Source organism: Oncorhynchus tshawytscha, unplaced genomic scaffold (genome assembly GCF_018296145.1).
Source record: "Oncorhynchus tshawytscha isolate Ot180627B unplaced genomic scaffold, Otsh_v2.0 Un_contig_12599_pilon_pilon, whole genome shotgun sequence".
In the NCBI taxonomy this organism is placed as follows: Eukaryota; Metazoa; Chordata; class Actinopteri; order Salmoniformes; family Salmonidae; genus Oncorhynchus; species Oncorhynchus tshawytscha.
This window is the reverse complement of record NW_024608828.1, coordinates 14,516-84,021: the sequence shown is the minus strand read 5'-3', so window position 1 is coordinate 84,021 and position 69,506 is coordinate 14,516. Positions and strand designations below refer to the sequence as shown.

The 69,506-nt window shown below is 45.1% G+C and overlaps 1 long non-coding RNA gene across 1 annotated transcript; it reads left to right on the top strand.

Annotated features, from left to right (window-relative positions):
* Nucleotides 1–14,457: 14,457 nt before the first annotated feature.
* LOC121843874 lies at nucleotides 14,458–53,871 on the top strand. Its single transcript, XR_006081775.1, has 3 exons — nucleotides 14,458–14,564; nucleotides 47,212–47,345; nucleotides 53,826–53,871. It is a non-coding gene; the product is annotated as an uncharacterized LOC121843874 (long non-coding RNA).
* Nucleotides 53,872–69,506: the final 15,635 nt, after the last annotated feature.

The following is a 69,506-nucleotide window of genomic DNA, read 5'->3' as shown; positions in this document are numbered from 1 at the left end:
TCAGTTGTAAAGCTGGAAAAGTATATATATATTGTAGGAAATAGCAGTTTCTAAATGGTAGGTAGAGGCTGGGAAAGCTCACCCAGCTAACAGTGGAGGCCAGGGCCGCCTGGGCTCAGGTGGAGAGGCCATGGCACTCATGGCCTCCAGCCCAACAGGCAGGAGGCTGGCACCTCCAGCCTCCCACCGAAGGTGGGGCAATGGTACCATACAAAAACTGTAGGAGGCTGAGGCAACAGCAGCCCCTCCAACCAGTAGGTAGGCCAGGCAACAGTGGCCTCCAGCTGAACCTGGGTGGAGGCTGGGGCATCATGTTTCCAGCCCAGTAATTAGAAACTGCCTGCAGCAGCGTGTTTCTCTGGAATACAAGATGAAGACCTAACACATCAGGAAGCAATTAGACTGCGTTTGAGACTGTGAGACCAATTCTGATCTTATTTTGCCCATCAATTGGTCTTTTGGCCAATCAGATCAGCTCAGAAAAAGATCTGATGTGAAAAGATCTGATGGGATTGGTCGAAAGACCAATTAGTCGGGGAAAAGATCAGAATTGGGTTACGTCTGAATGTAGCCTTAGTCTCATACCAAACCAGGCAGCAGCAGACTCTCTTCCTGAAATCAGTGGGCCTCTGTTTTCTCCATTACCCTCCTAATGAACCAGGTCCTGCATGCACTGGGTCATGTGTTGTATAGTATATCACTTAGAATAGCTCTATAGGGGATGTTATGGTCTCATTATGACGAAGGTAACTCTCACATAGACTGCAAACAGATCAGTACCAGCCATCCATTCTAATGCATATGACATGCTATCGTGGTCAGATAGTATTGTTGTAAAGAGAATGTGTTCTCAATGACTTAGCTTATTTAAATAAAGGAAACTAAAAGGTTTATTGGCCCCAGCTAGCGGATATTAAGTAAGTTTTCTCTATTGGCTCGTATTTACAAGGCATGTCACATGTCTATTAGAGACAACATAAATGTGACATAGTAGCTTCATATTTATTGTACATTCACTGCTTGGTTAAACCCTTAGAAAGATGAGGGCTTTGGACAAAATTAGTGCACTATGTAGGGAATAAGGTGGCACTTGGTACAGAGCCCTGGACTGTAAGTTAGGATCTATGCTTTAGTATGTGTTCAGCACTGTGGAATCATCACGAAGAAACACCTTGCCTCAGTACCTAATACTGCTTGCAAATCATGACAATCCACCATCGACTAGTGTCCGTGATCAATAAATAACTGTTATTGTTGGAACATCAGGATCAATGGAACATATATACAGAATCAATAAAATGTGATTTTCCCGATCCGGACGGAGTAATGAGAACCAGGCTTGAGAAGATATGAGACATTTCATTTTGGATAAGGTATTAGGTTCAGGTGAAATGGCAAGGCATTTAAATCTTTAATCTAGCTCTATGACATGCATGGATTAGTCCACTGTGATACATGTATCTCTGACTCAACCGTGCAGAATCAGTATTCCTGAACACTAGCCTGGTTCTAAGCTTCACAAACACACAAATGCACACACACTGGTGCAACTATGATATCCTATGAGGTTTATATGGCAGCTAGCCGGAGAATAGTGTCATTAGAATCCTACGTTTTGACACTTTTCTCACACTCAAAGCTCTCTTGTAATTATTGGAACTCATCCCCCAACCAATAGCATCCACCTCCACCGCACATACAGATTAGACAATGACTGAGTCCGTCAGGATATATGAGCTAAATTGAAAACTTCGATCAGATAGATAACCTGTGTGTACCTCTGAGTGAAGGTCGTTCAGATCAGAAGGCTAACCTGTGTGTACCTCTGAGTGAAGGTCGTTCAGATCAGAAGGCTAACCTGTGTGTACCTCTGAGTGAAGGTCGTTCAGATCAGAAGGCTAACCTGTGTGTACCTCTGAGTGAAGGTCGTTCAGATCAGAAGGCTAACCTGTGTGTACCTCTGAGTGAAGGTCAGAGAACATAGCTACTGTATTAGTAATCAGTGGGTCACCCAGGATCACTAGGTAAACAGACAGATGTGTTTGTTTATGTAGATAGGACACCAGCAAACACTGAAACACAGACTATGTATCACTGCCATGTGGCTACTCAGCCATGTCACATCGTTTCTCTCTGTTGTAGAAACACCCTGACACACACTCTACGACTCTCACTCAGCTAAAAAACACACTCTTAACCACTCAGACCGCCACTGAAATGCATACAGTACTTGTGTGTACACACACACACACACATAGACACACACAGACACACACACAGACACACACACACACACACACACACACACACACATCACATTTACTCGTCACACTCCGGTACTCTCGTCCCTTGTCCTCCTCCCCAGTCTACCGTTTCCTCGTTCCCTTTCTCTCCTAGATAACCCTGCTCTATCCAGTGGTGACAGACTCATGACTTTCTCTCCTAGATAACCCTGCTCTATCCAGTGGTGACTGACTCACAGCACAGATAAGTAGCCTAAATCAATCAATCACAGAAAACACATCTCACAACACACTGGTTGCCACATATAAAGGTCATGGGTAGATAGAACACAGCTTATATCAAATTGACATCAGAAGTAGATTCTTTTTTTTTCTTCGTATTTTAGCTATTCCTAACCCCAACCTTTTTCCTAATATTAACCTAATACTCCTAACCTGTTACGTTAATTATCCAAACCTGCTGAGTAAATTCTCCTAACCTGCTATGAAAAGTCCATTCTGGTCAATTTTGACACAAGCTGTAAACTATTTGGTCAAAACCCTGAGAACCACATGAGATAAACCACTCAAGAACTGGACGGTCAGAAAATAACATGAACAGATCGATAAAGTAAGATCATAAAAGATTGAGAGAGAAAAAGAGATCCACAGATGGAGAGGGGGGAGAGATCCACAGATGGAGAGGGGGATGGAGATCCACAGATGGAGAGGGGGAGATCCACAGATGGAGGGAGAGAGAGGGGGAGAGGATCCACAGATGGAGAGGGGGGAGGGGAGGGAGAGATCCACAGATAGAGAGGGAGGGGGAGAGATCCACAGACCCACAGATAGAGAGGAGCGAGAGAGACCCACAGATAGAGAGGGAGCTTGAGAGAGACCCACAGATAGAGAGGGAGCGAGAGGGGGGAGAGAGAGATCCACAGATAGAGAGGGAGAGAGAGAGAGAGACCCACAGATAGAGAGGGAGAGAGAGAGAGACCCACAGATAGAGGGGGGAGAGAGATCCACAGATGGAGAGAGAGAGATCCACAGATAGAGAGAGAGATCCACAGATAGAGGGGGGAGAGAGATCCACAGATAGAGGGGGAGAGAGATCCACAGATAGAGGGGGGAGAGAGAGATCCACAGATAGAGAGAGAGAGATCCACAGATAGAGGGGGAGAGAGATCCACAGATAGAGGGGGAGAGATCCACATGATAGAGAGGGGAGAGAGATCCACAGATAGAGGGGGGAGAGATCCACAGATAGAGAGGGGAGAGAGATCCACAGATAGAGAGGAGAGAGATCCACAGATAGAGAGGGGAGAGAGATCCACAGATAGAGAGGGAGAGAGAGAGAGACCCACAGATAGAGAGAGATCCACAGATAGAGAGGGAGAGAGAGAGACCCACAGACAGAGAGAGATCCACAGATAGAGAGGGAGAGAGAGAGAGACCCACAGATAGAGAGAGATCCACAGATAGAGAGGGAGAGAGAGAGAGACCCACAGATAGAGAGAGAGATCCACAGACATAGGGGAGAGAGTTGGGGAGAGAGATCCACAGATAGAGAGAGAGAGAGAGAGAGAGAGAGCACAGTGGAGGTCATGATCAGATGAGCTCTTGCATTTTTCAGTATTTTCTTAAAAGATAGATTTAGATAAACTTTGGATATTTTGTCAGAACCAATATGGGATGCTACCCCACAACATAAAATATTCACTCAAATCAAAACTCAAACCTACAACCTGATTTTGAACTGAACAGAATCACCTAAAGGCTTACAACTACCAACGATTATTATTCCAACGCTATACAGCAAAGGCTCTGGAAAACAACCTAAAACTGAGTGAGTAATGTTTAGTCTGAAGCTATATTTTATTTCCAAAAGCCAAGAAGAAAAAATACATTACTTCAATTAGCACTGACGTGTCAAGTGAGAGGTGGCAAAGTCATTTAGCACAACAATGGCAGGAGAGTGGAACATTCTACTCCAACCAAATGGAGAGGCCTTAGAAGCTGCCTCCGCTGTTCAGAGGTAATTAAACAGTACCCTGTGTGTATGTAAAGACTGATAAGGCAAGAAAGATCACAAAATGAAGCTCCTTATGGAAAATCAAGAGACACTTTTTGCTGACTATTATAAAAATGGGAACATCAGCAACCTCATCTTCCACACAAACCATCCCCTGGCATGGCACACATACTCAATATTAGCTCACTACCCCTTTGTTAAGAAAGTGGGTGTTAATGAGGGGTGTAAACTCAGGATACTAGACAACGAGGACTCAGAGTCAGCTAATATAAACCTCTATAAGTCCAGAACAGTAATGGTACAGGGTAACCCCAAAAAGGTTTCAGATGGACTTCCACCTAATCAAAGAATTAGCCAAGCAGGAGAAGCTCTCCCTTGAGAAAGATATCCCCCCATCCCCGAGCGGGTCACACCAGACCTCTTCATTATATAACCCCACAGACGAGCAACCCCAAGCAGAAAGTCAACCTCCCAGCACAGGGTACTAATCCCTCATTGAAATGAAGGATACATTGACCCAGTTGTAGGTAAGGCATGTGGAGCTGGAACAGCAGGTGATTACACTCCAGTCAGCACAGACCCAGACAACAGTCCAGCACAACAACACCCCCTTAACCAGACCCGGAGAGCTACATATCTGCTCTCTGGAGTGAGACAACCTCAACAATATAAAAAGCAAGCGCAGGAGAAGAACAGACCACTAGAGGAGAGGATCAGACTGCTGGAGGAGAGGTTGAAGGAGATGGCGTGTGACAGAGAACAACCCACTAGAGAGGTGGCCACCCCCCGCAGACCATCCCACCTCAGTTCCCGACAAAAGTCTCGACACCACAGCAGAACAGTCCACACCAGACCCTGACCATAGCGTCGACATCACAGCAGAACAGACAAATGAAGAACCCCAAGCCCAGGGGCTCTCACCCCCTCTGAGCCACCCTGATAGCCTTCCTGACAACCCCCCCACACCCACTGAGGACAAACACAAGACACAGATTGTTCTCCTCATGGACTCAAATGGGAAATATAAACAAGAAAAAAAACCTTTCTCCAAACACAGTGTCTTTTATACTTTAACCATTTGTACATCATTATAACACTGTATATATATATACATAATATGACATTTGTAATGTCTTTATTCTTTTTGAGCTTCTTTGAGTGTAATGTTTACTGTTCACATTTATTGTTTATTTCACTTTTGTATATTATCTACCTCACTTGCTTTGGCAATGTTAACATATGTTTCCCAAGCCAATAAAGCCCCTTGAATTGAATGGAATTGAATTGAGAGAGAGAGATCCATAGATAGAGAGAGAGAGATCCACAGATAGAGGGAGAGAGAGATCCACAGATAGAGAGAGAGAGATCCACAGATAGAGGGAGAGAGAGATCCACAGATAGAGAGGGAGAGAGAGATCCACAGATAGAGGGAGAGAGAGATCCACAGATAGAGAGGGAGAGAGAGATCCACAGATAGAGGGAGAGAGAGATCCACAGATAGAGAGGGAGAGAGAGATCCACAGATAGGGGGAGAAAGAGAGAGAGATCCACAGATAGAGAGGGAGAGAGAGATCCACAGACAGGGGGAGGAAGAGAGAGAGAGATCCACAGACAGGGGGAGAAAGAGAGAGAGAGATCCACAGATAGAGGGAGAGAGAGAGCGATCTCAGAGAGAGAGATCTCACAGAGAGAGAGATTCAGCCAGGAGAGAGCCGATCCACAGCATATATATATATATTCATCCGCAGAGCATATGGTGGTCGGTCCACAGAGAGAGAGAGAGATCCACAGATAGAGAGGGAGAGAGAGATCCACAGATAGGGGGAGAAAGGGAGAGAGATCCACAGATAGAGGAGAGAGACTGATTGAGATAGAGTGCGAGAGAGAGTTAGGACTGATTTGAGAGAGTGAGCGAGGAAGAAGAGAGAGAGAGAGATTAATTAATTGCTGGGTGTAGGGCACATTTATGTTCCCGCTTGTGAGTGTGACGCAGTGAGCCTCTCTGAAGTTTTGATGAGGACCATCAGACAGATACAGGAGTTCACCATATTAGGGCACAAAGCAGAACAGGGTGGTATGTAAGCTGTTTAGGTTGTTTATTCATATTGGTTACTGGTGAGGACGCCTTCACCTCTGCCATATGCTGGCTGTCTCAACCTAGCTAGATATAGGCCGTTCTCAACTAGTGTTAGATAAAGGGTTGTGTCCATTATTGTTTATAGTGTTTCCTCTCCTCGTTCTGTCAGTGTCCTCCCCCTTTTACAAGCTCCTTTCCTCTGGTGCTCTGTAGCGTCTCCCATGCCCCATCCCTTTGACTGAATATATGCTCTCTACAATTAAAGCCTGATTGATCCGATGAAACACAGCACACAACATCAACATTACAAGTCTGTTACACACACTCAACGCACAACAGAGAGAGAGAGACAGAGAGAGAGAGAGAGAGAGAGAGAGAGAGAGACAGAGAGAGAGAGGAGAGAGAGAGAGAGAGAGAGAGAGAGAGAGAGAGAGAGACAGAGAGAGAGAGAGAGAGAGAGAGAGAGACAGAGAGAGAGACAGAGAGAGAGAGAGAGAGAGAGAGAGAGAGAGAGAGAGAGAGACACAGAGGAGAGAGAGAGAGAGAGACAGAGTAGAAAAAGAGAGAGAGAGAGAGAGAGAGAGAGAGAGAGAGAGGAGAGAAAAAGAGATCGAGAGAGAGGGAGGGAGTGGGTGAGTAGCCTCTCCATTTCTTTACTCTAACTAACTCTCCAGCATTATGCCACAGAGACCTAGTTCTCTTCATGGAGACCTAGAACACCTTGCTAGAGGACGACAGCACCACAGAGCCAGTCCCTAGGGGTGGTCAATATGATGTGATGCAATGTAAGCAAGGACAGTTTTGAAACCAGGTTCAGTTAACATTTCCACGCAGATGTAGTAGCATTGTCATTGCTGACACTCCAGCCTATAGGTCACAGGTACTCACAGGAACTCAAGTAGCTTCAAATCATATTTTATTATTTCTTCTAAACAACCCTACTAGTTGGACCATCAAAGCTGCTCCCCGTGATAAAGCAGTCATCTCCCATTCCTCTTTTCGCCTGCTTATCGGTAACCACTAACAACAGACTAAAACTCACTCTATTGCCGTGTTTATAATAACTCGGAACTCGGAAATCTCTGACTTCCAACATCAGTGCGTTCAAGACAACTGGGAACTCTGGAAAAACAAGCTCCGACTGGGGGAAAAATGTTGAACAGTCATCCAACTTGAATTCCAAGTCGGAACTCTGGCCTCTTTCTAGAGCTCAGACTTTCCAACCGAAGACGACTGACGTCATGATTTGACCTCGTTTCCAGAGTTCCCAGTTGTCCTATACTGAGTTCAAGTGCTAGTCAGAACTAGGAAACTCTGACATTTCTGACTTGCTAACTAACTGGTTGTAGTTCTACACGTGCTGCGTTCAACCAGTTAGCAAGTCGAACATTTCTGAGTTTCCTAGTTCCGACTAGAACGTGAATGCGGCAATAAAAGCACCATGAGACTCTCCTTTAATAAAGGTATTGTGATGTCATAGGGCGTGGCCATCTTGGATGAGGGTGGAAGGGTTATGGAATCCAGCTTTTGCCAAATGAATGTCCGATTTGACTTTTCGTAGCAGGATAGGAGAATTTAAGCAGCAGGTTAGGAGAATTAACGTAGCAAGTTAGGAGAATTAGGTTAAGGTTATTTGGGTGCAGGAATGTCACATTCGTATTTACATTTTATGTTAATTTTCATTGAAGTTGGTGGTTACTAAGCCTGATGAATTGACTGTGTTAAATGAGGCCCAACCTCCTGGTTACACTAGTGACCACATCCCCCACGCATCCCGCAAAGGCGGAGGTGTTGTTAACATTCACAATAGCAAATTTCAATTTCCCCACAAAAATCGACTGCGCTGTTTTTTGAGCTTCTAGTCATGAAATCTATGGAGCACACTCAATCACTTTTTATAGCTACTGTTTCCAGGCATCCTGGGCCATATATAGCATTCTTCGCTGAGTTCCCTGAAATCCTATTGGACTTTATAGTGATGGCAGATAATATTCACATTTTTGGTGACTTTAATGTTCAAATGGAAAAGTCCACAGACCCACTCCAAAAGGCTTTCGGAGCCATCATCGACTCAGTGGGTTTTGTCCAACATGTCTACGGACCTACTCACTGCCACAGTCATACTCTGGACCTAGTATTGTCCCGTGGAATAAATGTTGTGGATCTTAATGTTTTTCCTCATAATCCTGGAATAATCCTGGAATATCAGACCACCATTTTATTATGTTTGCAATCGCAACAAATAATCTGCTCAGACCCCAACCAAGGATCATCAAAAGCCGTGCTATAAATTCTCAGACAACCCAAAGATTCCTAGATGCCCTTCCAGACTCCCTCCACCTACCCAAGGACGTCAGAGTACAAAAATCAGTTAACCACCTAACGGGGATGTAAATGTAACCTTGCGTAATACCCTAGACGCAGTTGCACCCCTAAAAACAAAACACATTTGTCATAAGAAACTAGCTCCCTGGTATACAGAAAATACCTGAGCCCTGAAGCAAGCTTCCAGAAAATTGGAACAAAATCGCACTACACCAAACTGGAAGTCTTCCGACTAGCTTGGAAACACAGTACCGTACAGTATCGAAGAGCCCTCAATGCTGCTCGATCATCCTATTTTTTCAACTTAATTGAGGAAAATAAGAACAATCCAAATGTATTTTTGATACTGTCACAAAGTTAACTAAAAAGAAGCATTCCCCAAGAGAGGATGGCTTTCACTTCAGCAGTGATACATTCATGAACTTCTTTAACGAAAAGATCATGATCATTAGAAAGCAAATTATGGTATCCTCTTTGAATCTGTGTTTTCCTCCAAAGCTCAGTTGTCCCGAGTCTGTACAACACTGCCAGGACCTAGGATCAAGAGAGACACTCAAGTTTTTTAATACTATATATCTTGACACATTGATGAAAATAATCATGACCTCTAAACCTTCAAGCTGCATACTGGAACCTATTCCAACTAAACTACTGAAAGAGCTGCTTCCTGTGCTTGGCCCTCCTATGTTGAACATAATAAATGGCTCTCTATCCACCGGATGTGGACCAAACTCACTTAAAGTGGAAGTAATAAAGCCTCTCTCAAAAAGCCAAACCTTGATCCAGAAAATATTTTAAAAACTATTGGCCTATATCGAATCTTCCATTCCTCTCAAAGGGTTTTGAAAAAGGAAGGCAGCAACTCACTGCCTTCCTAAAGACAAACAATGTATACAAAATAATTCAGTCTGGTTTTAGACACCATCATTGCACTGAGACGGCACTTGTGAAGGTGGTAAATTACCTTTTAATTGCGTCAGACCAAGGCACTGCATCTGTCCTCGTGCTCCTAGACCTTAGTGCTGCTTTTGATACCATTGTTCACCACATTCTTTGGAGAGATTGGAAACCTAAATTGGTCTACACGGACAAGTTCTGGCCTGGTTTAGAGCTTATCTGTCGGAAAGATATCAGTTTGTCTCTGTAGATGATTTGTCCTCTGACAAATCAACTGTAAATGTCAGTGTTCCTCAAAGCTCCGTTTTAGAACCACTATTGTTTTCACTATATATTTTACCGCTTGGTGATGTCATTCGGAAGCATAATGTTAACGTTCGCAGCTACGCGGATGACACACAGCTGTACATTTCAATGAAACGTGGTGAAGCTCCAAAATTGCCCTCCCTGAAGCCTGTGTTTCAGACATAACGAAGTGGATGGTGGCAAATGTTCTACTTTTAAACTCGGGCAAAACATAGATGCTAGTTCTAGGTCCCAAGTAACAAAGAGATCTGCTGTCGGATCTGACAATTCATCTTGATGGTTGCATAGTCGTCTCAAAAAGAACTGTGAAATACCTCTGCGTTACTCTTGACCCTGATCTCTTTTTGACGAACATATCAAGACTGTTTCAAGGACATATTTTTTCCCATCTACGTAACATTGCAAAAATGAGAAACTTTCTGTCCAAAAATGAATCCATTATTTTGTCACTTCTAGGTTAGACTTCCGCAATGCTCAACTTCCTGGCTACCCGGATAAAGCACTGAATTAACTTCAGTTAGTGCTAAACATGGCTGCTAGAATTCTGACTAGAACCAAAAAATGTGATCATATTACTCCAGTGCTATCCTGCCTACACTGGCTTCCTGTTAAGGCTAGGGCTGAGTGGAGAGGAGTGGAGAGGAGAGCGCTGTGGAGAGGAGAGCGGCTGATTGATGAGAATTATATACAGTTGATTTCGGAAGTTTACATACACCTTAGCCAAATAAATTTTAACTCTGTTTTTCACAATTCCTGACATTTAATCCTAGTAAACATTCCCTGTTTTAGGTCAGTTAGGATCACCACTTTATTTTAAGAATGTGAAATGTCAGATTAATAGTAGAGAGAATTATTTATTTCAGCTTTTATTTCTTTCATCACATTTCCAGTGGGTTACAAGTTTACAAACATTCAGTTAGTATTTGGTAGCATTGCCTTTAAATTGTTTATCTTCGGTCAAACATTTTGGGTAGCCCTCCACAAGCTTCCCAAAATAAGTTGGGTGATTTTTGGCCCATTCCTCCTGACAGAGCTGGTGTAACTGAGTCAGGTTTGTAGGCCTCCTTGATCACACACCCTATTTCAATTCTGCCCACAAAGTTTCTATAGGATTGAGGTCGGGCTTTGTGATGGCCACTCCAATACCTTGACTTTGTTGTCTTTAAGCCATTTTGCCACAACTTTGGAAGTCCTCTTTCCACCAAACATAAAGATGGTCATTATGGCGAAACAGTATATTTTAGTTTCATCAGACCAGAGGACATTTCAACAAAAAGTACAATCTTTGCCCCCCATGTGCAGTTGCAAACCGTAGTCTGGCATATTTATGGCGGTTTTGGAGCAGTGGCTTCTTCCTTGCTGAGCGGCCTTTCGGGTTACGTCGATATTGGACTCGTTTTACTGTGGATATAGATACTTTTGTACCTGTTTCCTCCAGCATCTTCACAAGGTCCTTTGCCGTTGTTCTGGGATTGATTTGCACTTTTCGCACCAAAGTACGTTCATCTCTAGGAGACAGAACGTGTCTCCTTTCTGAGCGGAGTGACGGCTGCGTGGTCCCATGGTGTTTATACTTGCGTACTATTGTGTGTACAGATGAACATGGTACCTTCAGGCTTTTGGAAATTGCTCCCAAGGATGAACCAGACTTGTGGAGGTGTTCCATTTTTTTCTGAGGTCTTGGCTGATTTCTTTTGATTTTCCCAGGATGTCAAGCAAAGAGGCACTGAATTTGAAGGTAGGCCTTGAAACGCATCCACAGGTACACCTCCAATTGACTCAAATTATGTCAATTAGCCTATCAGAAGCATTTATAGCCATGACATCATTTTCTGGAATTTTCCAAGCTGTTTAAAGGCACAGTCAACTTAGTGTATATAAACTTCTGACCCACTGGAATTGTGATACAGTGAATTATAAGTTAAATCATGTGTCTGTAACTGACTTGCCCAAACTATAGTTTGTTAACAAGAAATTTGTGGAGTCGTTGAAAACTCATTTTAAAGACTCCAACCTAAGTGTGTAAACTTCCGACTTCAACTGTATATTTCCGATTTGGTCCTGCAGTACATACCTACACGTACGCCACGGTCACAAGACACAGGCCTCCTTACTGTCCATAGAAATTCTAAGCAAACAGCTGGAGGCAGGGCTTTCTCCTATAGAGCTCCATTTTTATGGAATGGTCTTCCTACCCATCTGAGAGACGCAAACTCGGTCTCGACCTTTAAGTCTTTATTGAAGACTCATCTCTTCAGTGGGTCATATGATTGAGTGTAGTCTGGCCCAGGAGTGGGAAGGTGAACGGAAAGGCTCTGGAGCAACGAACCGCCCTTGATGTCTCTGCCTGGCCGGTTCCCCTCTTTCCACTGCGATTCTCTGCCTCTAACCCTACTACAGGGGCTGAGTCACTGGCTTACTGGTGCTCTTCCATTCCGTCCCTAGGAGGGGTGCATCACTTGAGTGGGTTGAGTCACTGACTTGATCTTCCTGTCCGGGTTGGCACCCTGGCAAAGTGGGTGGGGTTATACCCTGCCTGTTTGGCCCTGTCCGGGGGTATCGTCGGATGGGCCACAGTGTTTCCCAGCCCTTCCTGTCTCAGCCTCCAGTGTTTATGCTGCAATAGTTCAGGTGGCGGGGGACTAGGGTCAGTCTGTTATATCTGGAGTATTTATCCTGTCTTATCCAGTGTCCTGTGTGAATTTAAGTATGCTCTCTCTCTCTCTCTCTCTCTCTATCTGGCCTGATGACTCCTTGCTGTCCCCAGTCCACCTGGTCGTGCTGCTGCTCCAGTTTTAACTGTTCTGTCTGCGGCTATGGAACCCTAACCTGTTCACCGGACGTGCTACCTTGTCCCAGACCTGCTGTTTTCAACTCTCTAGAGACAGCAGGAGCGGAAGAGATACTCTGAATGATCGGCTATGAAAAGCCAACTGACATTTACTCCTGACGTGCTGACCTGTTGCACCCTCTACAACCACTGTGATTATTATTATATGACCCGGCTGGTCATCTATGAAGATTTGAACATCTTGGCCATGTTCTGTTATGATCTCCAGAAGAGGACTGGCCACCCCTCGTAGCCTGGTTCCTCAATAGGTTTCTTCCTAGGTTCTAGGCAGTTTTTCCTAGCCACCGTGCTTCTACACCTGTATTGCTTGCTGTTTGGATCTTAGGCTTGGTTTCTGCACAGCACTTTGTGACATCAGCTGATGTAAGAAGGGCTTTAGAAATAAAGTTGATTGATTGAAGCTACTGGTCTCAGATCCAACGGTTTCCACTAGTTACCACAAAGTCAAAATGGACTATATCATAAAGATTTGTGAAGAAAAAAAATAGTGTGGTTAAGGATGGGTTTAGGTTGAAAAAATCACATTTTAAGAAGAGCAATTGTAAAAAAAATAGGCCTGGTTTATGACTTTCTGGTTGTGGTATCTACTGACGACCAGCTCGAGGCGAGAGAAATTGACCGCCACCTTTTGTGTTTTGGTAAGGGCTAAGAGGGACGTCACGCACCCAACATCCCTCAGCCAATCACCCAAATTGAAATTAATCACATATGGTGTGTTCAAGACAACTTGGAATTCTGAAAAATATGAGGTCAAGTCATGACTTCAGGGATATTCAGGTCGGAAAGTTGGAGATCTAGAAAGAGACCCGAGATCGCGAGTTGGAATTCCGAGTTGGATGACCGTTCAAAACGAGTTTTCTCAGTCAAGGATAGTTTTTTTCCCCGAGGACTCAGTTGTCTTGAACACGCAGAAGTCGGAAATCTGACGTTTCCAAGTTCTCAGTTGTTCTGAACGTGGCATTTGCCTCCGGGTATTCGACGGAAATACATCTCCTTCCAGTTCTCTGCTGCCAATGACTGGAACGAACTACAAAAATCTCTGAAACTGGAAACACTTATCTCCCTCACCAGCTTTAAGCACCAACTGTCAGAGCAACTCACAGATTACTGCACCTGTACATAGCCCACCTATAATTTAGCCCAAACAACTACCTCTTTCCCAACTGTATTTAATTTTTATTTATTTATTTATTTTGCTCCTTTGCACCCCATTATTTTTATTTCTACTTTGCACATTCTTCCATTGCAAAACTACCATTCCAGTGTTTTACTTGCTATATTGTATTTACTTTGCCACCATGGCCTTTTTTTTTTGCCTTTACCTCCCTTCTGACATCATTTGCTCACATTGTATATAGACTTGTTTATACTGTATTATTGACTGTATGTTTGTTTTACTCTATGTGTAACTCTGTGTCGTTGTATCTGTCGAACTGCTTTGCTTTATCTTGGCCAGGTCGCAATTGTAAATGAGAACTTGTTCTCAACTTGCCTACCTGGTTAAATAAAGGTCAAATTAAAAAATTTAAAAAATAAATTTCGCATCTAAAATTGGATCCTTGGGATGTCCCAACTCTAACGCCACCCCATTGAAGTTGACATTTAAAATTGTACAGGTAAGGGTTAAGGTTAGGGTTATGTAAGGGTTGTGGTTAGGCTTATGGTAGGGGTTAAAGTCAGAATTAGAGTTTAGGGTAGTGACGTCCCAAGGATCCCTTATAGCATTAATGGGCGGGGCGTGGCTGTGAGATTCCTCAGAGGGCAGTCCGTTTGAAACGAGGCGACAGTAGGAACTAAAAGCTGATATTTTCCAGTCCTGAACCGACAACGGTCCTCTAAAAACAACTTCAGGTAGGTTGCTGAACGATTTAATTCAGTTTAGATAAATGCTATGTTATTCAATTAATTAAAATAAGTGTTTATGTCTGACGACCGAGCCGAGTTTCGGATGAAAATATTAAACAATGTGGTTGTAAATATAGGTTTGTAAAATCTATCTTAATCACTTCCAATGCAGTATTCTGTAGTTTGGTCAACATAAATTCACTTTTACGTCGGTATCAATTCACATTATATTGTTTTTAAGACAGAGTAAATATTTAGCTTCGGGAAACGTCCCGTTTTAACTCAGTGATAAAGCCGATTACCGACTCTGTTACCTGTTCTAATGAGCGCGTTACGTGTGTCGGTTTCAGAACCCTGGACAGCGCTGGGGCGCTCATTCTACAAACAGGCAACATCCCGACAAAAACAACACAGAAACGTTGAGAGATTTTAAAGTTTGTTTGTAGAAACGCTGTAAAAAAAAAAAAAAGAGTTCAACAGTGTAATTTGTTTTGAAAAAACTCCGTGTTTTGTATTAAGAGGTCAGCATTGAAAGAGTAAGAGAGATGTTCTCCAATTGTGGCATTCGCAAGCTAGACTTCATCATTTGTCACAGAAATGGGTCATTCAGTAGCCTCGACAAGGCAATACAGTAGCTCCTTAAGGTATTTCTCGGAGAAACAAATGTTGTTTCCCCGCTGTTTAAACGTAATTGGTAAGATGTTGCGATATTGTCATTGCCCTTTTTTTTGGTCATAATTTAGGTTCAAATGTTCGGTTTTATGGAGCGAAAAGTCAAGACAGTTTTTTTTTGAGACACGTGGCTGTGTTATGTCAAGTATTTCTCAAGCCAAAGCGACTATGGCGATGTATCATGCTATTCGTGCCCACCTACAGCCTCTGCCAAAAGCTCATTCGCGTCGCTGGATGTGAACATGTGTCTCTTTCTTCGGTTCAAAGAGGTGTAGCTTAAACCACACATTAAAGTAGTCACAGTTCCGTCAGCCAACACAGGGATAAGACGTGATTATGATATAGCCTAGCTAATACACTATGTGTAGGCAGAGTTCCCGGTGGGAGAGGAGCTGTGGGTGGGGTTGCCAGATTCGCTGCCAAGGGGATATCCCTCCTTCACACTTCTTAATAGCTTACATTGAGCCTCAAGGCCCAGTGCTTTAACCCTGGGAGTTCTGGGTATTTAGATCTGTATAAATGTGTCAGGGGAGACAACCTGCTCAATCTGAGGTAGAGGGATCCACATTGAGTTAGAATACAATACAATATTTGCTTTGTTGGTCCATTTGCATGGATATGCTTTATTTATTGCTGTCATAGTACCCAACCTGACACACTGCCGAGCAACGCCCCTGGAGCAAAGTGCCGTGCTCAAGGGTACAATGGCGGAAGGGAGTATATGGGATAAATAGGTAGGCAGATCAAAACGTATTTGTTTCTGTATCAGTGACTGTGTGGTCTACCATTGGCCTGTATAGTGCTGCTGCTTTAATACACAGGATTCTATGTTATTCTCCAGGGTTTTGACCCGTGAAGAGGAAGCCGGCACTCTTTGACCCAGTCAGACAAACAATTGGTGAAGGAAAGCTGCTCAAAGAGAGCTTCAGAGACTCACCCAGATCACTTCTATTCAATGGGCAAAGTTAGGATAATGATGTTGAAGCACTTGACTATCTTTGCACTATAGATCTAGTTTATTTGGAAGCAGGGTCTGTCAGACTGACGTTTATACTGTTCCCTCATATCTTCCTTGGGTACAGTGTGTAGGCAGAACTTCAGTAGCCTGACATCCAAACTGATTTCCCAGTTGATTCGCTTCAATGATGAGTGTCTAGAACTTCACCAACTCACCTCGATCTCTCCCATTCACTGTTCTAACTCAGGATAATGAGACAGGAGCACTAGATTATCTCTGCTCTAGTTTTAATGGAAGCAGGAACGTCTGACAGACACATTATTGAGATGCTGTGTAGGCTACATAGCAGTATGTTGAAGTTGTTCACATGAGTAGTGTATTTACACGTGGAGTGTTGGTATTTTCCTTGTTGTCCCTGGCTGTGATAAGGGTTAGGGAGCCTGGGTTCGGCCAAGCAGGGTGACAACAGAACAGAACAGTAGTTGGCTTGGTGGCTGAGTTGGGCTATAAGGATCACTCACTAACACACAGAATGGAGTGGTTTTCCAAAGTGGTAGCCTAAGGGCTGGCTCCATGTAAAATATGACCTTATGAACAGATCTAGGATCAGCTTATTGTCCCCAAATACTAACCTTAACCATTGGTTGTCTTCCAACAACATGTGGGAGGAAACCGCACAATAGCCACATATGACCTTATGAACAGATCTAGGATCAGCTTACAATAGCCGCTCTAACTGCAATGTGAATAGTCTATATTCAGTAGTCTATATCCCTGATAGGACTATAACCCCATCTCCCCTAACCATGAATAGTCTATATTCAGTAGTCTATATCCCTGATAGGACTATAAACCCGTCTTCCCCAATCTGCATTGACTGCGCTCATAAATGCACTGCTACTCACATACCTCGTGCATTTCATTGCGTACCTCGTGCATTTCAACACATACCTCTGGAATTTCATCACATACCTCGGGCATTCCCTCACATACCTCGGGCATTCCCTCACAGACCTTGTGCATTTCCACACATACCTTGTGCATTCCCTCACATACCTTGTGCATTTCCTCACATACCTCGTGCATTTCCTCACATACCTTGTGCATTTTTCCTCACATACCTTGTGCATTTCCTCACATACCTCGTGCATTTCCTCACAGACCTCGTGAATTTCCTCACATACCTCGTGATTTTCCTCACATACCTCGTGCATTTCATCAATACCTCTTGCATTTCATCACATACCTCATGCATTTCCTCACATACCTCGTGAATTTCCTCACATACCTCGTGCATTTCCTCACAGACCTCGTGCATTTCCTCACAGACCTCGTGCATTTCCTCACATACCTCGTGCATTTCCTCAAGACCTCGTGCATTTCCTCACATACCTTGTGCATTTCCCCACATACCTCGTGCATTTCATCAATACCTCTTGCATTTCATCACATACCTCGTGATTTCATCACATACCTCGTGATTTCATTACATACCTTGTGCATTTCATCACATCCTCTTCAGTCAAACAACCAATAATATTGTGCGCCTCTGGTTCTTTTCCTGTGTTTGGTCCGGACCTCGTTCTCACCTGCAGCGAACTGCACCATGGGACAAATTGAAACGGCTGTGCGTCATTTAGTGTGAGCATCTGAGTATGAATGATGTTCACACCAGTCCAGACGAACCGAACTAAGGGGAGAAACGCACCAGAGTACGGGGGGGGGACACAAGCATTTGGTGTGAAAGCCCCCTTAATTAGGTCTGTGGGGGGGGGGTATAGTTCAGGGGGAAGAGTCATCCACGAATTACTGTACACGGCAGAAGAGAGATGTTGTTGACTTCCACCTGCATGACAACTGATGACTAACAGTATATCAGAGTTAGGAGAATTATATCTGTTCTACTGTACTGATCATGTCTTCATAGCTCTCAAACTCAACTCTGGACCCGGAAGCCAGTTCCACTGCTTTTTAAAATTGTTCCCCTCTAATCAGGGACTGACTTAGACTAGGGACAGCAGATGGGTGCCATAAATTATCAAGTAGAACGGAAAAGCAGCAGTAGTCCGGACTTCGTAGGGTAAGATTTGAAAACCCCTGTGTAGGCTGTTGGGCTGTGGGCAGGTAGTTTAGCAGGTTAGAGCGTTGGCCCAGTAACCAAAAGGTCAGTGGTTCGAATACCTGAGCCGACAAGGATAAAAATCTGTCAATGTGCTCTTGAGTAAGGCACTTAACCATAATTTGCTCCATGGGTGCCATACTACTATGGCTGACCCTGTAAAACAACACATTTCACTGAGCCTATCCAGTATATGTGGCAATAAAACATTTATTTTTTTATTTTTTATTTAGTAAGAAATAGGTCAGAATAAATTCACATCCAAATGGCTTTGTGCAGACTAGTATGAAAGTATGAAAAACACAGTATGTTCATCATCTGAATTTACATTTTTACGAATGATTTTTCATTTAGAAAAATACTTGAACGGGAAAAACGTCCAGAATCTTGGGTGTTGCCAGTCATCATATTAAGAGTCAACATTCCCAATACCGGTCTATGAGGCATCATGTAACTATATTGATGCGAAGTTAGTTCACGTCAATACAGTGTTTGCATAATGATGAATACAAGTATCCTGAAGCAGATACCACGCCGTTAGTACCCTTCTATGACACTGTATACATATCGGTTCTATGACGGTTCTATGGTTCTATGACACTGTATACATATCGGTTCTATGACGGTTCTATGGTTCTATGACACTGTATACATATCGGTTCTATGACGGTTCTATGGCTCTATGACACTGTATACATATCGGTTCTATGACGGTTCTATGGTTCTATGACACTGTATACATAGCGGTTCTATGATGGTTCTATGGTTCTATGACACTGTATACATATCGGTTCTATGACGGTTCTATGGTTCTATGACACTGTATACATAGCGGTTCTATGACGGTTCTATGGTTCTATGACACTGTATACATATCGGTTCTATGGCAGTTCTATGGTTCTATGACACTGTATACATATCAGGTTCTATGACACTGTATTCTATAGTTCTATGACACTGTATACAGATCGTTTCTGAAACCTCTTGGAATCTGATCTGGGAATGCCTATTTGATCTGAATGAGAGTGCATATTTGCAGTAACCCGAACCCCCCCTGACACGCACGGATGCATGCACACACAAACACACACTCAAAGTCACCTCAAAGCAAGGGCAAGCTGGGCATGGTGATACTGTCATCCATCAGAACTGTGGAGCCTGTCAGACTAACTAACTCACTAACTAACTAACATAGACACAACTGCCCCAGCCTAGACAGTGTTCCTAATGAATCCACCATCTGTGTGGCTGGGAGTTAAGGTGTCAGCATGCTAGCAGAACTCAGCTAAGTGTGCTCGCATACACCCTTAAAAAACCTTCACTTGATAAACAAAGAGAAAAAGCGGCGACTAGTACTGTTTGTCCATTTTGAGACGCCTTAGCCAATATACACTTCCTCAAAATAGTCAGAATGAATCTAAGATAACTCAAGAAATCTGTCAATTAATTTTGAAGTTTTTGCTAAGGAGATCTTAGTCCCACAATTTTACATCTAACTAATGTTTTTTTAAATGAAAACGAGTTGTCTCTCGTTGAATGACAACAAAGACTTTATTGAAGAACCTCTACTGTTGACCAATTATCGCACTCTGAAGGTATGCGTCTGTGGAGACATCGGCAACCCTCTGAACTAGTAGAACAGGCTTGCCTCCAGAAAAAACATGTTGTGTGCCTGAACAGCTGAAAAAACCCTCAGGATGAAGACCAAAACATCACAAAATGTCAGCTCTGTGGATCATAGATCACAATCTGTTCCAAACTGTTGTCAGCAGCTCTGTGGAAGGATATTCTGTGGAGATGGATATGAACAGCAGCTTTACAGTAGAGCAGATGGATATGAACAACACAGCTCTGCACATCTGGGCACAGGAGTCCTGTCACTTTGAAGTCACCAGGAGAGCAAGCTCTGTGGAGGTTTACAGCTCTGTGGAGGATGGATATGAACAGCAGCTCTGTGGAGGATGGATATGAACAACACAGCTCTGTGGAGGATGGATATGAACAACACAGCTCTGTGGAGGATGAGATATGTTTACAGCTGTTTACAGCTCTGTGGAAGATGTTTACAGCTCTGTGGACAGTGGCAAGAAAAAGTATGTGAACCCTTTGGAATTACCTGGATTTCTGCATAAATTGGTTATCAAATTTGATCTGATCTTCATCTAAGTCACAACAATAGACAAACATTGTGTGCTTAAACTAATAACACACAAATTATTGTATTTTTCTTGTCTATATTGAATACATCATTTAAACATTCACAGTGTAGGTTGAAAAAGTTTGTGAACCCCTAGGCTAATGACTTCTCCAAAAGCTCATTGGAGTCAGGAGTCAGCTAACCTGGAGTCCAATCAATGAGACGAGATTGGAGATGTTGGTTAGAGCTGAGCTGCCCTGCCCTATAAAAAACACTCACTAAATTTGAGTTTGCTAATCACAAGAAGCATTGCCTGATGTGAACCATGCCTCGAACAAAACAGATCTCAGAAGACCTAAGATTTAGAATGGTTGACTTGCATAAAGCTGGAAAGGGTTACAAAAGTCTCTCTAAAGGTTTTGATGCTCATCAGTCTACAGTAAGACAAATGGTCTATAAATGGAGAAAGTTCAGCACTGTTGCTACTCTCCCTAGGAGTGGCCATCCTGCAAAATCACTGCAAGAGCCCAGAGGAGAATGTTCAATGAGGTTAAGAAGAATCTTAGAGTATCAGCTGAAGACTTTCAGAAATCTCTGGAACATGGTAACATCTCTGTTGACTAGTCTACAATACGTAAAACCCTAAACAGGAATGGTGTTCATGGGAGGACACCACGGAAGAAGCCACTGCTGTCCAAAAAAACCATTGCTGCACATCTGAAGTTTGCAAAAGTGCACCTGGATGTTCCACAGCGCTACAGGCAAAATATTCTGTGGACAAATGAAACTACAGTTGAGTTGTTTGGAAAGAACACACAACACCATGTGTGGAGAAAAAAAAAGCACAACACACCAACATCAAAACCTAATCCCAACTGTAAAGAATGGTGGAGGGAGCATCATGGTTTGGGGTTGCTTTGCTGCCTCAGGGCCTGGACAGCTTGCTATCATCGACGCCAAAAATGAATTCCAAAGTTTATCAAGACATTTTGCAGGAGAATGTTAGGCTCTCTCTCCGCCAATTGAAGCTCAACAGAAGTTGATTGATGCAACAGGACAACGACCCAAAACACAGAAGTAAATCAACAACAGAATGGCTTCAACAGAAGAAAATACACCTTCTGGAGTGGCCCAGTCAGAGTCCTGACCTCAAGAGAGCAGTTCACACCCTACATCCCAAGAATATTGCTGAACTGAAACAGTTTTGTAAAGAGGAATTGTCCAAAATTCCTCCTGACCGTTGTGCAGGTCTGATCCATAACTACAGAAAACGTTTGGTTGAGGTTATTGCTGCCAAAGGAGGGTCAACCAGTTATTAAATCCAAGGGTTCACATACTTTTACCACCCTGCTCTGTGACTGTTTACACAGTGTGTTCAATAAAGACATGAAAACATATAATTGTTTGTGTGTTATTAGTTTAAGCAGACTGTGTTTGTCTATTGTTGGGACCTAGATGAAGATAAGATCAAATTTTATGACAAATTTATGCAGAAATCCAGGTATTTAAAAAAGGTTCACATACTTTTTCTTGCCACTGTATGTTTACAGCTCTGTGGAGGATAGGTATGAACAACATAGAGCTCTGTGGAGGATAGGTATGAACAACAGAGCTCTGTGGAGGATAGGTATGTTTACAGCTCTGTGGAGGATAGGTATGTATACAGCTCTGTGGAGGATAGGTATGTTTACAGCTCTGTGGAGGATAGGTATGTATACAGCTCTGTGGAGGATAGGTATGTATACAGCTCTGTGGAGGATAGGTATGTATACAGCTCTGTGGAGGATAGGTATGTATACAGCTCTGTGGAGGATAGGTATGTTTACAGCTCTGTGGAGGATAGGTATGAACAACATAGAGCTCTGTGGAGGATAGGTATGAACAACATAGAGCTCTGTGGAGGATAGGTATGTTTACAGCTCTGTGGAGGATAGGTATGTTTACAGCTCTGTGGAGGATAGGTATGTTTACAGCTCTGTGGAGGATAGGTATGTTTACAGCTCTGTGGAGGATAGGTATGTTTACAGCTCTGTGGAGGATAGGTATGTTTACAGCTCTGTGGAGGATGGGTATGAACAACATAGAGCTCTGTGGAGGATAGGTATGTTTACAGCTCTGTGGAGGATAGGTATGTTTACAGCTCTGTGGAGGATAGGTATGTTTACAGCTCTGTGGAGGATAGGTATGTTTACAGCTCTGTGGAGGATAGGTATGTTTACAGCTCTGTGGAGAATAGGTATGTTTACAGCTCTGTGGAGGATAGGTATGTTTACAGCTCTGTGGAGAATGGGTATGAACAGCATAGAGCTCTGTGGAGGATAGCCATGTTTACAGCTCTGTGGAGGATGGGTGTGAACAACATAGAGCTCTGTGGAGGATGGGTATGAACAACATAGAGCTCTATGGAGGATGGGTATGAACAGCATAGAGCTCTGTGGAGGATGGGTATGAACAACATAGAGCTCTGTGGAGGATGGGTATTTATTTATTTTTTATTTCACCTTTATTTAACTAGGTAGGCTAGTTGAGAACAAGTTCTCATTTACAACTCGACCTGGCCAAGATAAAGCACAGCAGTTCGACACATACAACAACAGAGTTACACATGGAATAAACAAACTTACAGTCAATAATACAGTAGAAAAAGTCTATAAACAATGTGTGCAAATGAGGTAACATAAGGGAGGTAAGGCAATAAATAGGCCATGGTTGCGAAGTAATTACAATCTAGCAATTAAACACTGGAATAGTAGATGTGCAGAAGATGAATGTGCATTTAGAGATACTGGAGTGCAAAGGAGCAAGATAAATAAATAAATACAGTATGGGGATGAGGTAGTTGGATGGGCTATTTACATATGGGCTATGTACAGGTGCAGTGATCTGTGAGCTGCTCTGACAACTGGTGCTTAAAGCTAGTGAGGGAGATATGTGTCTCCAGCTTCAGGGATTTTTGCAGTTCGTTCCAGTCATTGGCAGCAGAGAACTGGAAGGAAAGGTGTCCAAAGTAGGAATTGGCTTTGGGGATGACCAGTGAGATATACCTGCTGGAGTGCGTGCTACAGGTGGGTGCTGCTATGGTGACCAGTGAGCTGAGATAAGGCGGGACTTTACCTAGCAGAGACTTGTAGATGACCTGGAGCCAGTGGGTTTGGCGACGAGTAGCGAGGGCTAGCCATCGAGAGCATACATGTCGCAGTGGTGGGTAGTATATGGGGCTTTGGTGACAAAACGGATGGCACTGTGATAGACTGCATCCAATTTGTTGAGTAGAGTGTTGGAGGCTATTTTGTAAATGACATTGCCGAAGTCGAGGATCAGTAGGATAGTCAGTTTTACGAGGGCATGTTTGGCAGCATGAGTAAAGGATGCTTTGTTGCGAAATAGGAAGCCGATTCTAGATTTAATTTTGGATTGGAGATGCTTAATGTGAGTCTGGAAGGAGAGTTTACAGTCTAGCCAGACACCTAGGTATTTGTAGTTGTCCACATATTCTAAGTCAGTACCGTCCAGAGTAGTGATGCTGGACGGCAGGCAGATGCGGGCAGGAGGAGGCTTGGGCGAGTTGCTATGGAGGGTGCAGGGCTGTTGACTGGGGTAGGGGTGGCCAGGTGGAAAGCATGGTCAGCCGTAGAAAAATGCTTATTTAAATTCTCAATTATAGTGGATTTATCGGTGGTGACCGTTTTTCCTAGCCTCAGTGCAGTGGGCAGCTGGGAGGAGGTGGACTTTACAGTGTCCCAGAACTTAGTGCTACAGGAGGAACATTTCTGCTTGAAAAAGCCTTAGCTTTTCTAACTGCCTGTGTATATTGGTTCCTAACTTCACTGAAAAGTTGCACATCGCGGGGGCTATTCGATGGTAATGCAGAACGCCACAGGATGTTTTTGTGCTGGTCAAGGGCAGACAGGTCTGGATAGAACCAAGGGCTATATTTGTATGAACAGTATGAGCAGAATAATGGCTAATGGCTTGTGTCAGGTTGTATAGATACATCTGGGAAGGAGATAAAAGAGTGTGCGTCTCTCAGGGCAGATGTGCATGTGCGCACGAATGTGTTTGCGAGTCTACGGTCTATGTGAGCGTATGCATGAGCACTTTTCTGTGTGTGTGTGTGTGTGTGTGTGTGTGTGTGTGTGTGTGTGTGTGTGTGGGGGGAGAAAAGGGAAGTGAGTGAGGAGGGAGTCGGGGGTTAAGAGAGAGACAAAGAGAGAAAGTGAAAGAGAGACTATGTGTTATGCAAGTGTATGAGATGGGTGTTCTGTCTGCTATCTGCCTGGTAATGGTGCGGAGGCGTGGGGGTTGGTGGAGGGAGGGTGGGGGTGGGTGGGTGGGTCTGTGGGTGCTCTGCTTGGTAATGGTGAGGAGGTGTGGGGGTGGAGGGAGGGTGTGGGTGGGTGCTCTGCCTGGTAATGGTGAGGAGGCGTGGGGGTGGAGGGAGGGAGAGAAAGGGGGAGGGGCTGTGAACAGGCCTATTCCACTAGATTAATACTGTAGGTTTTATCCTCTCCGAATGGGACGCTCTGGCTTTAGTCCCATAATCCCCTCTGGGAAAGATGATTGCTTCGAATCTCCTGAATACTGCGTTGCCATCACAGGCCGTACCACTACCCGCATGCATGTACACACACAAAATCATGCACATGCACACACTAACAATTGTATAATAAGGAAAGTGGCATCACCGTGGTGAACATGTTTGAAGGCTAATTATATTCAGATATTGCCTCTGTGTCTGTTACTAATACAGAACCTAGCTGACAGTTTTCTGTAGAATCTCTGATTACTGAGGAACTCTTCCCTGCTCTTCAGAGCAGGTTTCTGTCCCGATTTGCTTCAGTGTCTCAACAAGGATCCGTAATATTCCATGATGTGAGCACTAGCAGTGGGTTACAGTATGTTAGCACTAGCAGTGGGTTACAGTATGTTAGCACTAGCAGTGGGTTACAGTATGTTAGCACTAGCAGTGGGTTACAGTATGTTAGCACTAGCAGTGGGTTACAGTATGTTAGCACTAGCAGTGGGTTACAGTGTGCTGGTGCTAGCAGTGTGTTACAGTGTGTTTGTGCTAGCAGTGGGTTACAGTGTGTTGGCACGAGCAGTGGGTTACAGTGTGCTGGTGCTAGCAGTGGGTTACAGTGTGCTGGTGCTGGCAGTGGGTAACAGTGTGCTGGTGCTAGCAGTGTGTTACAGTGTGTTGGTGCTAGCAGTGGGTTACAGTGTATTAGCACTAGTAGTGGGTTACAGTGTGTTGCAGTGTGTTGGTGCTAGCAGTGTGTTACAGTGTGTTGGTGCTAGCAGTGGGTTACAGTGTGTTGGTACTAGCAGTGGGTTACAGTGTGTTGGTGATAGCAGTGGGTTACAGTGTGTTAGCGCTAGCAGTGGGTCACAGTGTGTTACAGTGTGTTGGTGCTAGCAGTGGGTTACAGTGTGTTGTTACTAGCAGTGGGTTACAGTGTGTTAGCGCTAGCAGTGGGTTACAATGTGTTACAGTGTGTTGGTGCTAGCAGTGGGTTACAGTGTGTTGGAACTAGCAGTGGGTTACAGTGTGTTGGTGCTAGCAGTGGGTTACAGTGTGTTGGTGCTAGCAGTGGGTTACAGTGTGTTACAGTGTGTTGGTGCTAGCAGTGGGTTACAGTGGGTTACAGTGTGTTACAGTGTGTTGGTGCTAGCAGTGGGTTACAGTGTGCTGGTGCTAGCAGTGTGTTACAGTGTGTTGGTGCTAGCAGTGGGTTACAGTGTGCTGGTGCTAGCAGTGGGTTACAGTGTGCTGGTGCTGGCAGTGGGTTACAGTGTGCTGGTGCTAGCAGTGTGTTACAGTGTGTTGGTGCTAGCAGTGTGTTACAATGTGTTGGTGCTAGCAGTGGGTTACAGTGTGTTGGTACTAGCAGTGGGTTACAGTGTGTTGGTGCTAGCAGTGGGTTACAGTGTGTTGGTGCCAGCAGTGGGTTACAGTGTGTTAGCGCTAGCAGTGGGTCACAGTGTGTTACAGTGTGTTGGTGCTAGCAGTGGGTTACAGTGTGTTGGCACTAGCAGTGGGTTACAGTGTGTTGGCACTAGCAGTGGGTTACAGTGTGTTGGCACTAGCAGTGGGTTACAGTGTGGTGGTGCTAGCAGTGGGTTACAGTGTGTTGGCACTAGCAGTGGGTTACAGTGTGCTGGTGCTAGCAGTGGGTTACAGTGTGTTAGCGCTAGCAGTGGGTTACAGTGTGTTGGTGCTAGCAGTGGGTTACAGTGTGTTGGTACTAGCAGTGGGTTACAGTGTGTTGGTGATAGCAGTGGGTTACAGTGTGTTGGTGCTAGCAGTGGGTTACAGTGTGTTAGCGCTAGCAGTGGGTCACAGTGTGTTACAGTGTGTTGGTGCTAGCAGTGGGTTACAGTGTGTTGGCACTAGCAGTGGGTTACAGTGTGCTGGTGCTAGCAGTGTGTTACAGTGTGCTGGTGCTAGCAGTGGGTTACAGTGTGTTAGCACTAGCAGTGTGTTACAGTGTGTTGGTGCTAGCAGCGGGTTACAGTGTGCTGGTGCTACCAGTGTGTTACAGTGTGTTGGTGCTAGCAGTGGGTTACAGTGTGTTGGTGCTAGCAGTGGGTTACAGTGTGTTGGTGCTAGCAGTGGGTTACAGTGTGTTGGTGCTAGCAGTGGGTTACAGTGTGTTGGTGCTAGCAGTGGGTTACAGTGTGTTGGTGCTAGCAGTGGGTTACAGTGTGTTATAGTGTGTTGGTGCTAGCAGTGGGTTACAGTGTGTTATAGTGTGTTGGCGCTAGCAGTGTGTTACAGTGTGTTTGTGCTAGCAGTGGGTTACATTGTGTTTGTGCTAGCAGTGGGTTACAGTGTGTTGGTGCTAGCAGTGGGTTACAGTGTGTTACAGTGTGTTGGTGCTAGCAGTGGGTTACAGTGGGTTTGTGCTAGCAGTGGGTTACAGTGGGTTTGTGCTAGCAGTGGGTTACAGTGTGTTTGTGCTAGCAGTGGGTTACAGTGTGTTTGTGCTAGCAGTGGGTTACAGTGTGTTGGTGTTAGCAGTGGGTTACAGTTTGTTGGTGCTAGCAGTGGGTTACAGTGTGTTATAGTGTGTTGGTGCTAGCAGTGGGTTACAGTGTGTTACAGTGTGTTGGTGCTAGCAGTGGGTTACAGTGTGTTACAGTGTGTTGGTGCTAGCAGTGGGTTACGGTGTGTTGGTGCTAGCAGTGGGTTACAGTGTGTTATTGTGTGATGGTGCTAGCAGTGGGTTACAGTGTGTTACATTGTGTTGGTGGTAGCAGTGGGTTACAGTGTGATGGCGCTAGCAGTGGGTTACAGTGTGTTTGTGCTAGCAGTGGGTTACAGTGTGTTTGTGCTAGCAGTGGGTTACAGTGTGTTTGTGTTAGCAGTGGGTTACAGTGTGTTGGTGCTAGTAGCGAGTTATAGTGTGTTACAGTGTGTTGGCGCTACCAGTGGGTTACAGTGTGTTACAGTGTAATGGTGCTAGCAGTGTGTTACAGTGTGTTGGTGCTAGCAGTGGGTTACAGTGTGTTGGTGCTAGCAGTGTGTTACAGTGTGTTGGTGCTAGCAGTGGGTTACAGTGTGTTGGTGCTAGCAGTGTGTTACAGTGTGTTGGTGCTAGCAGTGGTTTACAGCAGTGGGTTACAGTGTGTTGGTGTTAGCAGTGGGTTACAGTGTGTTATAGTGTGTTGATGCTAGCAGTGGGTTACAGTGTGTTATAGTGTGTTGGCGCTAGCAGTGTGTTACAGTGTGTTTGTGTTAGCAGTGGGTTACAGTGTGTTTGTGTTAGCAGTGGGTTACAGTGTGTTATAGTGTGTTGATGCTAGCAGTGGGTTACAGTGTGTTATAGTGTGTTGGCGCTAGCAGTGGGTTACGGTGTGTTGGTGCTAGCAGTGGGTTACAGTGTGTTATTGTGTGATGGTGCTAGCAGTGGGTTACAGTGTGTTACATTGTGTTGGTGGTAGCAGTGGGTTACAGTGTGATGGCGCTAGCAGTGGGTTACAGTGTGTTTGTGCTAGCAGTGGGTTACAGTGTGTTTGTGTTAGCAGTGGGTTACAGTGTGTTGGTGCTAGTAGCGAGTTATAGTGTGTTACAGTGTGTTGGCGCTACCAGTGGGTTACAGTGTGTTACAGTGTAATGGTGCTAGCAGTGTGTTACAGTGTGTTGGTGCTAGCAGTGGGTTACAGTGTGTTGGTGCTAGCAGTGTGTTACAGTGTAATGGTGCTAGCAGTGTGTTACAGTGTGTTGGTGCTAGCAGTGTGTTACAGTGTGTTGGTGCTAGCAGTGGGTTACAGTGTGTTGGTGCTAGCAGTGTGTTACAGTGTGTTATAGTGTGTTGGTGCTAGCAATGGGTTACAGTGTGTTACAGTGTGTTGGTGCTAGCAGTGTGTTACAGTGTGTTGGTGCTAGCAGTGTGTTACAGTGTGTTGGTGCTAGCAGTGGTTTACAGTGTGTTATAGTGTGTTACAGTGTGTTGGCGCTACCAGTGGGTTACAGTGTGTTACAGTGTAATGGTGCTAGCAGTGTGTTACAGTGTGTTGGTGCTAGCAGTGTGTTACAGTGTGTTGGTGCTAGCAGTGGTTTACAGCAGTGGGTTACAGTGTGTTGGTGCTAGCAGTGTGTTACAGTGTAATGGTGCTAGCAGTGTGTTACAGTGTGTTGGTGCTAGCAGTGGGTTACAGTGTGTTGGTGCTAGCAGTGTGTTACAGTGTGTTGGTGCTAGCAGTGTGTTACAGTGTGTTGGTGCTAGCAGTGGTTTACAGTGTGTTATAGTGTGTTGATGCTAGCAGTGGGTTACAGTGTGTTACAGTGTGTTGGCGCTAGCAGTGGGTTACAGCAGTGGGTTACAGTGTGTTGGTGTTAGCAGTGGGTTACAGTGTGTTATAGTGTTTGATGCTAGCAGTGGGTTACAGTGTGTTATAGTGTGTTGGCGCTAGCAGTGTGTTACAGTGTGTTTGTGCTAGCAGTGGGTTACAGTGGTGCTAGCAGTGGGTTACAGTGTGTTGGTGCTAGCAGTGGGTTACAGTGTGTTACAGGTTTGGTGCTAGCAGTGGGTTACAGTGGGTTTGTGCTAGCAGTGGGTTACAGTGGGTTTGTGCTAGCAGTGGGTTACAGTGTGTTTGTGCTAGCAGAGTGGGTTACAGTGTGTTTGTGCTAGCAGTGGGTTACAGTGTGTTGGTGCTAGCAGGGTGTTACAGTGTGTTGTGAGTGTGTGAGTTGTGTTGTTTGTCGGGGTGGGTTGTATAATGTTTCACGTGTCTACACAATCTGTCAGGGTTCCACACACACACACACACACACACACACACACACACACACACACACAGTTAGTGAAGAGGGTTAAACCAAGGCCTTATACCTTTTAAAGGGTTATGATCAATTGTGTTATGATGAACTGTAAGGTCTCCTCTTCAGGAGACCTCTGTGTGGGTGTGTGTTAAAACCTGTTTTTGAGTGTTCTGACCTTCAGACACTATCAGAAGGCGTCTACATTCAGACTCCTCCTGTCTGGATCCCACCGTTGTTATCTGGGTTTCTGAGAACACAAGGCTGCCAAAGACCTGATTTAACCAGCCAGCTGTCAGAAGATGCTTATGCTCGTTCACCTTGTTTTGACCCTATACTTGTGATGAAAGGTCAAGTTTTGGTCAAACCCACTTCTGAACTTTTAATTGCTGATAAGATGGTTACTTCTGTCAGGAGGAGGTCAGATGTATTAAAATGTTGTTGCCATGGAAACTCACGCACAGGACTGAGGACTGGGAGAGACTGTATGAGTTACAGGATGTTACAAGATGTCTTAGACATTTTGCAGAACTTGTGGAGAACTATTATATATTGTTATACTGTACTCTGTACCAACTTCTGCCTACAATTGTTTTTACTAAAGGAGTATTTTAATACTTAAACAAAGAGTCTGTGTTTCCTTTCCATTACTAATGTATGTTTGATGATTATATAGACCTGCTCATTTGTTGAGGAAATTGACCAACAGATGCATGGTAATGATCCAAATCTACTGACTGTTGCCAGGAATCAATTACCCACCATTAAAGAGATTCTCTGGTACTTTTGTGTACTTTTTAGCCAGTAGTTCTGAAAGTAGCGCTCACGATCCAAAAGAGTTCCCCAGAAGTAGCAAACTAGGCATTGGCTAGAACACAAATTGCTAGGGTGGGTGGCCCACGTGGGAGAAAATGTAGAGAAAATGGCGCAGCACAGCTGCCAGATTTCATGGCTAATTGAGGTAAAACAGTAATTTTACTCATAGATTATGCATGCATGAACTACACATTGACACGTCCAGCCCAAAGCGGGAGAGCATTTGTGATGTCATCAGCCTCCATGCTTGAGGATCAATAGAGAATAAAAGAGGAAAGGCCCCTCCCACTTGTGCCATATCAAGACTTACCTGGACTAGTTATTGAGATTTGCCTTTTGTTAAGTGAATAATGTGTTATTAACTGAGGTGAAAAGGAGACTGGAGGGCCACTTTAAGTAGTCCAGGGGTAGGGCTGAGTAGCGTTGTGTTCGGGTTCTCTCTCTCATCTTAAGTGTCTGAAGGCCCAGAAACAGGACTGTCTCAGGTGGAGGCGCAAAATCAAACATTGGAAGGCATCAGAGTCACAGAGTAGCAAGGCTTGGTGGCCTAAATACAGTGGCCTACATACAGTGGCCTACATACAGTGGCCTACATACAGTGGCCTACATACAGTGGCCTACATACAATGGCCTACATACGGTGGCCTACATACAGTGGCCTACATACAGTGGCCTACATACAGTGGCCTACATACAGTGACCTACATACAGTGGCCTACATACAGTGACCTACATACAGTGGCCTACATACAGTGGCCTACATACAGTGGCCTACATACAGTGACCTACATACAGTGGCCTACATACAGTGGCCTACATACAGTGACCTACATACAGTGACCTACATACAGTGGCCTACATACAGTGGCCTACATACAGTGACCTACATACAGTGACCTACATACAGTGACCTACATACAGTGACCTACATACAGTGGCCTACATACAGTGACCTACATACAGTGGCCTACATACAGTGACCTACATACAGTGACCTACATACAGTGGCCTACATACAGTGGCCTACATACAGTGGCCTACATACAGTGGCCTACATACAGTGGCCTAAATACAGTGGCCTACATACAGTGACCTACATACAGTGACCTACATACAGTGGCCTACATACAGTGGCCTACATACAGTGGCCTACATACAGTGGCCTACATACAGTGGCCTAAATACAGTGGCCTACATACAGTGACCTACATACAGTGACCTACATACAGTGGCCTACATACAGTGGCCTACATACAGTGGCCTACATACAGTGGCCTAAATACAGTGGCCTACATACAGTGGCCTAAATACAGTGGCCTACATACAGTGGCCTAAATACAGTGGCCTACATACAGTGGCCTACATACAGTGGCCTAAATACAGTGGCCTACATACAGTGGCCTACATACAGTGGCCTACATACAGTGGCCTACATACAGTGGCCTAAATACAGTGGCCTAAATAGTGGCCTACATACAGTGGCCTACATACAGTGGCCTACATACAGTGGCCTACATACAGTGGCCTACATACAGTGACCTACATACAGTGGCCTACATACAGTGGCCTAAATACAGTGGCCTACATACAGTGGCCTACATACAGTGGCCTAAATACAGTGGCCTACATACAGTGGCCTACATACAGTGGCCTACATACAGTGGCCTACATACAGTGGCCTACATACAGGGGCCTACATACAGTGGCCTACATACAGTGGCCTACATACAGTGGCCTACAGTAAGTAAGTAAGATGACGCCGATATAGCAGCTCTGTTTCAAGCACGTAAGCAACTTTTTTTGTGTGTTATTTCTTACATTTTCAGCCCAGAATGTTTTTTATGTTATTACATACAGGACAGCCAGAAATAACTTTTGGATATCAGAGTGGTGGTAACTCACCAGCATTACGACTAAGAATACAACTTTCCCAAATTGGATATTTTGTTAGTACCCCCAGGGCAATTGAACTTATCCCAGAAACTCAAACAGGAAGTACCCGTGATAAAGTCTATTCCATGCTGGTCTGACCAATCGGAATCCATGCTTCAAGATTATTTTGATCATGCCGACTGGGATATGTTCCGGGTAGCCTCTGAGAATAACATTGACGTGTATAGGGGATGTTGTTCCCACTGTGACTATTAAAACCTGCCCAAACCAGAAACCGTAGTTATTCCCTTCGTAAGGCAATCAAAAAGGCAAAACGTCAGTACAGAGACAAAGTGTAGTCGCAACTCAACGGCTCAAACATGAGATAATTGTGGCAGGGTCTACAGGCAATCACGGATAACAAAGGGAAAACCAGCCACGTCGCAGGCACCGACATCTTGCTCCCAGACAAGCTAAACACCTTCTTCACCCGCTTTGAGGATAACACAGTGCCAGTGACGGGGCTCATTCTCAAGGACTGTGGGCTCTCTTTCTCTGTGGCCGAACTGAGTAAGAGATTTAAGTGTGTTAACCCTCGCAAGGCTGCCAGCCCAGGCGGCATTGTTGGCCATGTCCTTAGAGCATGCGCAAACCAGCTGGCTGGGGTGTTTACGGACATATTCAATCTCTCTCTATCCCAGTCTGCTGTACCCACTTGCTTTAAGATGCCCACCATTGTTCCTGTACCCAAGAAAGCAAAGGTAGCTGAACTAAATTACTATCGTACCGTAGCACTCACTTCTGTCATTAAGAAGTGCTTTGAGAGGCTGGTTAAGGATCATATCACCTCTACCTTACCTGCCACCCGAGACCCACTTCAATTTGCTTACTGCCCCAATAGATCCACAGACGATGCAATTGCACTGCACACTACTGGATCCCTCCTGGACAAGAGGAATACCTACGTCAGAATGCTGTTCATTGACTTTAGCTCAGCCTTCAACACCATAGTACCCTCCAAGCTCATCAATGAGCTCTGCCCCTTTGTCTGAACCCACACTGGTTCCTGGACTTCCTGACGGTCCGCCCCTAGATGGTGAAGGTAGGAAACAACATCACTGGGGCCCCACAAGGGTATGTATTCAGCCGCCTCCTGTACTCCCTGTTCACCCATAACTGCGTGGCCACCCACGTCTCCAGCTCAATCATCAAGTTTGCAGACTACACAACAGTGGTAGGCCTGATTATCAACAATGACGAGACATCCTAAAGGGAAGAGGTGAGGGCCCTGGCGGAGTGGTACCAGGAAAATAACCTCTCCCTCAACGTCAACAAAACGAGGGAGCTGATTGTGGTCTTCAGGAAACAGCAGAGAGAGCACGCTCCTATCCCCATCGATGGGACCAGGGTGGAGAAGGTAGAAAACTTCAAGTTCCTCTACGCAAACATCACTGACAATCTGAAATGGTCCACCCACACAGACAGTGTGGTGAAGAAGATGCAACAGCGCCAGAGGCTGAAGAAATTTGTCTTGGAACTTAAGACCCTCACAAATTTCTACAGATGCACCATTGAGAGCAACCTGTTGGGCTGCATCACCACCTGGTATGGCAACTGCACCACCCACAAGTGCAGGGCTCTCTAGAGGGTGGTACAGTCTGCCCAAAGCATCACCAGGGGAAAACTACCTGACCTCCAGGACACCTACAGCACCCGATGCCACAGGAAAGCCAAAAAGATTATCAAGGACATCAACCACCCGAGCCATGGCCTGTTCACCCCGCTATCATCCAGAAGGCGATGTCAGTACAGGTGCATCAAAGCTGGGACCAAGAGACTGAAAAACAGATTCTATCTCAGGGCCATTAGATTTGTTAAATAGCCATCACTAGCCAGCTACCACCGGGCTACTCAACCTTGCATCTTAGAGGCTGCTGCCCTATATACCTAGACATGGAATCACTGGTCACTTTGATAATGGAACACTAGTCACTTTTGCAACTGGTGTTCCTTCCACGGGAAGGCTGAGTTAATGTAGGCTAATGTGATTAGCATGAGATTGTAAGTAACAAGAAAATTTCACAGGACATAGACATATCTGATATTGGCAGAAAGCTTAAATTCTTGTTAATCTAACTTCACTGTCCAATTTCTGTAACTATTACAGTGAAATAATACCATGCTATTGTTTGAGGAGAGTGCACAATTTTGAACATGAAAAGTTATTAATAAACAAATTAGGCACATTTGGGCAGTCTTGATACAAAATTCTGAACAGAAATGCGAGGGAGGGAGAACGAAGGGAGGGAGAACGGAGGGAGGGAGCATGGAGGGAGCAGATTTATTGTCAATCAGTGTTTCTAAGTGGACAGTTTGATTTCACAGAAGTGTGATTGACTTGGAGTTACATTGTGTTGTTTAAGGGTTCCCTTTTATTTTTTTGAGCAGTATATATAGGCAACCAAGGCTTTATCATCATTTTCTTTTAACAGAAATGTGTAGAGATCGACCAGTCAATCGCAATCGACCGATTGGTGACCACTGCTATAGGCTTGTCTCATCATCGTCGGTGATCAGGCATAACACTGTCGTGTCTTCAGCAAACTTGATGATCGTGTTGGAGTCGTGCGTTGCCAGAGTTGTGGTTGAACTGGGAGTACAGGAGGGGACTAAGCACACACCCCTGAGGGTCCCCCCGTGTTGAGGGTCAGTGTGGCGGAGGTGATGTTGCCTATCCCCACCACCTGGGGTCGGCCCGTCAGAAAGTCCAGGATCCAGTTGAAAGGGGAAGTGTTCAGTCTCAGGGTCCTGAGTTGGTGATGAGTTATGACTATGAACTACATTACAGTGCGTGTGTGTGTGTGTGTGTGTGTGTGTGTGTGTGTGTGTGTGTGTGTGTGTGTGTGTGTGTGTGTGTGTGTGTGGGGTGTGTGGGGTGTGTGGTGTGTGGTGTGTGGTGTGTGGTGTGTGGTGTGTGGTGTGTGTGTGTGTGTGTGTGTGTGTGTGTGTGTGTGTGTGTGTGTGTGTGTGTGGTCCTTGTCTCCATTGCTCCGGTGCAGACCATATGGGAGTCTCCTGACTTCATAGGATCAGGGCTTTGGTGGAGTTAAGCCGGAAGGCATGCTATGTGCTGGAGGAAAGATCCTCTGATTGTGTGTGTGTGTGTGGTGTGGTGTGGTGTGGTGTGGTGTGGTGTGGTGTGGTGTGGTGTGTGTGTGTGTGTGTGTGTGTGTGTGTGTGTGTGTGTGTGTGTGTGTGTGTGTGTGTGTGTGTGTGTGTGTGTGTGTGTGTGTGTGTGTGTGTGTGTGTGTGTGTGTGTGTAGAGAGCAGATGGCCCTGACCCTGGAGCGGTATATCTATAGACTGTAACACTGTAGGAAACAGGAATATCCCTTCAGTTCCACCCATAGACAACCAACAGGCCTAAACCATTCCTCTACCAGATTATAGAACACATACCATAGCTACAGATCTACTGGGTCTAAATACAAAGTGCTTCATGCATAACCAAAAGGGAATTTATTTTCTGTCTCTCACCAGGTCACGTTAACAGTAAAAAATAACATTCTCATATAATATTATCTCTGGAGTTTTGTTATTGGTTTCGTATTTAAAAAGGGACAATCTGTGATTGCTACATCAATTTTAAAAAGTTGAAATTAATAATAATTAATAATATACACTGAACAAAACATTTAACAGGTGACACCAATAAGGGATCATAGCTTTCACCTGCATTCACCTGGTCAGTCTATGTCATGGAAAGTCAGTCAATGTCATGGAAAAACCAGGTGTCTTTAATGTTTTGTACACTCAGTTTATTTCAATTGATTGTTAAAGAATATCATTTATAGATGCTTCATGAGCTTAGTTCAGCTGTCACACCCCCCAGAACCCAAAATATAAGCTTTAAAGCCTCAATACATGGTTAGAACTGCAATGTTGATATCCTGGATAATCAGTCCTTGTATCCATAGCTCTGTCTATGAATTTGAGATTGGTTACATTTCTCCAGCTCTATCTCTCCCCTGTTTACGAGAACAGTGGTGGGGTGTCCACTTTGTTATTATTCGAACTGCAGAATGCCCCTTTAAACACATTGTCAGCTCGACCAGCAACCATGGGAAGAGTTGCAGTGGAGAGGAGAGCGGCTGATTGATGAGAATTATATACAGTTGATGTCGGAAGTTTACATACACCTTAGCCAAATACATTTAAACTCTGTTTTTCACAATTCCTGACATTTAATCCTAGTAAAAAATTCCCTGTCTTAGGTCAGTTAGGATCACCACTTTATTTTAAGAATGTGAAATGTCAGAATAATAGTAGAGTGATTTATTTGAGCTTTTATTTCTTTCATCACATTCCCAGTGGGTCAGAAGTTTACATACACTCAGTTAGTATTTGGTAGCATTGCCTTTAAATTGTTTATCTTGGGTGAAACGTTTCGGGTAGCCTTCCACAAGCTTCCCAGAATAAGCTAGGTGAATTTTGGCCCATTCCTCCTGACAGAGCTGGTGTAACTGAGTCAGGTTTGTAGGCCTCCTTGCTTGCACACACTTTTTCAGTTCTGCCCACAAAATTTCTGTGGGATTGAGGTCAGTGTTTTGTGATGGCCACTCCAATACATTGACTTTGTTGTCCTTAAGCCATTTTGCCACAACTTTCGAAGTATGCTTGGGGTCATTGTCCATTTGGAAGACCCATTTGCGACCAAGCTTTAACTTCCTGACTGATGTCCTGAGATGTTGCTTCAATATATCCACATAATTTTCCTTCCTCATGATGCCATTCTATTTTTTGAAGTGCACCAGTCCCTCCTGCAGCACAGCACCCCCACAACATGATACTGCCATCCCCATGTTTCATGATTGGGATGGTGCTCTTCGGCTTGCAAGTCTCCAATTAGCCTATCAGAAGCTTCTAAAGCCATGGCATCATTTTCTGGAATTTTCCAAGCTGTTTAAAGGCACAGTCAACTTAGTGTATGTAAACTTCTGACCCACTGGTATTGTGATACAGTGAATTATAAGTCAAATAATCTGTCTGTAAACAATTGTTGGAAAAATTACTTGTGTCATGCACAAAGTAGATGTCCTAGCTGACTTCCCAAAACTATAGTTTCTTTAACAAGAAATTTGTGGAGTGGTTGAAAAACAAGTTTTAATGACTGCAACCTACGTGTATGTAAACTTCAGACTTCAACTGTATATATATATTTTACAGAGGTCATTTACAGATAGCTAGTCTTTAGTAACCTTGTAATGTAAACATCCTAGGTTTATCTGTGTATCCAGCCTCAGACAGACACACACACACACAAACACACACACACACACACACACACACACACACACACACACACACACACAGATAGAGATGGAAGCTCCTGCATTAATAATGTTGCCCTGGTAACAACCTGTGAATAATGGAGCACGTCTTGTCTTTGATGTGAAGGAGACAGATGTGACATGTTAAAATGGCGGCGCCCCCCCCCCCCCCCTCCCTTGTCCTTGACACAGTTATTTAATGTGGTCGTGTTTAATTATCAAATATGGAGCCTTGGTCTCCTGAAAGCTGGGGTAGAGGGCAACGTATGGGCACTGGGCTGCTCCGTGGCTCGTAATGAAACATTGGTGAACGCTGTAACTTTATTTTAGGGCTACTGGCAGTCAGCTGCATGAGAAACAGGTTAGCATACCATTGTACTGTAGGTTATATAGGCTTTGAATGATTAACACAATGGAACGTTCTAGCTTCAAAATGAAACGCCTGTGTCAGAGATACATGAATAAGATGGAGAAGAAAACAGACAGACAGACAGACAGACAGACAGACAGACAGACAGACAGACAGACAGACAGACAGACAGACAGACAGACAGACAGACAGACAGACAGACAGACAGACACAACATCTTCATATCTACTGTACATCTCTATGAGATGTGGTTTAGCCCAAGCTCTCCATTGTTACCTGAGCTACAGCAGTCTAGTGACCTGGTTTCCCTCAGAACCACACGGACTGTGGTGTGATGGGCTCAGCTCTGAAACGTCCCCTATTTCCTGGGGAAATGTTGTTTAACTGAGCTGAACATGGAGTCTGATTTATTGCAGAAACGGGTCATCACTGGCAGCTGACAGTGTGTTACCAGCCTGCTGTTTGACACTAGGACAGCATCTCATTGTTACCAGCTTGCTGTTTGACAGTAGGACAGCATCTCATTGTTACCAGTTTGCTGTTTGACATTAGGACAGCATCTCATTGTTACCAGCTTGCTGTTTGACAGCAGGACAGCATCTCACTGTTACCAGCCTGACAGTAGGACAGCATCTCATTGTTACCAGCCTGCTATTTGACATTAGGACAGCATCTCATTGTTACCAGCCTGCTGTTTGACACTAGGACAGCATCTCATTGTTACTAGCCTGTTGCTTGACAGTAGGACAGAATCTCATTGTTACCAGCCTGTTGCTTGACAGTAGGACAGCATCTCATTGTTACCAGCCTGTTGTTTGACACTAGGACAGCATCTCATTGTGACTAGCCTGCTGTTTGACACTAGGACAGCATCTCATTGTTACCAGCCTGTTGCTTGACAGTAGGACAGCATCTCATTGTTACCAGCCTGTTGCTTGACAGTAGGACAGCATCTCATTGTTACCAGCCTGTTGCTTGACACTAGGACAGCATCTCATTGTTACCAACCTGTTGTCTGACACTAGGACATCTCTTTGTTATATACTGCTATATACCTGATGGTTCATTAGTGTAGGATTCCAATGAGTCCATCCTCCTATAGCTCCGCCCTCTGCTATATACCTGATGGTTCATTAGTGTATGATTCCAATGAGTCCATCCTCCTATAGCTCCGCCCTCTGCTATATACCTGATGGTTCATTACTGTAGGATTCCAATGAGTCCATCCTCCTATAGCTCCGCCCTCTGCTATATACCTGATGGTTCATTAGTGTAGGATTCCAATGAGTCCATCCTCCTATAGCTCCGCCCTCTGCTATATACCTGATGGTTCATTAGTGTAGGATTCCAATGAGTCCATCCTCATATAGCTCCGCCCTCTGCTATATACCTGATGGTTCATTAGTGTAGGATTCCAATGAGTCCATCCTCCTATAGCTCCACCCTCTGCTATATACCTGATGGTTCATTACTGTAGGATTCCAATGAGTCCATCCTCCTATAGCTCCAGCATTGAGCTGTTTCTAATAGAGCTCAGTGTTGAGTTGTTTTTAATAGAGCTCAGCGTTGAGCTGTTTCTAAAGGAGCTCAGTGTCGAGTTGTCTAATAGAGCTCAGTGTTGAGCTGTTTCTAATGGAGCTCAGTGTTGAGTTGTTTCTAATAGAGCTCAGCATTGAGCTGTTTCTAATAGAGCTCAGTGTTGAGAGCTATAAGTAGATTAAAAACATTACTGTCATTTCTCCTAGCCTCTCTTCATCACATGATTACATATGCCCTCTCTTATGACCGAAAATAACTTCTGGACATCAGAACTGCGATTACTCACCACGGACTGGCAGAATCCTTTTTGTCCTTTATTGAGTCCAACGTGAATGATGTACTGCTTTCCCAGGCACAGGCCCAGATCCCCATCATTTGCGTGAAGAGGAGGCGGAGAAAAAGGGGCCAGGGGGCTGCCTTCTGGGAATTCATAAGAGATCTAATAAACGTACACTGCCTTCCATTCTGCTAGCATACATGCAATCTTTGGAAAATAATAATAAATAATAAACCTATGCAGAAGATGACACTACCAACGGGACATTCAAAACTGTAATATCTTATGCTTCACGGAGTCGTGGCTGAAAGATGACATTATCAACAGCTGGCTGGTTATAAACACTGTATTGGCAAGATAGAACAGCAGCTTCTGGTAAGACAAGGGGCGGTGGACTATGTATTTTTGTCAACAGCAGCTGGTGCTTGATATCTAAGGAATTCTTGAGGTTTTGCTCGCCTGAGTCAGAGTATCTTATAAGATGTAGACCGCACTATCTACCTAGAGAGTTTTTCATCTGTATTTTTCGTAGCTATCTACATACCACCACAGACTGATGTTGGCACTAAGACAGCACTCAATGAGCTGTATTCCGCCGTTAACAAACAGGAAAACGCTCACCTAGTGGCGGCGCTCCTAGTGGCCGGGGACTTTAATGCAGGGAAACTTAAATCCGTCTTTCCAATTTCTATCAGCATGTTAAATGTGCAACCAGAGGGGAAAACAACTCTGGACCACCTTTACTCCACACACAGAGACACGTACAAAACTCTCCCTCACCCTCCATTTGGCAAATCTGACCATAATTCTATCCTCCTGATTCCTGCTTACAAGCAAAAATTAAAGCAGGAAGCACCAGTGACGAGATCAATAAAAAAGTGATCAGATGAAGCAGATGCTAAGCTACAGAACTGTTTTGCACAGACTGGAATATGTTCCAGGATTCCTCCGATGGCATTGAGGAGTACACCACATCAGTCATTGGCTTAATCAATAAGTGCATCGGACTAAGGATGCAGGACTAAGATCGAATCGTACTACACCGGCTTTAACACTCGTCGGATGTGGCAGGGCTTACAAACCATCACAGACTACGAAGGGAAGCACAGCCAAGAGCTGCCCAGTGACATAAGCCTACCAGACGAGCTCAAGACAACGTACATTGTAGAAATCGTAACTCATCGCTGTAAATGGTTTATGGAATTGAGAATGGAATTTTCCATTCCTGGGTTTAAACAGGATTTTTGTCAATGTTGTTGTTGCTTAAAATAGCAACCAGTTGGATCCCTGGTTTATGGGGAGAATGGTACTGTGTTAATCATGTCAGAAGATGACAAGCCTAATCCCCTCCCTCAATGGGCTGCCACTGCCCCGCCCTCCCCTTATTCTGCCTCGGGGGGCCAACACTGCCTCTCCCTCCCTCATCCTGCCTCGATGGGCCGCCACTGGCCCTCCCTCCCTCATCCTGCCTCGATGGGCCGCCACTGGCCCTCCCTCCCTCATCCTGCCTCGATGGGCCGCCACTGCCTCTTCCTCCCTCATCCTGCCGCCACTACACTTTTCTTCGCTACAGTCTGTCACCTAAATGTGCTTTATTGGAAAGGCTCTTGCAGATAGGGTTTGTGATTAGCGTGAAGAAAGAGAGAGAGAGAGCGAGAGAGAGAGAGAGAGAGAGAGAGAGAGAGAGAGAGAGAGAGAAAGAGAGAGAAAACAGTGGTGAGTAAATCCTTTTACCCTGGCGTTTTTAAACCCTCCCTCGGCTCTGTTCTGGCTGAGGCCTTACGAATGTCGTCAATCAAACGAAGTGACAGCAGCGTGTCATGTGGAGGGGGTTGGGGAGGCGGAACTTAGCGACACATAGAGCCCTAGTAGCCTAGATCCACTCAATCTCAATGCATCTTTCCACAATCTTCTTCTCAACAGTATTGGAGGAGGTCCAAGGTCCCTTGGTAGACTGTTCCTCTCTGATAGACTGTTCCTCTCTGACCTCTCCTGTTGAGAGGGAGGATGAGGGGAGAGGATCGAGAAAAGATTAATTGAGACTGAGCCTCTACCGATTCTGAATTGAGAAAGACCTTGTACTAAAACACATGACTTCTGCACCAGAGAAGTTCTGTTTTTGAAGTTTTCCCTGCATGGAGCAAGGTTAGACCTTACCAGGTCTGTGTTGGGTAAAAGACAGGAAGTGTGTGTGTGTGAGAGAGAGTGGGATTGATCGTGTCTGTCTGTCTGTCTGTCTGTCTGTCTGTCTGTCTGTCTGTCTGTCTGTCTGTCTGTCTGTCTGTCTGTCTGTCTGTCTGTCTGTCTGTCTGTCTGTCTGTCTGTTTGTCTGTCTGTCTGTCTGTCTGTCTGTCTGTCTGTCTGTCTGTGTACTGTACCCCATGCTGAAGGTCAACTCTAAATGCCACAAAAGGCAGAGGTTTTTAGTTGATAACAGAAAACGGCTGGTCTGTTACCATGGTCTGTTCACTCGCTGCAGTACTTACTGTTTCTGAGGCTAATCTGTTGTGATCTGACTGAAATGTTTAAAAAGGTATAGCATGATAACAATTGGGCATTTGGTCTCTGTTTCGTCAGTCAGTCCTAAAAGGGAACTGGAAGGGGAACATTTGTCTGATAGACTGTTCGCCAAAAGCCTGGGATCACTGGAGGCAAACTGATAGACTGTTCACCAACAGCCTAGGATCACTGGAGACAAACTGATAGACTGTTCACCAACAGCCTAGGATCACTGGAGGCAAACTGATAGACTGTTCACCAACAGCCTGGGATCACTGGAGACAAACTGATAGACTGTTCACCAACAGCCTAGGATCACTGGAGGCAAACTGATAGACGGTTCACCAACAGCCTACGATCACTGGAGACAAACTGATAGACTGTTCACCAACAGCCTAGGATCACTGGAGGCAAACTGATAGACGGTTTACCAACAGCATACGATCACTGGAGACAAACTGATAGACTGTTCACCAACAGCATGGGATCACTGGAGGCAAACTGATAGACTGCTCACCAACAGCCTGGGATCACTGGAGACAAACTGATAGACGGTTCACCAACAGCCTGGGATCACTGGAGACAAACTGATAGACTGCTCACCAACAGCCTGGGATCACTGGAGACAAACTGATAGACTGTTCACCAACAGCATGGGATCACTGGAGGCAAACTGATAGACTGCTCACCAACAGCCTGGGATCACTGGAGACAAACTGATAGACGGTTCACCAACAGCCTGGGATCTGTTGTGTTGTTACAGTATGCAGCCTCCTTTGGTAGCGAATCCAGTCCATTTCAAACTTTATTTATTTTATTTATTTATCCGTTATTTTACCAGGTAAGTTAACTGAGAACACGTTCTCATTTACAGCAACGACCTGGGGAATAGTTACAGGGGAGAGGAGGGGGATTAATGAGCCAAACTGGGGATTATTAGGTGACCGTGATGGTTTGAGGGCCAGATTGGAATTTAGCCAGGACACCGGGGTTAACACCCCTACTCTTACGATAAGTGCCATGGGATCTTTAATGACCTCAGAGAGTCAGGACACCCGTTTAACGTCCCATCCGAAAGACGGAATGGAAAAGGCACTTGAAAGAGGAAGTTATGATGTTGTTATATAGTAATGCTGGACACTATTCAACACCTAGAGGCCTATCAGCTGTCTCTATCCAGCTGTGATAACAACCTTTCGCCTGGGAAGGGGGTGAATGTGAGAGTCGTGGACATGAAAGAAGCGAGGAGGAGGAGGAGGAGGAGGGGGGAGGGGGAGGAGGGGAGGAGGAGGAGGAGATGGAGGAGGAGGAGGAGGGGGAGGGGGAGGTGGATGAGGAGGAGGAGGAGGAGGAGGAGGAGGAGATGGAGGAGGAGGAGGAGGGGGAGGGGGAGGTGGATGAGGAGGAGGAGGAGGGGGGGGTGGGGAAGGGGGGAGGAGGAGGAGGAGGAGATAGAATGGATAAATTTAATAGAGGGAGGGGTAATCAACTGGAGAGACATTACTGATGACAGGAGGAAAGAGCAGGAGGGAAAATCAGAGTACTGAAAACAAACAATGAGGAGAAGACAATATCCCTCACAGTGAAATGAAAAAGAAATACAAAAAAAGAAACACAGAGAAAGGGAGCTTGAGGGGAATACAACAACACAAGAGAGAAAGGAGGGAGGCTTTCAAGAGTCTGACTGTCCTGTACTGTGGGCTGCTGTTCCTTTCAGAGCCGATACTCAATTATTAAAAGACCTACTGACTACTCGGGAGAGAGAGGGAAGGGAAGAGGGAGTGAATGGGAGAGAAAGAGAGGGAGTGAATGGGAGAGAAAGAGGGAGTGGGAAGAGGGAGTGAATGGGAGAGAAAGAGAGAGGGAGTGGGAAGAGGGAGTGAATGGGAGAGAAAGAGAGGGAGTGAATGGGAGAGAAATAGAGAGGGAGGGGAAGAGGGAGTGAATGGGAGAGAAAGAGAGGGAGTGAATGGGAGAGAAAGAGAGAGGGAGTGGGAAGAGGGAATGAATGGGAGAGAAAGAGAGAGGGAGTGGGAAGAGGGAATGAATGGGAGAGAAAGAGAGAGGGAGTGGGAAGAGGGAATGAATGGGAGAGAAAGAGAGAGGGAGTGGGAAGAGGGAATGAATGGGAGAGAAAGAGAGGGAGTGAATGGGAGAGAAAGAGAGGAAGTGAGAATGGGAGAGAAAGAGAGGGAGTGAGAAGACCTTATCTGACATTAAAACATAGGATCACACCAATGTGCACACACTGGTTCAATCAACCTTGTTTCCACATCGTTTCAAGGAAATTACGTTGAACCAACGTAGAATAGATGTTGAATTGATGTCCGTGCACAGTGGGACCTGAGCCTCCCCCTCACCTGAAAATAACTTTAATTTGTTGATTTGGATAAAAAGAACATGAGTTCCCACGTCTTGCCGACTGAATCCCAGTGTACAGAAATAGAGACGATATCGTAGACATCAAGCTCTCCCTCCCTACCCCTCTCCCTCCCTACCCCTCTCCCTCCCTACCCCTCTCCCTCCCTACCCCCTCTCCCTCATTACCCCTCTCCCTCATTACCCCTCTCCCTCCCTTCCTCTCTCCCTCATTACCCCTCTCCCTCATTACCCCTCTCCCTCCCTTCCTCTCTCCCTCCCTTCCTCTCTCCCTCATTTCACTTATAATTTACTGTATCACAATTCCAGTGGGTCAGAAGTTTACGTGCACTAAGTTGACTGTGCCTTTAAACAGCTTGGAAAATGATGTCATGGCTTTAGAAGCTTCTGACAGGCTAATTGGCATATTGGAGGTGTACCTGTTGGAGGTGTACCTGTGGATTGGAGGTGTACCTGTGGATGTATTTAAAGGCATACCTTCAAACTCAGTGCCTCTTTGCTTGACATTACGGGAAAATCTAAAGAAATAAGCAAAGACCTCAGAAAAAAATTTATACCTCCACAAGTCTGGTTCATCCTTGTGAGCAATTTCCAAATGCCTGAAGGTATCTGTACAATCAATAGTACGCAAGTATAAACACCATGGGACCACGCAGCTGTCATACCGCTTAGGAAGGAGACGCGTTCTGTCTCCTAGAGATGAACGTATTTTGTGCAAAAAGTGCAAATCAATCCCAGAACAACAGCAAAGGACCTTGTGAAGATCCTGGAGGAAACAGGTACAAACGTATCTATATTCACAGTAAAACGAGTCCTATATCGACATAACCTGAAAGGCCTCTCAGCAAAGAAGAAGCCGCTGCTCCAAAACCGCCATGAAAAAAGCCAGAATACGGTTTGCAACTGCACATGGGGACAAAGATTGTACTTTTTGGAGAAATATCCTCTGATCTGACGAAACAAAAATATAACTGGCCATAATGACCATAGTTATGTTTGGAGGAAAAAGGGGATGCTTGCAAGCCGAAGAACACCATCCCAACCGTGAAGCACGGGGGTGACAGCATCATGTTTGTGAGAGTGCTGTGCTGCAGGAGGGACTGATGCACTTCAAAAAAATAGATGGCTTCATGAGTGAGGAAAATTGTGGATATATTGAAGCAATCAGTTAAAGCTTGGTCGCAAAGGGATCTTCCAAATGGACAATAACCCCAAGCATACTTCCAAAGTTGTGGCAAAATGGCTTAAGAACAACAAAGTCAAGGTATTGAAGTGGCCATCACAAAGCCCTGACCTCAATCCCATAGAAAATGTGTGGTCAGAACTGAAAAAGTGTGTGCAAGCAAGGAGGCCCACAAACCTGACTCAGTTACACCAGCTCTGTCAGGAGGAATGGTCCAAAATTCACCCAACTTATTGTGTGAAGCTTGTGGAAGGCTAACCGAAATGTTTGACCCAAGTTAAACAATTTAAAGGCAATGGTACCAAATACTAATTGTGTGTATGTAAACTTCTGACCCACTGTGAATGTGATGAAAGAAATAAAAGCATAAATAAATAATGATCTACTATTATTCTGACATTTCACATTCTTAAAATAAAGTGGTGATCCTAAATTACCTAGGATTAAATGTCAGGAATTGTGAAAAACTGAGTTTAAATGTATTTGGCTAAGGTGTATGTAAACTTCCGACTTCATCTGTATTTATAAAGCCCTTTTACATCAGCAGATGTCACAATGTGCTGAACAGAAACCCAGCCTAAAACCCCAAACAGCAAGTAATGCAGATGTAGAAGCACGGTGCCTAGGAAAAACTCCCTAGAAAGGTAGGAACCTAGGAAGAAACCTAGAGAGGAACCAGGCTCGGAGGGGTGGCCAGTTCTATGTGAGTACATGGCCATTAAGGCCAGATTGTTCTTTGAGATGTTCAGAAGGAGAAAAGAGATAGGGAAGGACTCTAACCTTGAGGGATTTTGTCTGCTGTTTCTGTATGTCTGTCTAATCTAGACCATGCTTCAGTGAAGGTGGTTGCAAACTCGTTTGACTCAGAACTAGGAGAACTCCGACAACTCCGACAACTCCGACAACTCTGAGAACTATGAGAACTCTGAGAACTCCGACAACTCCGACAACTCTGAGAACTCTGAGCCATCCACAATGCTATGTAGACTAGATTCATTATCAAAGAATTGTCCTGTTCTACCATATCTGAATTGCATACCGTATGCAGCTTGACTTGTTTGGGATCTCTCATATCCCCACTAAGCAGCGACTCTAAAGGGATAACAAATATTCTGTTCATCGCCATAATGCACTAACGTGATACTTTGATACTTATCTTTTTTCTCTCTCTCTCTCTCTCTCTCTCTCTCTCTCTCTCTCTCTCTCTCTCTCTCTCTCTCTCTCTCTCTCTCCTCAGTCTTAGCAGTAGCAGTAGCAGCCAGTCTTCTCGTGGTTTGGTTTTCTCACTACCTAGAAGCCATGGCAGATGAAGCGGACATGCGCAATGAGCTGGAAAACCTGCAGGCGAAGGCAGATCAGATAGCCGATGAGGTAAACACACACACACCTCACACACCCCTCACACAAACCTCTCACACATCTCACACACCCCTCACACAAACCTCACATACGAACCTCACACACTCCTCACACAAACCTCTCGCACACTCCTCACACAAACCTCACGTACGAACCTCACACAAACCTCGCACACTCCTCACACAAACCTCACACACGAACCTCACACGTGAGTGACGGCTCACAGTAGACCGTCATCCTTTCATTCACACACATGAGATCCACATCAGGGCTCATGTCTGAAAAGCATCTTAGAGTAAGACTGCTGATCTAGGAACAGTATTGTATTTAAGATCAAAATGAATACGATTATACGGACAGGGGGGCACCTGATCCTATATCAGCATTTCTACTCTGATATGCTTTTTGGAACACCTGAGACAAAAGCATACAACTAGACATCTGTTCCACATCAACACTCCTTCAACTAGACATCTATTCCACATTCAGAGCTCCTTCAACTAGACATCTGTTCCACATTCAGAGCTCCTTCAACTAGACATCTGTTCCACATTCAGAGCTCCTTCAACTAGACATCTGTTCCACATTCAGAGCTCCTTCAACTAGACATATGTTCCACATTCAGAGCTCCTTCAACTAGACATCTATTCCACATTCAGAGCTCCTTCAACTAGACATCTGTTCCACATTCAGAGCTCCTTCAACTAGACATCTGTTCCACATTCAGAGCTCCTTCAACTAGACATCTGTTCCACATTCAGAGCTCCTTCAACTAGACATCTGTTCCACATTCATAGCTCCTTCAACTAGACATCTATTCCACATTCAGAGCTCCTTCAACTAGACATCTGTTCAACGAGACATCTATTCCACATTCAGAGCTCCATCAACTAGACATCTGTTCCACATTCAGAGCTCCTTCAACTAGACATCTGTTCCACATCAGAGCTCCTTCAACTAGACATCTATTCCACATTCAGAGCTCCATCAACTAGACATCTATTCCACATTCAGAGCTCCTTCAACTAGACATCTATTCCACATTCAGAGCTCCATCAACTAGACATCTATTCCACATTCAGAGCTCCTTCAACTAGACATCTGTTCCGTATCAGAGGTCCTTCAACTAGACATCTATTCCACATTCAGAGCTCCTTCAACTAGACATCTGTTCCGTATCAGAGCTCCTTCAACTAGACATCTGTTCCGTATCAGAGCTCCATCAACTAGACATCTGTTCCGTATCAGAGCTCCTTCAACTAGACATCTGTTCCGTATCAGAGCTCCTTCAACTAGACATCTGTTCCGTATCAGAGCTCCTTCAACTAGACATCTGTTCCGTATCAGAGCTCCATCAACTAGACATCTGTTCCGTATCAGAGCTCCATCAACTAGACATCTGTTCCGTATCAGAGCTCCATCAACTAGACATCTGTTCCGTATCAGAGCTCCATCAACTAGACATCTGTTCCGTGTCAGGGCTCCATCAACTAGACATCTGTTCCGTATCAGAGCTCCATCAACTAGACATCTGTTCCATATCAGAGCTCCTTCAACTAGACATCTGTTCCGTATCAGAGCTCCTTCAACTAGACATCTGTTCCGTATCAGAGCTCCATCAACTAGACATCTGTTCCGTATCAGAGCTCCATCAACTAGACATCTGTTCCGTATCAGAGCTCCATCAACTAGACATCTGTTCCGTATCAGAGCTCCATCAACTAGACATCTGTTCCGTATCAGAGCTCCATCAACTAGACATCTGTTCCGTATCAGAGCTCCTTCAACTAGACATCTGTTCCGTATCAGAGCTCCATCAACTAGACATCTGTTCCGTATCAGAGCTCCTTCAACTAGACATCTGTTCCGTATCAGAGCTCCATCAACTAGACATCTGTTCCGTATCAGAGCTCCATCAACTAGACATCTGTTCCGTATCAGAGCTCCATCAACTAGACATCTGTTCCGTATCAGAGCTCCTTCAACTAGACATCTGTTCCGTATCAGAGCTCCTTCAACTAGACAACTGTTCCGTATCAGAGCTCCTTCAACTAGACATCTGTTCCGTATCAGAGCTCCTTCAACTAGACATCTGTTCCGTATCAGAGCTCCATCAACTAGACATCTGTTCCGTATCAGAGCTCCATCAACTAGACATCTGTTCCGTATCAGAGCTCCATCAACTAGACATCTGTTCCGTATCAGAGCTCCATCAACTAGACATCTGTTCCGTATCAGAGCTCCATCAACTAGACATCTGTTCCGTATCAGAGCTCCATCAACTAGACATGTGTTCCGTATCAGAGCTCCTTCAACTAGACATCTGTTCCGTATCAGAGCTCCTTCAACTAGACATATGTTCCGTATCAGAGCTCCTTCAACTAGACATCTATTCCACATTCAGAGCTCCTTCAACTAGACATCTGTTCCGTATCAGAGCTCCTTCAACTAGACATCTGTTCCGTATCAGAGCTCTATCAACTAGACATCTGTTCTGTATCAGAGCTCCATCAACTAGACATCTGTTCCGTATCAGAGCTCCATCAACTAGACATCTGTTCTGTATCAGAGCTCTATCAACTAGACATCTGTTCCGTATCAGAGCTCTATCAACTAGACATCTGTTCTGTATCAGAGCTCTATCAACTAGACATCTGTTCCGTATCAGAGCTCTATCAACTAGACATCTGTTCTGTATCAGAGCTCTATCAACTAGACATCTGTTCCGTATCAGAGCTCTATCAACTAGACATCTGTTCTGTATCAGAGCTCTATCAACTAGACATCTGTTCCGTATCAGAGCTCCATCAACTAGACATCTATTCCACATTCAGAGCTCCATCAACTAGACATCTGTTCCGTATCAGAGCTCCTTCAACTAGACATCTGTTCCGTATCAGAGCTCCTTCAACTAGACATCTATTCCACATTCAGAGCTCCTTCAACTAGACATCTATTCCACATTCAGAGCTCCTTCAACTAGACATCTGTTCCGTATCAGAGCTCCTTCAACTAGACATCTATTCCACATTCAGAGCTCCTTCAACTAGACATCTATTCCACATTCAGAGCTCCTTCAACTAGACATCTGTTCCGTATCAGAGCTCCTTCAACTAGACATCTGTTCCGTATCAGAGCTCCATCAACTAGACATCTGTTCCGTATCAGAGCTCCTTCAACTAGACATCTGTTCCGTATCAGAGCTCCATCAACTAGACATCTGTTCCGTATCAGAGCTCTATCAACTAGACATCTGTTCCGTATCAGAGCTCCATCAACTAGACATCTATTCCACATTCAGAGCTCCTTCAACTAGACATCTGTTCCGTATCAGAGCTCCTTCAACTAGACATCTGTTCTGTATCAGAGCTCCATCAACTAGACATCTATTCCACATTCAGAGCTCCATCAACTAGACATCTGTTCCGTATCAGAGCTCCTTCAACTAGACATCTGTTCCGTATCAGAGCTCCTTCAACTAGACATCTATTCCACATTCAGAGCTCCTTCAACTAGACATCTATTCCACATTCAGAGCTCCTTCAACTAGACATCTGTTCCGTATCAGAGCTCCTTCAACTAGACATCTATTCCACATTCAGAGCTCCTTCAACTAGACATCTGTTCCATATCAGAGCTCCTTCAACTAGACATCTATTCCACATTCAGAGCTCCTTCAACTAGACATCTATTCCACATTCAGAGCTCCTTCAACTAGACATCTGTTCCGTATCAGAGCTCCTTCAACTAGACATCTGTTCTGTATCAGAGCTCTATCAACTAGACATCTGTTCCGTATCAGAGCTCCTTCAACTAGACATCTGTTCCGTATCAGAGCTCCTTCAACTAGACATCTGTTCCGTATCAGAGCTCCTTCAACTAGACATCTGTTCCGTATCAGAGCTCCTTCAACTATTTTGTCCCACTTTAGCTACACTGTAATACATACCTAACGGGAGATAGCCTATATGGGGATTTGCAAGTCTTGAATTAGAACTACGTTTGAGTGCTGTTTGACTATAAATAGGCTGTATTGCTCTAAGCTAAGCTGAGTCAACCAGACCCTGCTGTGTTTACACAGCTTGGTCACTCAATATGTCAATCAGCTTTGGCCTTATATTGAGCACTGTGTTTTGGTTTCCAAGGATAGAAAGAGATCAAATCTGTGTATGTAAATCGCAATATAACTTCTTTTTTTTTTTTATATAAAGCTCATTGAGGCTGATCCATATGTATTTAACTGTATTAATTGAACACTGTCTAACAGTATACCCATTTGGCTTCCATGGAGAGAAAGAGATCTCATCTTTTTATAGATTACGAAAGGACCTTTGTTGATTCTTTGAGGTAGAGCCAGGACTAGGACTTCCTGTCAGGGGTCAAAAATAACAGACAACCAGCCATGGACCGATTTCTCAGACAAATCCCACTTTGAGTATTTGGGCCTGCTAGTGTGGGGGAAAAAAACCTGGCACGGCACAGGAAGGAGTCTTTCCAAAATGGCCGTCGGTCTGGTCTGGGTTGGTAGTCAAAAAGATGACAACATATGATATAATCACACATCAACAAAGATAAATCTCCTGTCTCGTGACCTACATGTGTCTTTTGAGAAAAGTGTAATATGATGCGTTATTATAATTACCCCGTCTGTCGCCCCGCAGGGTGAACGTGTGGCATCTGAGGTCGGTAACAGAAGGCATTGTCTAATATCTCACCCTTACTCCACAACTGTCGCATGTAGCCCACTGTCTTTGGGTTCATTTGATCACAGATTGACAATGCGTTAGAATTCTCACTTTAATAATCTCACATTAATAATCCCTGGCTCGTTTGTCTTGCTATCCACGTCACTGTTATTCTCTCACTATTCTCCTCTGTCATTGAGCCCTGCTTTTCAACTACCCTTAGTCAGCCATAAATTATATTTGCCATAAACTAACTATCACTGTTATGTGTCCTACTGTGTCTATGTCCCTGTGGTTTTGCTGTGGGTGAGGTTATAGACAGTGTTAACTGTACATCTCTCTGGCCTGTCCTTTCCTATGGAGTGGGGACGCAGCCTTTAATTCAGATCGCTAGAATAGTAGAATAGCTCAAATGGACCTATTAAACATTCATGAAGAGATAATGTAATCCAGACAGGCTCTGGAGAGGGAGGGAGATGGGAGTGGGGGGAGAGATTAGAGAAATGGCAAGAGGGAGGGAGGGAGGGAGGGAGGGAGGGAGGGAGGGAGGGAGGGAGGGAGGGAGGGAGGGAGGGAGGGAGGGAGGGAGGGAGGGAGGGAGGGAGGGAGGGAGGGAGAGAGGAGAGAGAGGGAGAGAGAGAGGGAGGTAGAGATTGAGGAGGGGCACGGTAGATAGGAAGGGAGACATTTAGAGGGAGAGATTGTTATGTAAAAGCAGATTGTTGGAAAAGGAGGGAGGGAAGAGTGAAGAGAACATGTGATAAATTCAGTGGGAATGTAAAGACTTGGTAGCTCACTGTATCCCTGTTAATGATACATCCTCCTATAGACCGGGAGCTCCAAATATTGGCACAGTGACTCAATTATTGTTGTTTTGGCTCTGTACACCAGCATTGCAATTTCTAAACGGTTCACCCAATATGGATGAAAATACCCTCAAAGTTCTGCACATTAACCTCGTAGTCATTGTATCATTTCAAATCCAAAGTGCTGGAGTGCAGAGCCGAAATACTAACCCTGTCAATATAGGAGGTGATCCGATTATTATTTAATGTTTGTATTATATAATGATTATTTTGTTTATGAAATGGGTTCACTGAATGAAAATGGAGTTCCAATAGAGTTGACACCAGCACTGGTTACAGGTGTATTCATCACCAGGTGTGTTCATCACCAGGTGTGTTCATCACCAGGTTTGTTCATCACCAGGTGTATTCATCACCAGGTGTGTTCTTCACAGTGTTCAGCACCAGGTGTGTTCATCACCAGGTGTGTTCATCACCAGGTGTATTCATCACCAGGTGTGTTCATCACCAGGTGTGTTCATCACCAGGTGTGTTCATCACCAGGTGTGTTCATCACCAGGTGTGTTCATCACCAGGTGTATTCATCACCAGGTGTATTCATCACCAGGTGTATTCATCACCAGGTGTGTTCATCACCAGGTGTATTCATCACCAGGTGTGTTCATCACCAGGTGTGTTCATCACCAGGTGTGTTCATCAGCAGGTGTATTCATCACCAGGTGTATTCATCACCAGGTGTGTCCATCACCAGGTGTATTCATCACCAGGTGTATTCCCCACCAGGTGTATTCATCACCAGGTGTGTTCATCACCAGGTGTGTTCATCACCAGGTGTATTCATCACCAGGTGTATTCCCCACCAGGTGTATTCATCACCAGGTGTGTTCATCACCAGGTGTGTTCATCACCAGGTGTGTTCATCACCAGGTGTGTGGTACAGTACAGTAGTAGAGAAGAGATTTATCTGACAACTCTCTAATATGAGTCTTTTCTCTTCACAGTCACTGGAGAGCACTCGGCGTATGCTGGCCATGGTGGAGGAGGTAAGGTCATCTTAACATTACACACACCACACAGTTTTATTATTCAAATTGAGAGACAGATCTAATTTCCTGATAGAATGTAAGCGGCTGTATTTCCTTTTAAGGTGAATGGAGAGTTTGGTCCGGGTTTGATTACATGAATTATACATGACATAGCACATCTCCTCACATCATAGAGCGTGACTCTGTCCAGTTGAGGGACTAGCATCACTCCTACTTGCCGGAAGACAAATGGCTGAGTAGTGATTTTTAAATGTACTGTCAATCTGTGGCTGTATCTGTTTCCTGAGTGCTTTAAACGGTATAGACTGACAGAGGATGAAGGGCCAATATCCCAGCATGTATTATGCATGAGTAGCTCTCAATGTGACTCCCAGATGGTCTCATCTAGGGGATATAGGAACATACATCACCCTGTCTGTCTGTAAAGTAGAGCTGGACCATGGACAGCCAACACAGTCTATAATCCTTGGCCTCTCTATAGATTGAATATGTGTGGCCGTCATTGTGAACATATCTTCTTAGATATAGTATGTTGAGCTTCTTCACCAATAGCTTGGAGCTGTATCGCATCCGGCCGTGATTGGGAGTCCAATAGGGAGGCACACACTTGGCCCAGCGCCGTCCGGGTTTGGCCCGGGGGTTTAGACCATCATTGTAAATAAGAATTTGTTCTTAACTGACTTGCCTAGTTAAATTAATATGGTAACGCTCCACCAGCTAAAGCCCTGATGAGGGAAGGGTGGGGGTTTATCAAAGGACTATGTGCATAAGTAGTATATCATATATGCATAGTCACTTTAACCATATCTACATGTACATACTACCTCAATCAGCCTGACTAACCGGTGTCTGTATTTAGCCTCTCTACTGTATATAGCCTCTCTACTGTATATAGCCTGTCTTTTACTATTGTTTTTAGTTCTTTACTTACCTATTGTTCACCTAATACATTTTTTTTTTTTTTTTGCATTATTGGCTAGAGCCTGTAAGTAAGCATTTCTGTCACGCCCTGACCTTAGATCTTTTTATGTCTCTATTTTGGTTTGGTCAGGGTGTGATTTGGGTGGGCATTCTATGTTCCTTTTTCTATGTTTTTGTATTTCTTTGTTTTTTGGGGGGTATGGTTCTCAATCAGGGACAGCTGTCTATTGTTGTCTCTGATTGGGAACCATACTTAGGTAGATTTTTCCCACAGGGTTTTTGTGGGTAGTTCATTTCTGTTTAGTGTTTTGCACCTTTCAGGACTGTTTCGGTGATTCCTTACCACTTACCACGCTGCGCTTTGGTCCGATGATTCCTCATCTTCCGACGACGAAAACCGTTACAATTTCACTGTAAGGTCTACATCTGTTGTATTCGGCGCATGTGACAAAAAAATGTTTTGATTTGTTATTACAAATCCGAGAATAGTGTGTTCTTTGTTCCAATATTAATGTTCATTCACACATTGAAGATTGACATCAAAACATCACTTTTATAATTGTAACTCTTTCACGGCTATGAGGCTGGGTTGTGGAGATAAATAACATATTACTTACCGAGGCATTGAGAAACCCGTCCCACCCACCCAGGTCAATACTTTTCCAATTATCCTCTGTAGCACAGGAGCACTAACAGAGTGAGAGTCGAACAAGTGCTCTCCCTATGTTGTGTGGGAAATCTTCAACACAAGGCTAATACAATCAGGCAAGAGTATCGGTGCAGGGAGAGTATCTGTTCAGCGCTGTTCAAATCAAATCAAACTTTATTTGTCACATAGACCATACCGTGTGTAGACCTAACCGTGTGTTGACCTAACCGTGTGTTGACCTTACCGTGTGTTGACCTTACCGTGTGTAAACCTCACCGTGTGTTGACCTTACCATGTGTTGACCTTACCGTGTGTTGTTGACCTTACCGTGTGTAAACCTAACCGTGTGTAAACCTCACCGTGTGTAAACCTAACCGTGTGTAGACCTAACCGTGTGTTGACCTTACCGTGTGTTGACCTTACCGTGTGTTGACCTTACCGTGTGTAACCTAACCGTGTGTAGACCTAACCGTGTGTAGACCTAACCGTGTGTAGACCTAACCGTGTGTAGACCTAACCGTGTGTTGACCTTACCGTGTGTAGACCTTACCGTGTGTAGACCTTACCGTGTGTAGACCTTACCGTGTGTAAACCTAACCGTGTGTTGACCTTACCGTGTGTTGACCTTACCGTGTGTAAACCTAACCGTGTGTTGACCTTACCGTGTGTAAACCTAACCGTGTGTAGACCTTACCATGTGTAAACCTAACCGTGTGTTGACCTTACCGTGTGTAGACCTAACCGTGTGTTGACCTTACCGTGTGTAGACCTTACCGTGTGTAAACCTTACCGTGTGTAAACCTCACCGTGTGTAAACCTTACCGTGTGTAAACCTAACCGTGTGTTGACCTTACCGTGTGTTGACCTTACCGTGTGTAAACCTCACCGTGTGTAAACCTTACCGTGTGTAAACCTTACCGTGTGTAAACCTTACCGTGTGTTGACCTTACCGTGTGTTGACCTTACCGTGTGTAAACCTAACCGTGTGTAAACCTAACCGTGTGTAGACCTAACCGTGTGTTGACCTAACCGTGTGTTGACCTTACCGTGTGTAGACCTTACCGTGTGTAAACCTAACCGTGTGTTGACCTTACCATGTGTTGACCTTACCGTGTGTTGACCTTACCGTGTGTAAATCTTACCGTGTGTAGACCTTACCGTGTGTAAACCTAACCGTGTGTTGACCTTACCATGTGTTGACCTTACCGTGTGTTGACCTTACCGTGTGTAAATCTTACCGTGTGTAGACCTTACCGTGTGTTGACCTTACCGTGTGTAGACCTTACCGTGAATTGTTTACTTACAAGCCCTTAACCAACAGTTCAAGAAGAGTTAAGAAAAATTTACCAATTAGAGTAAAGTTTTTTTTTTAAATAATAAAAAGTAACACAATAAGAATAAGAATAATGAGTCTATATACAGGGGCACCGGTACAGAGTCAATGTGGAGGCTATATACAGGGGTACTGGTACAGAGTCAATGTGGAGGCTATATAGAGGGGGTACCGCTATACAGAGTCAATGTGGAGGCTATATACAGGGGGTACCGGTACCAAGTCAATGTAGAGGTTATATACAGGCGGCACAGGTACAGAGTCAATGTGGAGGCTATATACAGGGGTACTGGTACAGAGTCAATGTGGAGGCTATATAGAGGGGGTACCGCTATACAGAGTCAATGTGGAGGCTATATACAGGGGGTACCGGTACCAAGTCAATGTAGAGGTTATATACAGGCGGCACAGGTACAGAGTCAATGTGGAGGCTATATACAGGGGGTACCGGTACAGAGTCAATGTGGAGGCTATATACAGGGTAGCGGTACAGAGTCAATGTGGAGGCTATATACAGGGGTTACCGGTACAGAGTCAATGTGGAGGCTATATACAGGGGTTACCGGTACAGAGTCAATGTGGAGGCTATATACAGAGGGTACCGGTACAGAGTCAATGTGGAGGCTATATACAGGGGTTACCGGTACAGAGTCAATGTGGAGGCTATATACAGAGGGTACCGGTACAGAGTCAATGTGGAGGCTATATACAGGGGTACTGGTACAGAGTCAATGTGGAGGCTATATAGAGGGGTACCGCTATACAGAGTCAATGTGGAGGCTATATACAGGGGTACCGGTACCAAGTCAATGTAGAGGTTATATACAGGCGGCACAGGTACAGAGTCAATGTGGAGGCTATATACAGGGGTACTGGTACAGAGTCAATGTGGAGGCTATATAGAGGGGTACCGCTATACAGAGTCAATGTGGAGGCTATATACAGGGGTACCGGTACCAAGTCAATGTAGAGGTTATATACAGGCGGCACAGGTACAGAGTCAATGTGGAGGCTATATACAGGGGGTACCGGTACAGAGTCAATGTGGAGGCTATATACAGGGGGTAGCGGTACAGAGTCAATGTGGAGGCTATATACAGGGGTTACCGGTACAGAGTCAATGTGGAGGCTATATACAGAGGGTACCGGTACAGAGTCAATGTGGAGGCTATATACAGGGGTACCGGTACAGAGTCAATGTGGAGGCTATATACAGGGGCACCGGTACAGAGTCAATGTGGAGGCTATATACAGGGGGTACCGGTACAGAGTCAATGTGGTGGCTAAATACAGGGGGCACCGGTACAGAGTCAATGTGGAGGCTATATACAGGGGGTACCGGTACCAAGTCAATGTGGAGGGTATATACAGGGGTACCGGTACAGAGTCAATGTGGAGGCTATATACAGAGGGTACCGGTACAGAGTCAATGTGGAGGCTATATACAGGGGGTACCGGTACAGAGTCAATGTGGAGGCTATATACAGGGGGTACCGGTACAGAGTCAATGTGGAGGCTATATACAGGGGGTACCGGTACAGAGTCAATGTGGAGGCTATATACAGGGGGTACCGGTACAGAGTCAATGTGGAGGCTATATACAGGGGTAACGGTACAGAGTCAAGGTGGAGGCTATATACAGGGGTACCGGTGCAGAGTCAATGTGGAGGCTATATACAGGAGGTACCGGTACAGAGTCAATGTGGAGGCTATATACAGGGGGTACCGGTACAGAGTCAATGTGGAGGCTATATACAGGGGTACCGGTACAGAGTCAATGTGGAGGCTATATACAGGGGGTACCGGTACACAGTCAATGTGGAGGCTATATACAGGGGTACCGGTGCAGAGTCAATGTGGAGGCTATATACAGGAGGTACCGGTACACAGTCAATGTGGAGGCTATATACAGGGGGTACCGGTGCAGAGTCAATGTGGAGACTATATACAGGAGGTACCGGTACACAGTCAATGTGGAGGCTATATACAGCGGGTACCGGTGCAGAGTCAATGTGGAGGCTATATACAGGAGGTACCGGTACACAGTCAATGTGGAGGCTATATACAGGGGGTACCGGTGCAGAGTCAATGTGGAGGCTATATACAGGGTGTTACGGTACTGAGTCAATGTGGAATCTATATACAGGGGGTACCGGTACCAAGTCAATGTGGAGGGTATATACAGGGGGTACCGGTACAGAGTCAATGTGGAGGCTATATACAGAGGGTACCGGTACAGAGTCAATGTGGAGGCTATATACAGGGGGTACCGGTGCAGAGTCAATGTGGAGGCTATATACAGGAGGTACCGGTACACAGTCAATGTTGAGGCTATATACAGGGGGTACCAGTACAGAGTCAATGTGGAGGCTATATACAGGGGTACCGGTACAGAGTCAATGTGGAGGCTATATACAGGGGGTACCGGTACAGAGTCAATGTGGAGGCTATATACAGGAGGTACCGGTACACAATCAATGTGGAGGCTATATACAGGGGGTACCGGTGCAGAGTCAATGTGGAGGCTATATACAGGGGGTACCGGTGCAGAGTCAATGTGGAGGCTATATACAGGGTGTTACGGTACTGAGTCAATGTGGAGGCTATATACAGGGGGTACCTATACAGAGTCACTGTGGAGGCTATATACAGAGGGTACCGGTACAGAGTCAATGTGGAGGCTATATACAGAGGGTACCGGTACAGAGTCAATGTGGAGGCTATATACAGGGGGTAGCGGTACAGAGTCAATGTGGAGGCTATATACAGGGGTTACCGGTACAGAGTCAATGTGGAGGCTATATACAGAGGGTACCGGTACAGAGTCAATGTGGAGGCTATATACAGGGGTACTGGTACAGAGTCAATGTGGAGGCTATATAGAGGGGTACCGCTATACAGAGTCAATGTGGAGGCTATATACAGGGGGTACCGGTACCAAGTCAATGTAGAGGTTATATACAGGCGGCACAGGTACAGAGTCAATGTGGAGGCTATATACAGGGGGTACTGGTACAGAGTCAATGTGGAGGCTATATAGAGGGGGTACCGCTATACAGAGTCAATGTGGAGGCTATATACAGGGGGTACCGGTACCAAGTCAATGTAGAGGTTATATACAGGCGGCACAGGTACAGAGTCAATGTGGAGGCTATATACAGGGGTACCGGTACAGAGTCAATGTGGAGGCTATATACAGGGGGTAGCGGTACAGAGTCAATGTGGAGGCTATATACAGGGGTTACCGGTACAGAGTCAATGTGGAGGCTATATACAGAGGGTACCGGTACAGAGTCAATGTGGAGGCTATATACAGGGGGTACCGGTACAGAGTCAATGTGGAGGCTATATACAGGGGCACCGGTACAGAGTCAATGTGGAGGCTATATACAGGGGGTACCGGTACAGAGTCAATGTGGTGGCTAAATACAGGGGCACCGGTACAGAGTCAATGTGGAGGCTATATACAGGGGTACCGGTACCAAGTCAATGTGGAGGGTATATACAGGGGGTACCGGTACAGAGTCAATGTGGAGGCTATATACAGAGGGTACCGGTACAGAGTCAATGTGGAGGCTATATACAGGGGGTACCGGTACAGAGTCAATGTGGAGGCTATATACAGGGGGTACCGGTACAGAGTCAATGTGGAGGCTATATACAGGGGTACCGGTACAGAGTCAATGTGGAGGCTATATACAGGGGGTACCGGTACAGAGTCAATGTGGAGGCTATATACAGGGGTAACGGTACAGAGTCAAGGTGGAGGCTATATACAGGGGTACCGGTGCAGAGTCAATGTGGAGGCTATATACAGGAGGTACCGGTACAGAGTCAATGTGGAGGCTATATACAGGGGTTACCGGTACAGAGTCAATGTGGAGGCTATATACAGGGGGTACCGGTACAGAGTCAATGTGGAGGCTATATACAGGGGGTACCGGTACACAGTCAATGTGGAGGCTATATACAGGGGTACCGGTGCAGAGTCAATGTGGAGGCTATATACAGGAGGTACCGGTACACAGTCAATGTGGAGGCTATATACAGGGGTACCGGTGCAGAGTCAATGTGGAGACTATATACAGGAGGTACCGGTACACAGTCAATGTGGAGGCTATATACAGCGGGTACCGGTGCAGAGTCAATGTGGAGGCTATATACAGGAGGTACCGGTACACAGTCAATGTGGAGGCTATATACAGGGGTACCGGTGCAGAGTCAATGTGGAGGCTATATACAGGGTGTTACAGTACTGAGTCAATGTGGAATCTATATACAGGGGTACCGGTACCAAGTCAATGTGGAGGGTATATACAGGGGGTACCGGTACAGAGTCAATGTGGAGGCTATATACAGAGGGTACCGGTACAGAGTCAATGTGGAGGCTATATACAGGGGGTACCGGTGCAGAGTCAATGTGGAGGCTATATACAGGAGGTACCGGTACACAGTCAATGTTGAGGCTATATACAGGGGTACCAGTACAGAGTCAATGTGGAGGCTATATACAGGGGTACCGGTACAGAGTCAATGTGGAGGCTATATACAGGGGTACCGGTACAGAGTCAATGTGGAGGCTATATACAGGAGGTACCGGTACACAATCAATGTGGAGGCTATATACAGGGGTACCGGTGCAGAGTCAATGTGGAGGCTATATACAGGGGGTACCGGTGCAGAGTCAATGTGGAGGCTATATACAGGGTGTTACGGTACTGAGTCAATGTGGAGGCTATATACAGGGGTACCTATACAGAGTCAATGTGGAGGCTATATACAGAGGGTACCGGTACAGAGTCAATGTGGAGGCTATATACAGGGGGTACAGAGTCAATGTGGAGGCTATATACAGAGGGTACCGGTACAGAGTCAATGTGGAGGCTATCTACAGGGTGTACTGGTGCAGAGTCAATGTGGAGGCTATATACAGGGGGTACCGGTACAGAGTCAATGTGTAGGCTATATACAGGAGGTACCGGTACACAGTCAATGTGGAGGCTATATACAGAGGGTACCGGTACAGAGTCAATGTGGAGGCTATATACAGGTGGTACCGGTACAGAGTCAATGTGGAGGCTATATACAGGGGGTACCGGTACAGAGTCAATGTGGAGGCTATATACAGGGGGTACCGGTACAGAATCAATGTGGAGGCTATATACAGAGGGTACCGGAACAGAGTCAATGTGTAGGCTATATACAGAGGGTACCGTTACAGAGTCAATGTGCGGTTAGTTGAGGTAATTTGTATATATATGTAGGGGTTAAGTGACTATGCATAGATAATAAACAGTGAGTAGCAGCAGTGTACAAAAGGGAGGAAGATCGATGTAAATAGTTCAGTGGCCATTTTATTAATTGTTCAGCAGTCTTATGACTTGGGGTAGAAGCTTTTGAGGAGCCTTTTGCTCCTAGACTTAAGTGCTCTCTTTGACAGATGGGGTGATATTACGTTTTATAGAGGTTGTGAATGTGGTTAGTGTTGGGTTATCCATCTCTCTGATGTAATGTTGTCAGCTCTGCCTTTGGCCTATAGTCTAGCTTTACTCAGCCCCAATAAACTGAGTTACCCACTGAGTCGCCCTGTTATGAAGCATTATAACACTCTAGTCTAGCTTTACTCAGCCCCAATAAACTGAGTTACCCACTGAGCCGCCCTGTTATGAAGCATTATAACACTCTAGTCTAGCTTTACTCAGCCCCAATAAACTGAGTAACACACTGTCGCCCTGTTATGAAGCATTATAACACTCTAGTCTAGCTTTACTCAGCCCCAATAAACTGAATTAACCACTGAGCTGCCCTGTTATGAATAACTCTAACAATGTTGCCTGAGATGACAGATTTTCCTGAGGCTTTTCTCATTTATCAAAGAGCTTTATCTGTAGCTACAGTAAATACATCACTTGACCGGCGATGATGCCGGTGGGACCACCTATTTAACATGCAGTGAAGCATCAGGCATACATTTCAGTTGAATATTTCAATCCAAAGATTTGAACATGTCACGCCTGCTTCTTCTGCCCCTCTCTGGCACTCCAGGGCGCCAGACGGCCCGTCATTACGCACACCTGTCACCATCGTTACGCGCATCAGCGCTTCATGGGACTCACCTGGACTCTATTACCTTATTGATTGCCTCCCTATATCTGTCACTTCCTCAGTTTCATCCCCGTGTCTGCATTAATGTAGTTTTGTTTTGTTTGTTTCGATGTCCTTGTTTCGTTTCATGTCCGTATCTAATTAAATGTTCACTCCCTGTACTTGCTTCTCGTCTCCCAGTGTCTGTCCTCACAGAACAAACCAGTGACGGAGGGTTAAATCTATCGGTCTATCCCCATATAAGCTTTAAGCAGTTCAAGATGAGGAGAGAGAGACAGTAATGTAAAGTCTGTTATATCAGGACTCTGTGGAAGTGGTGGAGGGAGACAGACAGTAATGTGAAGTCTGTTATATCAGGACTCTGTGGAAGTGGTGGAGGGAGACAGACAATAATGTGAAGTCTGTTATATCAGGACTCTGTGGAAGTGGTAGAGGGAGAGAGACTATTATAAAGTCTGTTATATCAGGATTCTGTGGAAGTGGTGGAGGGAGACAGACAGTAATGTAAAGTCTGTTATAGCAGGACTCTGTGGAAGTGGTGGAGGGAGACAGACAGTAATGTAAAGTCTGTTATAGCAGGACTCTGTGGAAGTGGTGGAGGGAGAGAGACTATTATAAAGTCTGTTATATCAGGGCTCTGTGGAAATGGTGGAGGGAGAGAGACTATTATAAAGTCTGTTATATCAGGACTCTGTGGAAGTGGTAGAGGGAGAGAGACTATTATAAAGTCTGTTATATCAGGACTCTGTGGAAGTGGTAGAGGGAGAGAGACTATTATAAAGTCTGTTATATCAGGACTCTGTGGAAATGGTGGAGGGAGAGAGACTATTATAAAGTCTGTTATAGCAGGACTCTGTGGAAGTGGTGGAGGGAGACAGACAGTAATGTAAAGTCTGTTATAGCAGGACTCTGTGGAAGTGGTAGAGGGAGAGAGACTATTATAAAGTCTGTTATATCAGGACTCTGTGGAAATGGTGGAGGGAGAGAGACTATTATAAAGTCTGTTATATCAGGACTCTGTGGAAGTGGTAGAGGGAGAGAGACTATTATAAAGTCTGTTATATCAGGACTCTGTGGAAATGGTGGAGGGAGAGAGACTATTATAAAGTCTGTTATATCAGGACTCTGTGGAAATGGTAGAGGGAGAGAGACTATTATAAAGTCTGTTATATCAGGACTCTGTGGAAGTGGTAGAGGGAGAGAGACTATTATAAAGTCTGTTATATCAGGACTCTGTGGAAGTGGTAGAGGAGAGAGACTATTATAAAGTCTGTTATATCAGGACTCTGTGGAAATGGTAGAGGGAGAGAGCAAGAGGAAAATAATCAATGCTGCTGGTTGGTGGCTATCTCCAGACGGACAGACGGACGGACGGACAGACAGACAGACACACCTTGAGCAAGATAGTCAGATTGTAGAATTTAGAAAAACGTGGCCAATATTTGAGTGTGCAAACAAGGTGACATTGACAAAAGCTGAAAACTGCAAACCATTCACAACACATCTTTGGTGAAAACACTTCTGAAATCTGGCCTTACTGAATGGTTGGTGGGACAGTAGCAATGCCTGTCTAACACACAGTAATACTGTCTCCATGTAATTGGGTCATTGTGTAAAATTGATCCATAAATAATACATGTTGAAAAGAAGCATCTGGTGCCGTCAAGTCTATTTCCGTGCCTCATAGGCCTACTTCCTCCTCATTTCTCATATCTATGAGTGTGTTTGCTAGCTGTATTGGAATTACGTGTACTAAATCATACACGGCATGAATATCATACGTCATGCAACTGACTCTGGCTGACAAATGGCTGAGCAGCGAGGATACAGGGAAGGGGGGCTGGGCGAGGTCATTGTCATAGCGACTGAAGGTCAGTACAGGAGACGGCGATAAAATCGATGACAATTGCTCCCCAAGTCACTAAGATTTATCTCTCTCTCTCTCTCTCTCTCAATGAGCTCATCCTCATATAGCTCCGCCCTCTGCTATATACCAAATGGTTCATTAGTGTAGGATTCCAATGAGTCCATCCTCCTATAGCTCCGCCCTCTGCTATATACCTGATGGTTCATTAGTGTAGGATTCCAATGAGTCCATCCTCCTATAGCTCCGCCCTCTGCTATATACCTGATGGTCCATTAGTGTAGGATTCCAATGAGTCCATCCTCCTATAGCTCCGCCCTCTGCTATATACCTGATGGTCCATTAGTGTAGGATTCCAATGAGTCCATCCTCCTATAGCTCCGCCCTCTGCTATATACCTGATGGTTCATTAGTGTAGGATTCCAATGAGTCCATCCTCCTATAGCTCCGCCCTCTGCTATATACCTGATGGTTCATTACTGTAGGCAATAGTAAGTCACTGTGCAGATGATGTGATCTATAAAACATCTCATCTTCCACACAACAGGGCATGAATAGATTCCTGTGATTTAGAAATCAGTGCTATTTTCCATGTATCTAGTAGGAGGGTCAAACTAGCCTTGTCCATAGAGGACAGGGCATATGAGCCTCAGCCTCATATTTCATAAACAGCTGACCTTGCAAGTTATATGACAGCGGTGCGGCCCATCTCCAGCTGTGTGATGTCATTACGGTGGTCTTCATTCAACTTTTGACCTCTTATCTAATTATGGCCCTGGAGTGCCTGGGCTGCGTACAACATGGCTCTCTCTCCCCCCCCAGGGCTCTCTCTGTCTCCCCCCAGGGCTCTCTCTGTCTCCTCCCAGGGCTCTCTCTGTCTCCCCCCAGGGCTCTCTCTGTCTCCTCCCAGGGCTCTCTCTGTCTCCCCCAGGGATCTCTCTGTCTCCCCCAGAGCTCTCTCTGTCTCCCCCCAGGGCTCTCTCTCTCCTCCCAGGGCTCTCTCTGTCTCCTCTCAGGGCTCTCTCTGTCTCCCCCCAGGGCTCTCTCCCCCTCAGGGCTCTCTCTGTCTCCCCCAGGGCTCTCTGTCTCCTCCCAGGGCTCTCTCTGTCTCCTCCCAGGGCTCTCTCTGTCTCCCCCAGGGCTCTCTCTGTCTCCTCCCAGGGCTCTCTCTGTCCCCCCAGGGCTCTTTCTGTCCCCCTCAGGGCTCTCTCTCTCCTCCCAGGGCTCTCTCTCCTCCTCCCAGGGCTCTCTCTGTCTCCCCCAGGGCTCTCTCTGTCTCCTCCCAGGGCTCTCTCTGTCCCCCTCAGGGCTCTCTCTGTCTCCCCCAGGGCTCTCTCTCTCCTCCCAGGGCTCTCTCTCTCTCCTCCCAGGGCTCTCTGTCTCCTCCCAGGGCTCTCTCTCTCTCTCCCCCTCAGGGCTCTCTGTCTCCCCTCAGGGCTCTCTCTATCTCCCCTCAGGGCTCTCTGTCTCCCCAGGGCTCTCTCTGTCTCCTCCCAGGGCTCTCTCTCCCCTCAGGGCTCTCTGTCTCCCCTCAGGGCTCTCTCTGTCTCCTCCCAGGGCTCTCTCTCTCTCCTCCCAGGGCTCTCTCTCTCCCCAGGGCTCTCTCTCTCCCCCTCAGGGCTCTCTCTCTCCCCCCCAGGGCTCTCTCTGTCCCCCTCAGGTCTCTCTCTGTCCCCCTCAGGGCTCTCTCTGTCCCCCTCAGGGCTCTCTCTGTCTCCCCAGGGCTCTCTCTCTCCCCCCAGGGCTCTCTCTCTCCCCCTCAGGGCTCTCTCTGTCCCCCTCAGGGCTCTCTCTGTCCCCCTCAGGGCTCTCTCTGTCCCCCTCAGGGCTCTCTCTGTCTCCCCAGGGCTCTCTGTCTCCCCAGGGCTCTCTCTGTCCCCCTCACGGCTGTCTCTCACCGCAGGTGATTCAGCCCGTTATCAACCTGAAGCCTGGGAGTCATAACAAGCAGAGTAAGGTGTTTTGAAAAAGGTCTCAACCTTCTAAAAGACATGAACGTGGCCTGTGACACTATTGCCAATAATCACCCATGTCTGGTGCCTCTATCTTAATGACTCTGTTGAAGAAGTCATTTCTTTGCTATTCATTCCAAAAGCACTTTAAGGTCAAGCTGTGCAGGCCATAATGCAAACCCGCAGAATATATAACCAACGGTCTCGTCGCCCCACATGTCCACTGCTTTTTACTGTTTCATAGTTCGGCTGTTAATGTGGAAATATTACCAGTCAGTTTGGATTGATGTTATCGGTCATCTCACTGGGCCTGTTTCTCTACATTTACAGAATGTCATCTCTTATCCAGAGCCACATACAGTCAGTACATTCATCTTCAGATAGCTAGGTGGGACAACCACATTATCGCAGGCATATTAAGTACTTAAGTACTTATTAAGCGCTAGTAAGAAAATACTAGTGCGAGGGTTAGTTCAAGAAAGGCAAGACACACTTCTTCTGTGTCGTCTCTCTGGTTCTCAGTTCATCTTTCCTTGATTCCTCACATCCTCTTTCCTCACCTCCTTTTCTAAACACATTGGAGAAGAAGGTCCAAGGGCAGAAACCTTGATGGGAAACATCCATCAATTGGTTGAAATGGAGCTGAGGAGATAATATGACAGGAACCACAGAAAGGTGATTGATATGGAGTCCAACAGCCCTGAGAAGGTCAAGCATCGATCTGATCCCAAGGCGCTGGCCCGTACATTAATAGCCCTTTGACCTTTGTTCCTCTCCTTGTTAAGAAACTCCTATAAACCCACCAATGGAATTGAATGGAGGTTTTGTGAGGTTGTTGTCGGCTTGTTAATGGTGTCAGCATATGTCCAGTATTCTGTGTGTGATGGGGCCGGGGAATTCAGTGTATGCCTGAGGGGTTGTGGTGTGTGTGCATGCGTGTCTCTTTCCATTCCTTGGTATGCGTGCGAGCAACAATAATTAAAATCACATGAGAGGGGCTCCCGAGTGGCGCAGCGGTCTAAGTTACTGCATCTCAGTTCGAATCCAGGCTGTATCACAACCGGCCGTGATTGGGAGTCCAATAAGGCGGCGCACAATTGGCCCAGCGTCGTCCGGGTTTGGCCAGTGTAGTATGTCATTGTAAATAAGAATTTGTTCTTAAGTGACTTGCCTAGTTAAATAAAGGTAAAAGAAAAAAAATAGTCAGGCTGTTGGAACCTCTCTGAGGAAGTGCAGTTCTGTCAGTGACCAATCAGGGAAAGGAGGTTCAACCCCCCCCCAGCAAAATCTGACTACATCTAGGCTATTGTTTATATGTGTATTTGACATTATGTTGAGGTAATAATGGGAGTATAATGCTTGTGTGGATGTCAACCCCAACACATGTTCGGGTCATCATTACCAATCAACTGTATTCCAGTTAAAAATGACATTAACAACCACCACCGATTTCTGTATGCTAGCTATGCTAATCAACAATATACAGACAGGAGTTGGCATTTAGAAGTCACTTCTTCTAAACCTGAAAAGAACCTGACAGCATGTTCTTTCCAAATCAGACTTAAGTATCCACATTTTGTGTCTGGTACAATACATAAATCATGACGGATTTGACAAATATCCACTTTGTTATATCAGTTAAATAAAGGTTAAATAAACATAATCACAACAACAAAAATGTTTGTTGAATGTGTGCCAATCTGGTCAATGTAGCGTCTGACCCCAGACCCCTTTACTGGGTCTATGAGAACCATATCCAACACTCTAAACGTTGTCCCAACTCTCTCGTACATGGCCCTGACTTGATCTGTAACCCACGTCCACTCTGTCATTGCTCATCCATATTTTTATATGTATATATTCTTAATCAGTTCCTTTAGATTTGTGTGTATTAGGTAGTTGTTGTGGAATTGTTAGATTACATGTTACATTTTGCTACACTGTCGGAACTAGAAGCACAAGCATTTCACTACACTCGCAATAACATCTGCTAACCATGTGTATGTGACCAGTAAAATTTGATTTGATGTCCCATATATATGATCTCATGTCTGGATCAATACCTGTTGAGAAACTGATCGCATTAACTCAGTGTCCCTCCATTTAATAATAATGATGATAATATATATATTATATTTCTCTTCTGTTCACACTGAACTGTTTTATCTCACCTCTTCTTCTCTTCTTCTCTTCCTCTCTTCCTTCCCCTCTCTTCTTCCTGTTTTATCTCACCTCTTCTTCTCTTCTTCTCTTCCTTCCCTCTCTTCTTCCTGTTTTATCTCACCTCTTCTTCTCTTCCTCTCTTCCTTCCCCTCTCTTCTTCCTGTTTTATCTCACCTCTTCTTCTCTTCCTCTCTTCTTCTCTTCCTTCCCCTCTCTTCTTCCTGTTTTATCTCACCTCTTCTTCTCTTCCTCTCTTCCTTCCCCTCTCTTCTTCCTGTTTTATCTCACCTCTTCTTCTCTTTACTCTCTTCCTTCCCCTCTCTTCCTTCCCCTCTCTTCTTCCTGTTTTATCTCACCTCTTCTTCTCTTCTTCTCTTCCCCTCTCTTCTTCCTGTTTTATCTCACCTCTTCTTCTCTTCTTCTCTTCCTTCCCCTCTCTTCTTCCCTGTCTTTCTGGCCCCGGGGTCTGTGGAGTAAAGATGCTGGTATCAGGACTTTGGTTATGCTGGATGAGCAGGAGGTAAGTTCCTATAGAGACACAATATTACACTCTAAAATTCTGTTCACTTTCCCAAATATCCCAGGTTTCCCAGAAATCCTGGTTGGAGGATTACGGGAATTCCTGCTTAATATTCTCTCCTTATTCCAG